We start from the raw sequence: 72089 nt of genomic DNA, 5'->3' as shown, positions 1-72089 counted from the left end.
GAGCCCGACAAGGGGCTTCAGCACATGGACGGTGAGATCATGACCTGAGCCAAAGTCGAACGCTTAACCAACTGAGCTACCCAGGTGCTCCAACATGGATGAATTTTAAGCACCTTATGCTAAGTGATATATGGACAGTCACAAAGACAAAAACTGCATACTTCCATTTATATAAGATACTTAGATTAGTGAAAGTCATAGAGACAGAAAACAGAATGGTGGTTGCCAGGCTAAGGGAGCAGAGAGTGGGTATTATTTAATGGGCATAGAGTTTCAGTTTGATAAGACGAAAAGAGTTATGGAGATGGATGGTGCTGGTAGTTGTACAGCATTCTTAATGTATTTAATACTACAGAACTGTACATTTTAGTTTACATATATTTTACCACAATAAACATAAGTGAAACAAAAAGCAAGAGAAAACATGAAATTAGGGACGGTGAAGAGGAACACAAAGGAAGATGTAACTTACAAAGTGATGATTCAGCTCTCTTGTCAGGGGGCAGGCTTGTGGATATTAACTATATTATGTTTTATAACTACCGTTTTGTTAAATTGTCTTTTCGTATGCATGAATATCGAATTAGAAAATAGAGGGAGTAAATATTAAAAGGTAAGAGACGGACAGAAGGTCGCTTGGGCGCAGGCCCACGGGGGCAGTGAGCAAGGCCCCAGGGCACAGGACTCTGCTTGGGGGGGCGGGCGCGGCGCAGGAGCGGGAGGCCGCGGAGGAGCTGCAGCACCGCGCCTGCCCACACGAGGGCGCCCCGCGCTGCCACATCCAGTCTGGGGTTCTGGACTGGAGGAAAGCCGGGGAGGGAGCCTTCTGGGGGGTTGGGGGCGAGTAGGGAGAGGAGGTCCTGTCTGCTCCCCGACCGCCCCCCTCTCCGGGTTCTTCGTGTGGTCACCCTCGAAGAAGGTCAGTGTAAAGTCCCCCTGGCAACTGGACGCACAGCCTGTCTTGAGGCCTGAGGAATTCGTGCGCATGTGTCGCGGCTGCCTAGTGGGTGAGGGGAATGTTTGTTTATTGGGGTGTGTGCCGTAGGTAGGGGTGTGGGTGTGGAGGTTTCCCCGGGGATGTAGTGGCGAGTGGGAGGGGGCGTGGGGGGGGAGCGGTTCCTGCCTGCCGAGGGCTGTAACAAGGAGGGGAACCTGAAGCAAGAACTAGCCCAAGTGGTAGACTCGGCGCTCCCTCCCCGCCGGAGTCCCGGGTCTGACCGCGGGAGAGATCAGCCTTTGCTTTCAGCACCCGGGCTGGTTGGAGGTGGAGGGCGCCCTCCTCAGCCCGGCCCAGCGGGATGTACATTGAGAGCTTCTCGGTGGGCTTGCAACTAGCCAAGCCTTCTAATCACCCATCAAAGGCTATGATGTCCCCCGACTGCCAGGCACCGAAGCCCACCCAGTCCTGCTGCTCCGGGACCTGGTGTGACCAAGATGTGTCCAGGGGCACAGTCCATCAGAGGTCTTGTGACCTAAGAAGCCACTGGTTCTCACTCTGACCAGAACATTGTTTTCTCTCGAAAGCTGCCTGGGGCCATGGCAGGGAGCCCGGGTTTGCAAGGGGTGGTTGGGGGGGAGGGTAAGGGTAGCAGAATATGCCACCCCAAAATATGCCTCTTGTCCTATGGATTACTTTGAGCTGATTATTTTGATGAAGAACAGACACCGGAGAAACTCCAGAAACCGTGGAACTTACTCTTTTGAACGGGAAATTTAGAGGAAATCTCTAAGTCTGTCTCCGTCTCCGCACTGGGAAGAGCAGATAACTCTTAAGTCTCCAGAGAAGCTTAACCAATGGAGGGAGCAGTGATTTAAATCTGCCTAATAAGCTTTATCCTTGTTTACCCTGCTTTCACTGCTAATCTCCCATACAGACCTCCCCCCTCTCACCTTTTTGTTCTTTTGTCTTTAGCTGAAGATGGTATTTAAGCTTCTGGTTTAGGCCACCTGCGAGGGTTAACTTGTTTTTCTCTTGTCCCAAATATACACATGAGGTATACATGTGAATAAACTTGTTTTTCTCTGGCTAAACTGCCTTTTATTACAGGGGTCTCAGTCACGAACTCAGAAGTGTAGAGGAAAAATACATTTTCCTCCCCTGCCTGGGAGACAGCTACCAGGGGCCTTAGAGGCTTCTCTGTCTCCCCCCGCCCCTCCCCCCCATCCCCTTGGTCACTGGGCAGCTACTGCACATGAATAAGCTCTGCAGGCTGTACCCTGGCCTGGCGTCTCAGCCGGGGATTGGAGAGCATTAGGGTTGCTGGAATTAAACCCAGGGTGGGAGCCCCAGGCTAGTAGGCTGAGGCCCTGGACAGTGTCCCAGAGCAGGATGAGGAAGTCCTGAGGTTTCTCAGCGCCAGAGTAGAAGGACTGTTCCTAGGGTCCTGAAACAGGTTGGGGACAAAAGCAGGATGTTGCAGGGCCTAGGAGACCCCCTGCGGGGGAGGGGTGAATAAGGACAGAGCCTCCCAGGGCTCCCATCTTCAATCCCTGCTGTCCTGGTTCAGGCTTCTTCCCAGCAGACCTTCCCTTCCTTGTTTCTGTACACTTCGTCTCTTCCAGGAGCTTCCATTCCCAGGCCAAGCCAAACAACCATGAGAAAGATTTGAGAGAATAACCTCCTTCTGGGATATGACTACTCTAGGGAGCAGCAGGACCTAGCAGCGCACAGGGGGTCCAGGGAGCAAGGCTTAATTACCATGTAGTCATTTAGAAAAAGGCATTGGCATCAGGTTTGGGTTGGTTAAAATTCTAGTTCACCGACCTAGTTAGCCATGTGACCCTAAATGAGCAAATTTCAGAACCTAACTGAAACTTAGTTTCATCATCTGCAAAATGGGAACAATAATCACCTTACAGAATTATGGAGATTGAGAAATTAGAAACGTAATGTGTTCGTTCGTTCCATCAATAGTAAACGCTCTTCCTATCATGGTTTTCCAGTGCCCGGACCCCCAGAGGGTGGCTCCAGGCCTCTCACCTTTCTAAAAAACAGGCCTCCCTTCTGGGCTCAGACAAAAGCAATCCTATAATTTGCCTGCACTACTGTGCTACTGCATTGGTAAGGAGTTAATATATTACCCAGGCAATAATGGGCTAATATCTTCCTGTTAACAGCCTCTGGGAAAATGCCTTGGTTCCAAGGAGTGAATCAATTGAATGGCAGACAGCAAGTCCTATCCGTGAATGTGCAGATGATCTCTCCTTCCATCTGGACCTCATGGCAGATGGAACGCAGAACTCTGTGAGGAGAAAGAGACCAGGGGTGGCTGCCTGTTCCAGTAGAGGTTGGGACCCAAGGGCTTTGTCTAAGGCTCTGCTGATTCCCCTTGCATCCTTCTATCATAGGGGGTGAGAGGTCATGGGTCAAGACACCTCCTACACAAGGAGAAGAGGGAAGGCCTGAATGTGGGCTATGTATCCACAGCTTCTCCCTGCCCACATTCAACCTCCCATCCCTACTCCCGAGTCTCTTAGTCATCCAGTTTATTATTTTTTTTAATTTATTTTTGGGACAGAGAGAGACAGAGCATGAACGGGGGAGGGACAGAGAGAGAGGGAGACACAGAATCGGAAACAGGCTCCAGGCTCCAAGCCATCAGCCCAGAGCCCGACGCGGGGCTCGAACTCACAGACCGCGAGATCGTGACCTGGCTGAAGTCGGACGCTTAACCGACTGCGCCACCCAGGCGCCCCAGTCATCCAGTTTAAACCCCCTTAGGTGAGACAGGGAGAAGCCTCCCTGCTTCCTGGCACATAATAGCTGCTTAATAAATGTTGGTGGCATTGAATTGCATGTAGGCCATAAGGTTCACGGGAGGGAAGAGGCTTTCTGTGAACTCAGCTCAGTTCAGAGGCAGGGAGCCTGTAGGTGGGCACCACCCCAGGATCAAGTGCCAGGAGTTGGTGGGGGCCCACCCTTCTGGGTGTAGCTGGTGTTGAAACCTGGCAGCCACCCCAGGTTTCTCTCTGCTCCCACTCCCACCCCCTCCCGGTTGCTCCGCCTCCCTAAACTCCCAACAACCTGCCTTGTCTTTTCCCTAGTCCTCCTCTCGGCAGCCATGATCTTCAGCCCAGACAGCTGCAATATCATCATTGAGATCTTTGCTCGCAGTCCTGCCCTCTCCAGTCTGCAGCACAAACTGCACTGAAGTGATATTTCAGAAACCAGAATGGTGATTCTCTCCCTGCTTAAATGCCTGCTATGGCTCCCCATTGCCCACAGGATAAACTCAAATTCTTCAAAATGATGTGGAAGCCCCTTGAGGTCTCCAGTTCCCTGCTTTCCTCTCCAATTTTGTTTCTTACCCACTGCCCTCACTCACCACTCTGTGCACTGGTCAGACTGAACTGTCCACTGGTGGAAAATGCCACGCACCCCCCATCTTCCAGGGGTTTGTAGATATACATATGCTCCCTTAAGACTGAAATAGCATTGTGTCTCTCTCTCACACACACAGGCCCTTTGTTCCCTCCTACTTAATTTGGATTTGGTTAATTTGTAGTTTTCCCTTTAAGCTTTGCATTAGACTCCACTACTACTGGAAAGCTGGCTTTTACCATTCCGCTTCCCACCCCCACACTGGCCCAGGTGGGCCCCCTGTGCTCTCAGCTCCCTGTGACCCCAGGCTTTTCGCACACACGGTTACACCGATCACTCTCCTTGATGATTCCAGTCTCTGCTGCCCCTGGAGGGCCATCGCATCTTCAGGGTCAGGCCCTGTCTTGTTTGCGGGTGTATCTCCTGGGGCCTAGTCCTGAGCTGCCACCTGGCAGCCACCCAGCAGCCATGTAGCCGTCACCACAGGAGCCTCACCAGAGCCGCCTCCAGCCAGCAAGTGCTGTGTGCCTGGAGTGGTGAGCGCTCTCCAGGCTTAAAGGTGCTTGACCCTCATGGGGCTGAGGGACCCGGTCCCACCTATTTCCTGTCCTTTGCAGGTAGAAAGCTAAATAAAGCTCCATTTCCCAGACTGCCTCCTTCCAGAGTGGTGGGTGCCTATCGTGAGCCAGCGCTGAGACCCTCACGTGGGACTTGAAGGTGGAAGGAGCCAGAGGCCGCCTTCCTGTGCCTTGGCCGCTCCCTTCCGACAGGCAGGCTCGTGCAGATGCGCATCCTTTCCTGCACTGGTGTCCAGGGTGCAGTCACCCCTGGTGGGGGAGGCCCTGCCTGCTCCCCGGATCACGGCCATGTCGGCGTGTCCCCTAACGCGGAGTGCCCCAGGCAAGCTCCGGACGCCCACCTGCCTTTCCTGCTCAGGCCAGGGGAGCAGATCCTCTCAAGCCTCAGCCTCCCCTCCTCCCCTCCCCCATCCAGCCACTCCAACCATCCCATGAGCACCCAACCCCCTGTATTAGTCACTTTCTGCTCAAAATACCCATGGCCAGAGGGTGGTAGAGCCAGGCTCTGAACCCAGGTGTCTCTGAGTCCGGGGCCACCACACCCCCTTGCCTCAGTGGAAATGCTTTGAGGTGTGCCAGGTGCTCGACGTGATCAACGTGGTGCCCACACAGTTTGGCTCTCTCAGCAGCCTCCCTGCCCCACACAACCCATCTGAGTCAGCCCCAACCTCTGGGACGGTCCCCAGGAACTGGCCCCACTTGTGCTGCCTTCTCAGGACCCGCCATGGAAGTGAGCCCAGTCCATGCCTGTAAGCCCGCCCAGCCACTTCCCGTGGTTAACAGATCAGCAGTGTTCGGAGAAACACTTCAGTGATGGGTGCAACATCAAAAGAGGCAGAAGGTACGGTGGAGGTGCCACCAGGCCTGTGGGTCAGGAGGCTAACGTGGGTGGCACCGCCTTGGTGAACTTACAGTGCTTTGGTCTTGTCGGTATCCCAGGGTTGAATGGAGCCCGGAGCCTGACAGACGGTATATACCAGAATTCACAGGGAGAGTATGGCAGGCACTCAGATTGAATGTTCCTGCTGACGTGCTGAGTTTATCATCTCCTATCAGGTAACTAAACATATAGAGGAAGCCAAGCGAGGAGAAAAGTAAATCAAAGGAGTTGGTTGGTGCTTTGAGTATGTCAATGCTGCCGGTCTTTAGCTGACTACCTCTGAGGGCAGAGCAGGGCAGCCAGTCATCCAGTTTCCTCTCCCTGGACAAATCCTCTGGAGTCCCCATTCATTCATTCTTTCTTTTTATATATTCAACAAATGAGTCCTATCAGATAATAAGCAAATTCAGATACTCCCTGCCTCACAGACCTTAAATTCCAGAACACATTGTCCTGAGTTTCCTTGTTGATTAGCCCCCTTTCAACATACTGCCTTTCAGCTGGTAAGGACTATTTTCTATGCAATGGCTTTGTGCGCTAGTTCCCGAAGTAAGACTTTGGAAATGCTTCCGGGTTGCCCCTGCCCATAGTGAGGACTTCCATTCCCAGAGATTTGAGGGAACTCACCCTACTTCTACATTGCCACCCATCTGGCCAGAAAAGTCTGATGAAGAGCAAGAGCAGGTCTGACAATGAGCGTAGAACAGGTATTTTTCATTGATTTCTCGGAGGCTGCCCAGAGGCTCCCAGCAATCTCCTGTCTTTGGTCCTTCATCAAACCTGGGCCCAGCAATTTACTTGAGTTTCTAAAGTTTGGCTTGTGGGTTTTAGGGCCCTCCTCATACTGTGTTGTAAGCCTTGATCTCCTTTTATTGCCTGCAATGGAGTGCTTCTTGAAAACAGAGATCAGGCTTCATTCATCTGTCTTTCTAGCCTAGCCCAGGGCCTGGCATATGGTCTATGTTTAACACCTGCTTGCCAGTCATTTCTGCCATGGCCCCACACAGTGGACACTGTTCTCCAGGAGATATGTAGCCTTCCTGTCCTCTACCCAGCTCAAATGTCATCTCCTGCAGAAGCTTCTCCAGCCCCTAAGATCAAAAGGGATCAAGGAGTTTGCATGTTGCTCCCTCTCATCTTAAGCAACTCATAGCTGGTGGGGTTTGGGTGTTTAGAAAGGCAAAAAATAGTGCAACTATTGTGGTAGGAAAAATTGTGAGGTTTTACAAATGGGCAAAGGATTCCTGGGTGTTCTCTTGATGGGATGCTGGGTGTTGTCTAGGGTTCCAGGCCACCTGGTTCTATAGGGACGTCTGCATCTGTCTTCTGCTGGGCTACATTTCAGCTCTGCAGAGATGGAAGCTAACCTGTGGAGGGCTGACAGTGGTGCAGGTGCCCCCTGTCTGATGTATGATGCAAATTGTTCCTGGTTCATGGCAATGCAAATGCATTTTGTCCAGTAGAGAATAAATCTCCATAAATCCAATTCTCAGTTGAAACAGTTGTAAGACCTTACTGGTTCCCTCCTTAATGAGTTATATAAACATGTGCATTTTATAACTATATGAGAGTTATTTTACCATTTTGAAAATTCTTCTTTGGCAGTAGGAAGATCTAGGACAGAGGTGGCAATAATTCTTACTGAGCATTTATTCTGTCAGGTGCTATGCTAAGGGTCTTACAGACATTGCCATATTTAATCCTCATGGCAACCCTATAAGGTAAGTTCTTTCAGCCCTTTGTCTATTAGTGCATATTTATGGATGTATAAAGTGTGGCCTAGAGGTTAAGTAACTTGCTTAAGGACTCAGAATTAGTAAGTGGCCTACCTGGAATTTGTACCCAGAGACCTGGGACTTGACACAGAATCATTCTCGGTGCTGTAGACCTAAGGGCAATTGAAAACAAATTGGGGAATCAGCATGGCCTCCTTTAAAAGACATGAACCAAACTGCAAAGGATGAATAGGAGTTGGTGCAGAGAGAGGAGGGAGGGGTTTCCAGGCACAAGTCAGCATGTAGGAAGGCAGGGAGGTGTGGAACTAGAGCCAGCATTACTAAGAAATTCAGCTGGCTCAAGAGCAGGGTGCGGCTGAGGACTGGCAGGAGATAAGACTGAAGCAGTCCACAGGTGCTGATAGCTGACAGAGAAGGGCTCTGGGCAGGGGTCAAACTGAGATTGGACTTTAACCTCAAACTACAGAATATTAGGCAGAGGAGTGACATGATTAGATGAGTTTTATTATTTTTATCTTTATTGCTTTTATGTGAAGTTATAAAAGCGGCTGAGAGACTGCCAAAAAATCATTTTGGCATCAGTGTTGAGGTTAGATGGGGGGTGGTGAGAACAGAGGTAGGGAGGCTGTTAAAAGACAAGCCTATGGCAGGGGAGAAAGAGGAGGGGATGAAAGGAGAAACGGGAAAGCTGTTCAGTCTACCCATTTGGGCAGCTGAGGAAGCATGTGGGGGTAGGAATGGGGAAGGGGAGGGAGGGGCTAGGGCACAGGCAGAAGTTTAGGAACCCTCTCCAAGTGCCTAGCTCACTTGACCCCCTACTGCAGGCCTGATCTTGCTCATTCTCAGCATTTGAGAAACAAGATGGTACCTGGAATTTAAAAGAAGGGTTGTTAATCAAAAGTAAAGCTCCCCTTTTGAGAAGAGTATATAAATAAACAGGGCCTGACATAAAAGCACCCAGGCCTATTTTTTTGGTCTTAAAAGGGATAAAAATAAAGCAGTGAGAAAGGAAAGAAAGATGAATCACAACGACAAGAACCATTAGAAGCCTTCTCTTGATAATTATTGATGTACAGATTGTTAGCACACCAGGTGATTTGTAATCCCAGCCCAGTTCTCCTCCTGGCTTCTTAATGGCTGCTGGCCACTTCCTCTTGGGACCTGGCCAGGGTAAGCTCAGGAAGTGCAAACTTTTAATTCTGGAATTAGTAAAGCATATTAGGAAAGGAAATCCACAAGTGAAGAAATCACATTATGAATTCCAAAGCCAAGGAAAAGGACTCTAAATTATATTGTGAATACATTGGGGACAGGACCATTTTACTCCTTTTGGTGTAGGACCCAAGTGATTGGTTTGGTCACTGTTCCAAGATTACCTAGGATTCGGCCTCTTCCATTAGGTACCTTCAGCTCTAGCCACTGAGCTGTCTGCAGTTCTTGCTTTGCACTCTTCTGACAGCAGGGGAGATGCCCTGCTGGGATGAAGACCCAACTAAAGGGTATTTTCCATTACACCCACCTCCCCAGGATTTTGTGTGATTCAGATGATAGAATATACTTGAAAGGCCTTTGAAAACTCTGATGAGCCATACATATGTTAGCAGCTGTTTATTCCTTCTTGTTCTGGTTGGTGACTTGCCACTTGCCACTTAATTTTTAACACTATGAGCTCAATGTAATGCTACTATATACCCAGCAGCATGCCAAATACTTCCACACTTAATCCTCACAATTTTACTATGTTTATTTTACCAAAGAGGTTCAGAGAAGTTAACTTGCAAAGAAATATACTTTTTGTCCTTTTGAGGGCCCTCTTGAGGTTGGGTTAAAGAATTCCCCATGTTCTGCCCCTACAACACTGACTACACAGTCCTCCCCACTACACTAGAAGCTGTGAGTGCCAGGAATCAAATTTTGCTCACTGTTATTATCTCTTCTATCCAGCAAATAGGCACAAGATGGTTAAAAAAAAATACTGCTACTTTCCTTAGAACTTACTGTTCACGGTCCTTCTTCTGCCACTAGAATGTAAACGCATGGGAAGACCTATCGTGTTTTCTTCATGGTTGGATTCTCAAAGCCTAGAACAGTGCTTGTGACATAGTAAGAGTCCAATAAATACTCGCTGGTAAATAAATGATAGCTGTGCAGACAAGCAAATTCTCCTTTGTGTGACATCAATTAATTTTTTTTCGATGCTGATTTCAGTAAGATAACGCTTAAGACTGCAACATTGTGATGTGGGTAAGTGCCGAATGCTCTAGCTTTCTGAGTTAAACATTCACTTGCAGCTAAATGATGATCAGAGGGGGAACTACAGGAATGCTGTCCCCAAGAGCACTGTCTCCAGGAAGACAGCACTGGAGGCTGGCACAGGCAGCCCGTGGACTCTATGCTCCACAGCTCTGGTCCAGCAGCAGCAAGATCATGCCTTGAGAGCACTGTGCTCTTGAGGTCCAGGTCTTACTCCCCTCCCTTTCACCAGATGCAACTATCGAAGAAACAGGAAAAAATAACCTGCTTGTAATAATCATCAGCTTCATTTTCTTAGGAGTCATGTGTTTCTTGTCAGAACACTTCTAGATCAAATGTACTATTTTTTTCCCCTCTGTAAACCAGTAGTATCTCCTACATTAAATATTTTCTTTTAGTATAAAAGTTATCATCACATTAAGAAAATTTAGGATATGGAAAAAATATAGAAAAAGTCATCTCTAATTATGGTCACAAAGTGATTAGCCTATTTGTGTATGTTCTTTCCTCCAATGTGAGTGTGTTATAGGCACTATGCATATATATGTGTGTGTGTATATATATACATACATATATATGTATGTATATATATGTATGTAGTGTATATAGATGTATGTATGTGTGTGTGTGTGTATATAGATGTATGTATGTGTGTGTGTGTGTATATATATATATATATATATACATAGACAGACATGTATCGTAGTAGTTTGTGTTCTGCTTGTTTAACATTGTGCCATGTTTATACCACAAGGACATCATAACCATCCATTTAGTTACTGATATACACCTTAGGACTTTCCAAAGAAATTGACAATTTCAAAGACAGACATATTTTTCTTACATAAATTCCATTATCTGGAATGTGATGTGAACTCATGGCACTTGACACACATCATGAAATATGTCTCATATACTCTGTCAATATGTTACACCAATTTATTCAGCCACCAACTGATAATTTATAACTTAAATCATGTTATGTATATAGTAGGTAAAAACTAAAACCTCACCAATTTTTCAATTTGCATTTAAGAACATTGGTAGGGACAGACAGTTTTAATCATGACTAGTTATGGCTTAGTTATATTTCTTCTTTTAGAATCATCGCAAATATCGAGAGGAAAGCTTTATGTGCTGCTAGTCAGGCATCTCTTCCTTGGAGACAGTGTATTGTCAGAATATCAGGAGTGCAAGGGCTTTGAGATTTACAACCCTTTTGCTCACAGAGCTAGACATGTATGTACCAACCTTGTAAATTGTTCATTTCACCCATTCATTTACCAAAGAAAGACCATTACATTTACAATAATAAAAGGGGGATCTAATCAGAAAGGAGAATCTGATAATTTAGCTAATATTCTTATCTTTAAGAGTCTCTTCCAAACTATCCTCTCCAAGTACGGATCCATTTTGGGAATTAGAAGAGCTCAATTTTTTCCCCAAGACTTTTTTTTAATAGGTATTTACACTTATTAAGCTCTTACTTAACACCAGCTGTCAAATATCAACTAACCTTCCGGACAACTCTGCGGGGGGGGGGGGGGGGGTGCGCTACCAATTATTCTTAACCCCTTTACAGAAGAGAAAACCTGACCCTTATGGAGGCTAAGTAATTTGTTTGAAGTCACACAGCCTCAATTTGAACCCAGGTGGCCTATACTGTTAAGCAACCAGCAGACTACAATTCTGTTGCTAGCTATCCCAGTCTCCTCTAGGCAAGTCAGGGTAAAACTCAGCAAAATGCAGATCAATGCTGTTCAGTTGAGGAGAAAAATAATCTACACATACACATGGTACTTTTTCCAACTACTCTCATTTGAAAGCTTTAGTCACTATGGCCCAGACTGAATGGGGGAAAAGGGGAGACAGAATCTAAAACGCTAAAGCTAGAACACATTTCAGAAATGATGTACCTGAAATCCCCTTAGATGCTTCTGAACTCTGAAGCAACCTGGCTTCATTGCTCACATCTGGGAAGCCAGGCAAGCTTGGGCTGTCGCTTCCTGTCAAGAACTGAAAGAATTTTCATATTGACACAAGTCTGTCATTAACCTCTTTCTTCATGTCTTCCAGGCAAATGCCTGATCTGATTATTAAAACAAGTCATGTTGCAAAGGTGGAAATCTGCTGTTCACCTTTCCTCGTCTTTCCAAGCAAAATGGTGGAGGGGCACATGGCTACCTGATTATTAAGTTTATTATACTATGAACCATTTGCTAGGGAAGGTAAAACCCAGACATTTAGGTTTTTCACACAAACCAATACCCAATTTATCAGTCTGAAATTCAACACAGTAAAACACTGGCTCATACAAAAATATTAAGTGGTTTTTGACAAAACTTTTTCCTTTTTAAAAATACAGGATTAATATTGACATATGTATCTATAATACACACATAAACTAAATTCAGATAACCCAAGAATTCAGGACTAGTCATCAGTGTGATTAAATCAGGGATAAAACACCTCTGAATTTCCCATAATTTGTTTTACCATCATGTTTTCCTGAATACTTTTTATAGAAATTATTCACTTATCATGACTAGTTCAGATAATTTAAATTCTCAACAAACTTGTGTAGAGCATGAGAATATGGTCTTGTCACCATGATAATCTGCAATTGTCCAACCTATCAGCTTCTTAAGTAATTTCCCAGCTTTGGCCTGGGAGCCTGTTTCAGAATATACTCTTGAACAGAGCCAAGCACTACGACTACCTAAGAGCTGTGTATGTCCTGTGACTTACAGAGGGTGTGGCACAGAGAAAAAGCAAATACAGGCAGGTACTTTTTGCATACATCTATTTTCCCAAAGCAGCCACTGAAACCATGTGAATTGGAATAAAACTTAGTCCTCACACGGAATAAAGGACAACAGACAGAATCAGAAAGCTTGGCTGCTTCCCAGTGTTGAATATAACCTACAACACAGAGAAAATTCACGGGGACTGTTAGCAAGGAAAATGGCACAGAGTAGGCCTGTATCAGGTTTTAATGTTGGCTGTTACCAAAATTGATGTTGAATAAATAGCTTAAATCCTCCCTCTTTAGGGGGAGAAAGTTAGGGTTGGACTGGCAATAAAAAGTTTAATTCCAGCTTGGAGGCGGTTTTCAACCCTTTTTGCTAATGAGGAGTGGTCAGTCTGCACCACAAACCCCTCACCTCACTAAAAAGATTCAGCTATTGAACAAAGACTAAGCAGGCTCTTAGGTACGGATGTAGCTCAACTGTGATGGGAGTGATGGGGTCCAGGACAGGGCTGCCCCAAATGTGCCACTTTAGCATGTGGATTATTTGAGCTGAAGGCCACCAATGCCTAACAGACTCAAGGAGAACTTTTTACCTCCCCTGGTACTGCCTGAAAGAATTTAGACAGGGAGTCTGTACCAAGGAAGAGAACTATTACCAAAGTGAACTTTTTTTTTTTTTAACATTAAGAGTTCTCCACATGGCATAGTTTACCAAACATTTATTCTTCCCATCTTTCTATAAATTGTTTTTATTCCTTTTGAAGCTGAAGACCCCTATCCCCCTTCTCCTTAGCTCAAGATGGCTTGTAAGCCTTGGTTGCCTATTTATGATACTGTCATGTCTATATGAAGTTCCCACATGTATGAAATTAAATTTTTCTCCTATTAATCTGTCTTAGGTCAATATAATTATTAGGCCAGCCAAAGAACCTAGGAAGGAAGAAGGGAAAAGTTTTCCTCCCCTACTGGGGAAAATAATCCTGCACTCCTCCTCCTCCACCCTACCTCCCCTTCCCATTTCCTTTACTTATATTACCTCACTGACAGTGATCCTCGTTTTTATGGAAGGGGAAAGAAGCACATAGAGGTTATGGACTCGGGGCCATGGAAAATAGCAGAGTCCCAACTGGAGCCGAGCCTGCCAACAATCACAGCAGGCTTCTCCCCTAAAATGCCTCCTCCATCTGCCATGACACTCAGGCACTGAAAGGGAGTTTTCATTGTGTCCTTAAGTCTAACTGCTTTGGATGCTTTCAGAGAGGTGACTTCAAAATTCCCCTCTTCTTTGCCTTAAGGAAAAGATGAAAGAAGAAAAATATAAATAAAATTAGCAATATACACAATTCCCACAGCACATAAGCTAAATGATTTAATATTAGCAAGGGCCAAAATGGATCTTGATACTGAAAATAAAGACACACTAATACTTTCTCAAGAAAATAAACATTTGGAGGGAGAAACATTTCTTAAAAAAAAGAAAAAAAAAGTTTATTTGGAAAAGCCAGCCTCTTACACAAAAGGTTTTGTACCTATACTTTCTTTCACCGTGTCAATTACAATGATATTTTAAAATTCACGGAATATAATTTATCAAGTGTCTATCATTATCTTCTTGTGCATTTTAGAAGATATTAGGTTAAAAAATATTTACAGTTTTCATTCTGGTCCATCCTCCCTATCCTTATATTAAACCCATTTCTCTACTTCTCAAGTAAGTAAAAAAAAGGGTCACAATATCTTTAGGTTTGTGTGGAAAGTAAGAATGTATCCAATAATTGTAAGCAAAACATAATTTTCTGTCAGGCCTGAGAAAAAGAAAAGGAGCAACTTTCCTCCAAATCTTATCCTTATTTGTTTGCCTGGGGCCAAATTGCTCTGGCTTTCTTTAATTAGCAAACATTAAAGAAAAAAACCCAAATATACAAAGATTGAATATCTCACACGCAGCTCTAAGACAGACACAGATATAAATGGAACCACTATGAATCAATGGGGGGAAATTCCAGGAAAATCATTAACAAAAAAAGATTCCAAGTCTCACAGTTTAACTGAGGTTTTGGTAAAACTGAAGCTGAATTCAGCTGCTGTTTGAAATCTCTGTCTGCATTTAATTAGATGTGTTGTATTTACTAATAAGGAGGCACAAATACATAGTTTTGCATATTTTAAAATTAACTTTTACACTGAAAAATACTAAGTGACCTCAAAGGGGGCAATGGCCTATAACCACTCAAAATGCATCTTTGAAAAGGGAAAACAGTAATGTAATGAAATCAATTCTCAAACACTAATAATATTAGCATCCCAAGAAAAGATTCCAGAGAGGTGCTGATGAGTACAATGTGTCTAGAATGGCCAAGATGTTTCCAAAGCTTTATGCTTTAAATTTCCTAAATATATAGCTAGCAGGCACTATGCCAGGCAACTATTGATGCTAGGAAAATATTTTAGTCAGGATTTTATAAAATCCCAACTTGCAACGAATATTTCTACTTATAAATCTTCCAGTGATGATGTATGACACTATATTACAAGTAACAATGAAACAAAGATTAATTTTAAATTTTAGACTGGTCTCAAACAAGTTAGTTGTTACTCTTCCTTACAACGTAACACTTAAAATAGATGAATTCAGCAGAATGGTTTAAAAAGTTAAGGCTCCCTAAAGAGTTCTAAAGACTAAAACTTAAGGCACATATTATAATCTTCTGGACACTGGTAAAAGCTAAGATTTAAACAAACAAACAAACAAACAAAAAAAACCCCATACTACTTCCTTCTGTCATTCTTTGCCAACCACTCCCTTCCCAAAGGTATGGCATTTTAAATTCAGGCTACTGGTAAGGAGTGAAACAAAAATTCCATCACTGAACACCTGGTATGATTTCCCACACAAATGTCCACTATTTGCATTGAGCACCACTGCTGGATAACAGGCCAGTAGAACATTTTCAGGTATCTTGGGTCACAAGCTGCTCCATTGACCCTTGGGCCCCACACGTTTAGACTGGACTCTCCTCCTCTTTGGGACTTCCTTCTGTGTCTTTCTGCTCTTCAGATTCTGTGTATTCTTTTGGCTTCTCAGCAGCATCTACACTGGTCTCCTCCTCTTTATTTTCCTTTTTCTGCTGCTTCTCTGCTTTCTGTTCTTTCGCCACAAGCCGATAATTGATGCCCATGCCAATGAAGAGATAGATGCCTGCGATAATTAGGATCACACCACACGCCCAGTATGTGTATTTGTAGTCTCCATAGATGTCATTCAGACGACCTAAAGATATCCAAAACACAGTTATGTGGGGAAAAGTGAACAAGTATACCTTTCCCAAATGAAGCTGAAGGATCTACTCAGAAAGATGTCAACCAATCCTCAAAGAGCCCATAAATGACAAATTAGTCTAAAAAAAGAACTGCTAAAAATTATCTCATCTTTTATGATGTCACACTTGGGTTTTAGATGGCCTTGCATATTTTGTTATTTTTAGCAACTTGAAAATAATGAAATCTTTCCAAATTTGAGCCAGGAAAGACCTACAGATCATCTAGAATCAATTCTCTGGATTCACAGTGGAAAAATTTGTTGCTCAAAAGAGGTTTAGGAGTCTTGCCCCAGGCCACAGAGCTAACTGCAGTCTCCTGGCCAATGCTCTTTCGCTGACATCAGCATTTCCCAAAGAGCGGTCCCTGTGAACACTTGGCCTGTGCTATACAATTAACAGCAACACCTTTCCACCATTCGAAGTGCTTAATCCTCACAACAGGCAGATTCTGTCATCATTCGCGCTGTATGATGTACACACTGAAGTACAGAGACCTTAAGTAACTCGCCCAAGGTCACAGAGCTCATAAGTGAAATAACATGGCTTTTAATCCAGGAAGTCTGACACTGAAGCTGCACCTGTAACCTCCTGAGTGTTCCCAAAGTCAAACTTAGGGAATGGCATAACATATTCTTTTCTGGTAAAGATTCACCATGTGCATATTAAATAGGCTTTGCAAGGTCCTCTGGTAATCTACCAAACTTGGGGTTTCCAAAAATTTTTTGGCCATGAAATCCTTGTTATAGTAAAATTTATTAGCATCTCACCCAATTGGTTACTTAAGGAATAAACACCCAAGAGGACTTAATACAACCAATTCAAATATGATTCCATATGCTTTTCTAACTCAGGACATCGTTCATTCAGCAATATTTATCGGGCTGACACATACACTTGGCACCGGGCTGCTGGCCCTGAGGATAAGGGAGAGCAGAGGAGAGAACATCCACAGTTCAGTGGAGAAGAGAAATGTTAATCAAATAATTATACAAGCCGTGACAAGGAGTGTTTGAAAGCAGAAAATAGGGGGTTGGGAGCAGCAAGCAGGGTCAGGAAAGCTTCTCTTACAGTGTAAATGAAGCAGGGACCTAGAGGAAGATGGGACCCATCTAGGAGGAGGGGATGGGAGAAGGATGAGGCCAGAGCACAGCAAGTGCAAAGGCAGGTGGTAGGAAGCTGGGGTGTGAGAGGGGAAGGAGGAAGGGCGGGGCTGTTGGAGCAGAGAGAACAAAAGGTGAGTGACAGGAAATGAGGCTGGAGAGATTGGAAGCCAGGCTGGGGGGCGCCTTGTAGGCCACAAGGGAATTTGCTCTCCACCCCAAGAACAATGGGAAGCAACTGGAAAGATCTCATCAGCTGGAATATCGAGTTTGTATTTGCCTGCAGAGTAGAAAACAGATTGTAGGCTGGCTAGAGTGGATATGGGTAGACCAGTCTGGAGGCTGCTGGAGCAACCCAGATAGGGGACAGGAACTGTGGATGGGGTGGTGTTGTGACAGAAAAAGTGGGCCGACTAGAATCACTGGATATGGGGAGGAAGAGAGCAGTATCAGGAGAGCTATAGGTCTTCTTTATGTATCCTTATTCCCCAAATCATACTTCTAAAAAGTATACATCTTCACTAATTTGTTATCTAGTGAGCTATTAACTGAAAGATAACCTTAAGAAACAGTTCCCAAATTATATACTCACTTACTAGCCATGTGATGTAAGGCAAACTATTTAACCTTTCAAAGCTTCTACTTCTTATGAAGTAGGAACTATGACAGTCCTATTTCATAGGCTTATGAGCTGTAAGAGGATACAGAAAATGTTTAGGACAGTCCCTGGTAAACCAGGAGCTCACATGGTAGCTATTATCAGAGGTGTTGTATTTTACATGTTTTCTACAATAAGCACCTAAGTTTTATGAAGATAAAACACTTCAAAAAAGAATGCCGTTTGTAAAAATATTGGACTCCCCTTTCAACTTGATGGTTCAATGCAATTTGATTCTGTAAGGATCTGAGCAATTATGCTGTGCCAAGCATTGTGTCAGCACTGAGGCTACAGAGATGAAAAATGCTCTCTGCCACCCAGAGGCTCACTAATCTCTGCTTTTTATCACCTTCCCAATTTTCTATGCCTGTTTTATGTTAAGAGGACCAAAGAGGTAGTAAGGCATACTATACCTAAAAGTGGCGGCCCCAGGAGGACAGGACAGCATTCCACAATGGTCACCAATCCCACAGCGCTGGAGAACCTCTGGGGTCCAACAAGGTCCATCAGTGTTTCGAATAATACGGAGCTGAGCCACCCAAATGCAAATCCAAAGAATCCCGCATAGACACAGAACCCAATGTAGCTGGAGGATAAAGGTGCTAGCAGATGACACACTCCATTTGCAATAATAGAAGCAGCAAAAAAGTACTGAACTCGAGGTCTTATCCACTTTGTGTTGGCTACAAGTCCCATAGAAGGTCTGGCTACCATATCGACGAAAGCCAGAATGGAAAGAAGGAAGGCAGCCTTCTCACTAGAGTAATGTTTACTCTTGCCATAATTACTGAGAAAGACCAAAGGAGTAAATAGTCCAAAAAACATGAGCACATTTCCGGAGAGGTATAGCAAAAAGCCTCTGTGTGTGAACAGAGATAAGTCCAGGAATTTATTAATTGTTTGGAAGACTGATCGTTTCTCTTGTTTGGGGTTTCCTCCAATAAGATCTGTATTTGCATCACCTACTCCCTTTTTTCCTTCAGATTTTCCAGCATCCTGAAGGGATTCTTTAGACCTATCTTTCCCTGCATTGGTTGGCGGGGGCCCTATCGGTCGCATCAGGGCACCAGCTACACAGCAATTTAGTAGGAGGCCCCCAAGAATTAGGAAGCTTCCTCTCCAGCCAAAGATACCGAAGAAAGCCTGATTGAGGGGGGCCAGAGTAGAGAGAAACACAGGGCTGCCTGCCATGGCCAGTCCATTAGCCAATGGTCGCCTCTTGTAGAAATACTTGCCAATCATCGTCAGAGCCGGATTCAAGTTGAAGGCAAGCCCGAGACCTGGGGAGGAGGGTTAAAAAGAATCACATACTATAATAAATGTCAGCAACGTATTTGGAATTACTTAACAAAACAAAGAAATTAAAATAAGAGTTATAAATAATGCAAATGAGACAAAAATCCTCACCATTACAGGATATACTGTATAATGGTTTAAAGTGTGGTATCTAAAAGCAGACATATGTGGGTTCAAATCTCAGCATCGCGACTTGCTGGTAATGTCGGACATGTGAGTGTCTCCTAATACGTAAAACAGGTGCACAGTGCTGTTGGTTAAAACAGTGCCTGGCATTGCAGTCTGCACTCAATAAATGTTAGTTATTTTTATTACTGTTTATAGTATTTGAAGGTGAATAACTATTTGTCTAATCTTGCAAAACCACCTGAGGAATCATTGTAATGACAGAAAAATCATTAAGTGGATAATTATCAAGTAGAGACAAGTTTTACAACAGAAAGTGCAACACAAAATTATTCCTTTTATAATAGCACCAAAGGGGCACCTGGGTGGCTCAGGTGGACAAACGTCCAACTTGAGCTCAGGTCATGATCTCATAGTTCATGAGTTGAAGCCCCACATCAGGTTCCTGTTGTCAGTACAGAGGCTGCTCCCTCTCTCTCTGCACCTTGCCTGCCCGTGTTCTCAATCCCTCTCAAAAATAAAGAAACATTTTAAAAAATGACTTTACAATAGCACCAAAAGTAAAAAATGTGCAATTTTAATCACTGCAACTGTGTAACTTTCCTAAAAGGTCAGAAAATGAAAACACACACACAAGCGCACACAGTTTTTGGACAATAAAACACAACATCATCAAGACATCAATACTCCCCAAATGAATGTATTAATTTAATGTGATTCCAATGAAAATTCAGTGCATTTCATTTTGGAATAGGGTAAAATGACTCTAAAACATACTTAAGAGAATGCATGGGAGTCAATCAGGAAGTCCTCCTGTGGTACAGGAGGAGTGGGACAAACAGTAACAGATATTTAAGTGGACTTCCAGAAGCTACAGTCATTACAACAGTGTGGCTCTGACTCAGGCATAAACACTGATCCGTGAAAGTGGACAGAGTCCATGAACATTTAATGTAAAAAAAAATATTATATATATATATATAAAATAAATATTATGTATATATAGAACATATTTTAATGTAAACATTATATATACATACACTTAATGTAAAAGTGAAGTTTTTAATTCCTGTAGAAAGAATTGTTCAATAAACAGTGCTAGTAAAAGTGAATATTCAAATAACTTCTAGATGCTTTCCCTGGTCCCTGCTTGTTCCCTACCATTTATGTTTAAGCCATTCACAGAGCATTAAACCAATACACCAGAGCAGATCACTCCACTGTTTCAAGCCTGATAGTGGCTTCCCAACCATAACCTTCCCCTACGTTAACTCCCTTCCTCATCTCATACCAGACCATTCTCACCTGTGCCAAGAAGTACACTGTTGACCTGGGGCTTAGGTTCCCCTAGATTTTCACAAAGCTAGTTCCCTGTTTACTCAGATTTCTTGGTTAAGGACATGTCTCCAGAGCACCCTACCTTCATAGACCACCTAGTCTTTCTCTGTCAGAACACTTTGTTTTGAGGCTTTGTATAGCATTATTACTAGCTGATATTTTCCCTATTTATTCATATATTTGTGAGTAGTATTGTCTGCCCCCTCCCATTAAAGAGTATGATTTAGCCCAATTTTGTTGTTCTATTCCCAACAATATCTAGCACAGTGCCTGATACACACATGGTTGTTAATAAATATTTGAGGAACGAATAAAAGAGAATAAGCTGAGTAACCATGTGGGAGCAAACAGACTTTTATATTTCTTCTTATTTTATGTAAAATGTTTTCTTCTATTCAGAAGTTTTAAATGTAAAACATGGCAGGGGGAGGGTAGGGTACCAGATGTTTAAAAATAGGCAAATAGGGGTGCCTGGGGTGGCTCAGTTGGTTAGGCATCTGACTCTTGATTTTGGCTCAGGTCATGACCTCACGTGTTCATGAGTTCAAGCCCTGTGCATACTAGGCTCCACCCTGGCAGTGGGGAGCCTGCTTAGGATTTTCTCTCTCCGCTGCTCCCCATTTGCCGGTGCATACAGGCTCACGTGCACGCTCTCCCTCTCCCCCTCACTAAATAAATACATAAATCTTATAAAAATAAAAAAAAACTTAAAAATTTTAAACGTTTACTTATTTTTGAGAGAGAGACAGACCGTGAGTCAGGGAGGATCAGAGAGAGATGGAGACGCAGAATCCAAAGCAGGCTCCAGGCTCTGAGCTGTCAGCACAGAGCCCGACACGGGGCTTGAACTCATGGACCACGAGATCATGACCTAAGCAAAGTCGCATGCTTAACAACTGAGCCACCTAGGCGCCACCCCCTTTCTGGTTTTTTAATGTTTATTTTTGAGAGAGACAGAGTGTGACTGGGGGAGGGGCACATAGGGAGGGAGACAGTATCCGAAGCAGGCTCCAAGCTCTGAACTGTCAGCGCAGAGCCCGATGCAGAGCTTGAACTCATGAACCATGAGATCATGACCTAAGCTGAAGTTGGACTCTCAACTGACTAAGCCACCCAGGCACTGCCCCCCACCCCAAATTTTTCTTCCAAAGAAAAGTCAACAGAAAAAAATTGGCAACAGATATTTGGAGGGATGGGGACTGGGAAGTTATTGTTTAATGGGGTCAGAGTTTCAGTTCTGCAAGATGAAAACAATTCTGAAAATGGATGGTAGAAATGGTTGCAAAACAATGTGAATATAGTTAATACCACTAAACTGAACACTTAAAAGATGGTTAGGAAAGTAATTTTATGTTATGTGTATTTTCACAAATGTAAAAAAAAATTTGGAAAAATAACTGTGTCTTATGCAAAGGGACAATAATTTAACATGTAAAGTTACTACACATTATTCTTAAACAAGTACACAAAAGCCATTAATAAGAATTTTGTACAAAGACAAACCCCAAATACACAGCCACAGACAAATTAAAAATATTTACTTTCCCAATAATCAAAGAGATTTAAATTAAAACGAGAAGACACCATTCACCCGATGAAATGATTTTTAAAAAAGATAATATCCTATTTTTGCCAAGGCTGTATCCCCTCTCACATGAAGGTAGAGCTCTTAGTGAGCATGATCTTTCTGGAGGGCAATTTAGCTTATATGTATTTTTCAAAAACATAGCAGTTCCACTTTTACAAAGTTATCCTAAGAAAATATTCATGTTCATAAAGGACTATTAATGTAATACTGTTTACTAACAGTAAGAAAATGCAAAAAAAACCCCAAAAACAAAAATTAAACCCTAAATATTGAACAATTAACTAAGAGACTGGTCAAATAAAATTATGGTATATAGGAGCCTGTTTGGCTCAGTCAGTAGAGCATATGACTCTTGATCTCAGGGTCGTGAGATCTTGGCATACAGCTTAATAAAAAAAAATTTTAGTATATATCTATTCAATGGAATATTGTTATCAGAATATTTAATGACATGGAAAGATGTTCATGGTATCTTGGTAAGTGAAAAAAAAAGGTTACAAAACATAATCTTATCATTTTTTGTATTAAAAGGTTATATGTTTGTACACAGAAAAAAGTATGGAAAGACATACATTAAAATGTTAACAGTCACATCCTCTGGATTATGAAGTTATAAGTAATCTTTATTATACTCATCAGTTCATTATTTTAATCTGGCTATCAAAAAAGGAAGAAGGGAGTTATTAAGTGGATCTTTTATCCCTCAGAAATGTATCTGGACATTCTGTCAGATAATTCCAGCTTTATGTTTTATGCTCTCCTGCTCCAATAGAAGGCTATTCCCTGTGTGAGGAAGAGGTAATGAGAAAGAGTAATAACCAATGATCAACCTTGCAAGAAGTTGCCTGACACATTTTATCTACCACCATTGACTATTCTTAGGACAAGAGATGCTATCATCTCTTTGATTCATTCATTCAACAATGAACACATACTGTATGATAGCAATTTCTTTAAAAGTATGATTTTCTAGTACCCTTAAAAGTATTTATATAGCTCTTCAAAATGATAATCAAGTAATTTCCATAAGGAAGGAATTTCACTCCAAAGATCTGAAAGATGAATGTAAGTGAAAAGCAAATAGCCAGTAATAAACTAATGCTTGAAAATGAACCAACAGCAACTCACCTCCAATGACTCCAACACACAAGTAAAGTTCCTGAACGGTATTACAGAAAGAAGCTGCAATCAAACCACAGCCTGACAAACAGCCACCAGCAATCATGATTGGACGACTGCCATATTTATTCACCAGGATACTGCTGATAGGACCTGGGAGAGAACCAGAAATTTAGTAGCATAGAAGAAAGGAACCAACTCCTGCATCTATAGAAGGCATTAATGACACTAAATGACAAGTTCTCCAAAATAAACAGAAAACAACAAAAGACGATGGTAAGAATATTGCTTTCTATAATTATTGCATAGTCAAAGTGTATTAGAAATAAAGATGCTAAAAAACATTACTGTGTGCCTTCTACATCTATAAATGTTGGACAGAATTTTGCTAAAATATAAAAGGACTCTGGTCTCTCCTCGGTCTTCTTCTTATAAGGCAGGACTGGCTGAAAACATCTTGGTAATGGATGTTTGTAGGCTTGTTGTCATATCTAGGATATGATCAACGTATTTAATAAGTTTGCTCCGTTTTCATTTTTTGGACAGGCACTCTGACATGATGAGATGATTTTAGAGTATTATTTATACATTATCATAAATGCAGTTTGTGTCATATTTTTAAAAAAGAAAAAAATGAAAATGACCAATATTTTTTCTAAGTTTAAGTAATTTTGCAATTAGGAAATCTAACTTTAAAACAAAAAAAACTGTTCCCAGTTTTACCTACATGTCTCAGGTACTGAATTGAGTCTTTCTTTCAGAGTTAACTTGGCTCCGTGCCTATATTACTGTTTCATGGTAACAATACTGTGGGGAAAAAAGCTTGTGGGAGATTAAGTCAAATAATGGTCAAAATATCTTGGGTCTAACAACTCAAGAAGATAGAAAATAGAGTGTTATTCTGAGAAAATCAGATTAAAAACAAAAGAAAATCTGATTAAATTTCCTCTGCTAAACAGATGAATACCAAAATATCAGCTTTTCTTGAACATGAGAGAAGGAACCAAATAAAATTTGAAGTATCATAAGGATCAGGAAGAAAAAGATTTGTTGTATTTATCAGTTTTCAAATATGAATATCAAATGGCCTCTCCTTACTTGCTACAAATAGGTATAATCTGTAAGTCCTTTTACCAAACTTTTAAATGTTAATTATAAGAAAGTCTTATCCAAACCAATGTTTTAAAAGCTGTAACACAATTCTTAAGTAGACTAACAGTATTTCTAATTACACTGAATGACATTCATTGAATTTCATTTATGTATAAGAATACTTATGTCTCTACTTCATGGATATGGACTTGTGGGAACGACACCTTTGTTTACCTGACACTGTACCTCGTCTGCCTGGAAAAGGTAGATGACTGCAAACAGAAAGGATCACTGCAATGCATCAGTAGGGAAGGGGACACAAGGAAATGATCTGCTGTTTGAACACTGCAAAGTCACAAAGCTACTGAAAACCAAGTTTCAAATCCAGCCCATTTCTCCCCATTACATGCACTCTATGTGTGTGGAACTAAACTACAAAGCAGTAGTCATACAAATCATGTTTTTCTTCTATTAGCACAGTAAATTCTGACCTTCTTCTGTTCATTCTATAATTAGTTCCCTAGAAGACAGTCTACTTTTTAAAACAAATATACAGTGTATGTATTCAGAATATACTACTGGTTATATGTTGACATATTCTATTTCCATAAACACCATGGAAAATTCTGCAGTTACTTATATTGTAGTACTACACTCAAAGTTGCAGGATGGGGGCGCCTGGGTGGCGCAGTCGGTTAAGCGTCCGACTTCAGCCAGGTCACGATCTCGCGGTCCGTGAGTTCGAGCCCCGCGTCAGGCTCCGGGCTGATGGCTCGGAGCCTGGAGCCTGTTTCCGATTCTGTGTCTCCCTCTCTCTCTGCCCCTCCCCCGTTCATGCTCTGTCTCTCTCTGTCCCAAAAATAAATAAACATTGAAAAAAAAAAAAAAAGTTGCAGGATGATACAATTAAAAGGTCAGGCTCTGACCCCAGGGAATCCAAATTCAAATTATGGTATGTATGCAAGAAGGAATCAAACCTTTTGACATCCTAGTGTTTCAGAGTACTCACTAAGTCTATCTCAGGGGCTGGCTCCAGAAATGGCTGCTAGGAGAGACTTCAGGCTCAGCTTGAATTTGTATAAAAATTTTTCATTGACTTTCTAAGTCACTTCATGAAAATATCAGACCACGGCTGGTTTGGAAATAATTGGAATTTATAGCTTATGTAAGATGAAATAATTAAAGGGGCGCCTGGGTGACTCAGTCAGTTAAATGTCCGACTCCTGATTTTGGCTCAGGTCATGGTCTCACAGTTCATGAAACTGAACCCTGCATCGGGCTATGCACTGACAGTGCGGAGCCTTCCTTGGATTCTCTCTCCCTCTTTCTCTGCCCCTCTCTGGCTTGCGCTCTCTCTCTGTCAAAAAATAAACATAAAAAAAGATAAAATAATTAAATACTGGAAGAATATTCATGAAATATTTCCATATAAATTCCATATAAATTTTCATATACATTCTGTATAGTCAGAATTACAAAGGTCAAAATAACTGCCACATCGTTGATTCTGTGAATTAGAAGTTAATACTGTGAAGCCCACAATATTAAAGTAGGAACGTCAAAATGACGTACGTTAGTGTGAAACTGAAAATATGCAAATTTACACTTCCATGTTAAAAAAAAAAAACCTCAAGTAAATAAATCAAAAGTAGGCAACTAAGATTTCCTCCCTTAAAAATACACTTATGCTCTAACAAGCATCAGTATATCTCTCTGAACCAAAGCATTAAAAAAGCCCACTAAACCACTCATAGGTCAAAACATATTAGCGTTGAGGGTGTGGCCCAAATACAGAAGTTACAGAATTATGGCAGTTTAAAAACTGATGATAATTCTTAGGGGATATACCACTTAGGAGCCAATCAAAACAAAATAACCCATTTAGGAAAAATTCCACCACAGGCTCTCAATAGGCAATTTGTCTTTCAGAGTTATTTCAGGAAGGATGGCCCCAATTAGCTATCATTAAAAATAGAGAGGGGTACAGTTCATAGGCCTATTATAACACGAATTCAGAGAAAATGTGCTAGTTATCTCTGGGTGAGGACAAAGAAGGAACTGTTTTCCCAGAAGAAAGTGTCATGTGCAATTAGCACAACTGACATCACTTACTTTTGATGCAAAATACAAGTGGCTCTCAAGCTCTGTGACAGCTCCAAATTGCAACATGTGAACCTCTGGTTCATCCTCAGCTCAACACACATTGAACACACACCTGGAGTACTTCTGGATAATACTTATGCCAAAAATTTCTTCAAGCCATCATAGTCAAAATCTGATTTGAAAATCCAGGCACATGGAGTTCAAAGCCTCTAAAACTACTGGCTCTTACAATCTAAATAATGTCCAAAGTCCCTTTTGGTTTCTCTGAATTTATGAAAAGAAAATAACTACTACAATATAGCACTTAGGTTCTCTTAAAAGTACTTAAACAAAACAGGCATACCTTCAAAATTCAAAAGGCATAAAAAGATACGCAGTGAAAAAAGAAGCCTTCCCACTCCTGTTCCAAGTCACCCAATTCACCTCTCTGTAAGGCCACTAGGTTACCTGTTTTTTCTGTGCAATGAAATTATATACTTAATTAAATTAGGACTTCAACTATTTACTGTTTCAGAAGTTTATGTTATTGTCTCAGTTGGATTATGAACTCCCCAAAGGCAGGGATCAGGATCAAGTGTTCTCTGTCACTCACAAGACCTAGCCTAGAGGAAGTGGGGTGGAGAGAAAAAAACAAACAAACAAGACCCAGCCTAGGGTGAAATATGTGCCTAGTGCTTAATATTGGTTCAATCTGCCACCAGGTTAGAAGCCCAAGGCTAAAGTTTTACAGTTGAAGTATAGAATCTTTATATTGGCTGGCTATTAAGGAGCTACATGTGAAAATAAGCTAAGGTACTAAACTGCCACCAAAAAATAGTATTAACAGAGGCGAAAGCTTGGCTAAATAAGCACCATGAGACACTGTCAATCTCAGTAAATAAATACACTTGGCTTTAGAATCTCTCACTAAGTAACTATACATTTTAAGTATTATGGAAGGTTTTGACTTCTACACGTTACATTGTGATTTGATGTTCCAAGGTGAAACAAACTATTTTAAATGATGTTAAGTAAGCAACTTACTCTCCGTATCTCCTTTAAAACATGTCAAGGAAAACAGAAAGGAAAAAGTGATGAAACTTAAGCTAAAACTTAAGTTTAAGGCAAAACTGAAATGCTTTTAAAAAAATTTTTTTAATGTTTATTTATTTTTGAGAGAGAGAGACAGAGTGCGAGCGGGAAGGCGGCAGAGAGAGAGGGAGACACAGAATCTGAAGCAGGCTCCAGGCTCTGAGCTGTCAGCACAGAGCCCGATGCGGGGCTCGAACCCACAAACTGTGAGATCACGACCTGAGCCAAAGTCGGATGCTTAACCAACTGAGCCACTCAGGTGCCCCTGAAATGCTTTTAGGACAAATAACATCACAAGGAACAAGGGGAAGATTTTATTCAGTTCTTTAATGCTAATACCATGAAAAGATTTTATCTGAGACTTTGAACCATGCTACTATTCAGGTGAGCCTGATTTATTTCAATTCTCCCAACATCAATTTAAGAAAAACCTTCATGTTTACATCTCAAGAATCTAGCAGAGAGCAAGAAGAAAAACCAGTTGTGCACATGTCATTTTTCTGAGCGCTTTTTAAAGCTCAATGATTAGGAGTTAGACCAAATCACAGCTCCTTACAGTTTCTCATTTCTGTTTCAGAATACTACAGGGGAACAAACAGAGCAAGAGTTGTCATGGTTAACAAGAATGAAAAATATGAATAAAACAGCAGGCCTTGGGGGTTCTTACCTCCACCATACATGACAGCCAACATGATTGAGGATATCCAGGACACTTCACTGGTGGTGGCATTGAAGATACCTTCAATTTCTTTGAAGAACACAGTAATGGATTTGGGAAACGCATAAGAGAAGCCGATGGAAATGAAGGCTCCAACTACTACCGCCCACCCCCAGCCTCCATCTGGGGGAGTATATCCAACTGGACCTCCAATTGCTGGTGGCATTTTATGTGTAGATGAATTCCAAAATGCAGTTCAAATCCAAATATCTGAAAAATATAAAATTAAAATACCATGTCAACAATAAAGCACTCCCACCAGCAAGGCACTTGCACACTTTATGGCCAGCTCTCAAGTAACTGAATTGTTTTTCAATATTACTTTTCCAATAGAGATTATCTTCTAAGGGCATTATCAGAAAAAGAGTCTTAGAGCCATGGTATTGCCCATAGTTCTTAGTAGGAAAACAGCTCCTTACCATTTAAGGAACCATAATGGAAATAAATCCTGTTCAGTAAATATAGCCTTTGTGTTTCAAGTAAGCCTACTTGTTTTAGAAGTTAATATAATTCCTCAAATTATTGTGAATAACTAAATGCCTCATTTGATTTATCTGCATGCAAAATCCACGTAACACATGCCACACACAAGTTTCAAGTTTTAAAACAGACTTTTATAAGTTTTCCCCTTTCCCAAAATGTATTCTTCAATACTATTTTCTTTTTACTTTCTCTTATATGCTGACAGAATATTAGGAAGTGGGTACCCAAGTCACCAGATACATAGCAATTTGCAAAATAGATCATTCTGAACACACAAGAATTTCATTTAATGGGCTGGAAAATTATCTCAGAAAAGTTTCTTTTTATTTATATAATTGCTTTGACTCAAGATATTTTTTTCCATTATATGACAAGAAAAGCCCCTAAACAATAGCTCAGTCAAGTATCATTAAATCCACAAATTGAACTATGATGTCAAAAGATGATACTTCAAATTAAAAATTGTCCCCTTTTCTTGAAGTGACCTAGTACTAATGAATAGTATGGTTAGAAAATGCAACTTTCAGGGTGCCTGGGTGGCTCAGTTGGTTAAGCGTCTGACTTTTGGTTTCAGCTTAGATCATGATCTCATGGTTTGTGGGATCAAGCCCTGCACTGGGCTCCGTGCTGACAGCGTGGAGCCTGCTTGGGATTTCTCTCTCTCTCTCTCTCTCTCTCTCTCTCTCTCTTCCCCTCCCTTGCCCACATGCTCTCTCTCAAAAGAAATAAACTTAAAAAAAAAAAAGAAAATGCAACTTCCTGTTAAATTATGAATAAGAAGATACGAGTGAAAGGAAACAACGAAACTAAAAGACAGCCTACGGAATGGGAGAAGACATTTGCAAATGACTTATCTGACTAAGGGTTAGTATCCAAAATCTATAAATAACTTATCAAATTCAACACTCCCCCCAAAAAAACTCAGTTAAGAAATGAAAAGACATGAATAAACACTTTTCCAAAGAAGTCATCCAGATGGCTAACAGACACATGAAAAGATGCTCAATATCACTCATCATCAGGGAGATACAAATCAAAACCATGATGAGATATCACCTCACACCAGTCAGAATGGCTAAAATTAACAACACAAGAAACAACAGGTGTTGGTGAGGATGTTGAGAAAAGGGAACCCTCTTGCACTGTAGGTGGGAATGCAAACTGGTGCAGCCACTGTGGAAAACAGTATGGACGTTCCTCAAAAAACTGTTTCTTCCAATCCATCTGAACACTTCAAATAGGATTTAAGAAATGAATGTTGCAGGATAGGAAAAAAAGTAGCCCATAGTGGAAGCTTCCCTAAAAGCAAGGACATAGGTTGTCTTTATTCACAAAGGACATAATTGTCCATATAGGCAATGCTAAAGAATATTAAGAAAAAGGTACTAGAACTAAAAATAAATTTAGGTTTCAGGATACAAGATTAATAAACAGAAATCATCTTTTTATAAACCAGCAATCAGAATTTTCAAGTAAAAAAAATAACATTTACAACAGCATCAGAAAACTACTGAATAGGGATACATCTAATAATGTACAAGATGTATACACCGAAAACTATGAGATATTACTAAGAAATTAAAAAACAAAAAAAAAATTAAAAATACAAAAGATAACCCATCCTCATGGTTTGAAAGACTCAATATTTAAATTAGGCAAATATTTCTAAAAGCATGTAACACATATATTAAAAAGTATCTAAATTGGATTTCAAGCTACAGGTTGGGAGAAAATATATATAAAATATATCCAACAAAAGACATGTCCAAATCTTTTATAAAAAGATCTTTTATGGTTCAGTAGTAAAAGACAAGAAACTCAAATAAAAATGGACAAAAGATTTGGGTAATTTATCAAGATACATGAATAACCAAGAAGTACATGAAAAAATGATCAAAATTATTAGTCACTTGTGAAATGCGAATTATAATAAAGAGATACTGATATAGGGGCACCTGGGTGGCTCAGTTGGTTAAGCATCCGACTTTGGCTCAGGTCATGATCTTGCAGTTAGTTCACAGGTTCAAGCCCCACATTGGGCTCTGTGCTGACAGCTAAGAGCCTGGAGCCTGCTTCAGATTCTGTCTCCCTCTCTCTGCCCCTCCCCTGCTCGTGCTCTATCTCTGTCTCTCTCTCTCTCTCTCTCTCTCTCTCTCAAAAATAAACATTAAAAACAAAGAGAGATACTAATATATATCTACTAGATATATCTACTAGAATGACTAAAATTAAGACTGATAATACCAAGAGTTGGTGAGGATATGAAGCAAATGGAACCCTCTGTTGCGGGTGGTAAAGCAAAATGGTACAGCCAGGTTGGAAAACATTTTGGCAATTCCTCATAAAGTTACACAAACATATGATCCAGCCATTACATCCCTAGGCATTATCCAAGAAATGAAAACATACATCTTCATAAAGACTTTTATGAGAATTCTCTAATAGCTTTATTCATAATAGCTCAAAACTGAAAACAATCCAAATATCCATCAACAAGTGAATGGAAAAACAAATCATGAGATAGCCATAAAATGGAATACTACTCTGCAATAAACAGAACTACTGATGCAAACAAGAACATGGGTGAATTGTAAAAATGTTCTGCTAAGTGAAAAAGGACTAGACCTAAAACTATATTCTATATGGTCACATTTATATCAAGTTCTAGAAAGGCCAAATTCTAATAATAGAAAACTTATCAGGGAGTGAAGAGAAGAGACTGACTACAAAGGGGCATGAAAGAACTTTTCAGGGATATGGAAATACTCTAATGATTTGGCAGTAGTTACTCATCAAATTGTATATTTAAAACTGGCTAATTTTATTGTATGTCCATAAAATTGATTTAAAAAAATAGTTCAAAGGCAGTGTCAAGGCAGATAAAATCTGTTTAGTGGCACATGGAGACAATACAAAAGCAAAAGATGATGGCAAGCAAATTTTCTCTCTTGGCCATCTGGTGGTTAAAAATAAGAGGAGGGGCGCCTGAGTGGCTCAGTCAGTTAAGTGTCCGACTTCAGCTCAGGTCATGATCTCATGGTTCATGGGTTTGAGCCCCGCATCCAGCTTTGTGTTGACAGCTCAGAGCCTGGAGCCTGTTTCAGATTCTGTGTCTCCCTCTCTCTCTGCCCCTCCCCTGCTCACGCTCTGTCTCTGAAAAATGAATAAACCTTAAAAAAAATTTTTTTTTAACAAGTAAGAAGAGGAAAAGGAAGAAGACAAGGAAGAGGAGATAGTGCTCTCTTCTGAGAATTCACAACTACAGGCCTGGGTGAGCTTATGGTTGGCAGGGCAATGTCTGTGGGAAATTTCTGTTGTTCTTCCAGAGATATGTTTGACTTTGTCAGTAAGATTTCCCACAGACAAAGCCCTGCCAAACATAAGCTGATGATCTAAAATTTCAAAACACTCAAGAACCAATTAACCATGAGTGAAGTAAAGCCAACTCAATATAGCTGGATTAGACACAAGAACTAAAGACAATGGTATATTTGAAATGATTAAAAGCATGAAATAAGAAATTAAGAACACTAAATAAAAGCAACACATTAAAGACTATTAAAAGAGTAGTTGACTTGAAACAGAACTTCTAGGGGCGCCTGGGTGGCGCAGTCGGTTAAGCGTCCGACTTCAGCCAGGTCACGATCTCGCGGTCTGTGAGTTCGAGCCCCGCGTCGGGCTCTGGGCTGATGGCTCAGAGCCTGGAGCCTGTTTCCGATTCTGTGTCTCCCTCTCTCTCTGCCCCTCCCCCGTTCATGCTCTGTCTCTCTCTGTCCCAAAAATAAAATAAAAACGTTGAAAAAAAATTAAAAAAAAAAAAAAAAAAAAAAAGAAACAGAACTTCTAGAAATAAAAAGTGTACACAATGAAATTCATAACAGGTTAACCAGCAGACTGAACATAGCTAGAGAGACCATGAACCTGACGACAGGTTTGAAGAAAAGTCAATTAGGGGAGAGCTTTCTTCTTGATCTGTGAAAAATTTAGAAAAATAGACTTTAGAATGGGAGGATGTGCATACATCTAATGGAGCTTTGGAAGAAGACAATGGAAAGAATGGGGAAGAAGCAATTTTCAAGAGTTAATGCCTATACCTATTCCAGCTTCGATGAATATGAACCTACAGTTTGAGGAAACTCAACCAGATAAAGAAAAAAAAACAAAACAAAAAACCACCAAGAAAATATAGATTACATAATCTGGAGATAATCACACTGACAAAACAGAATTCTCACTGATTTTGAAAAACTCTCAGCCACCATGTCTTCAAATATTTGTTCTTCCCTTTTCCCCTCCTTCCACTCCCTGAGACTCCAACTGGATGTGGACTGAACCTTCTCAAGGTATCTACTCTCTTTTTCTTCTGTGTTTTCCATCCTTAGTACAGTTCCATCCGTACTGAGAATTTGAGGCTTGGATATTATCTTCCTCCAGAGATGATTCTCATTTACCTAAGGCTATATAAACCCAGAATCTCTTTAAGAATGTTTCAAGGACCAAGATGTTTTGTTCATCCAGATGACCTGAAATCACGTTGCAGTTCCTTTGAGGACTGGTTTATCTCAAATGCACCCTTACTCCTATGGCACAGCCCTTTAGGATCCCAACCAAAAAGAACAGGATTTACCAGAGCTCTTACTCTTGGTGAGCCCTAGACTCCAAAATTTGTTCCTTTGGATCTCTGAAGCTTTCCAAAGCACTACTCAGGCTCCCAAGAGAGTTGCTCCTCCTTCTATAACCAGAAATCTGCTGACCCCATAATCATATCACTATTGCCATAATTAGGAAGCCAGCAAAATAAGAAGCTGCCAAAAATCACGTTATCATCAAAATCAGGAAGTCGGCACAAAGGCTGTTAATATCTGCAGTTAGCTCGAGAACAATATGTACCTCCTATGACATCATCAAGATGGATCTCATGTGCTCTGCTTCTCAAAATCTCAAAGCCAATGAGTAGACATAGAGACCTCTGTTCTAATTTTGCCTTACAAATGTCAGATGATCTATCTGACTGGCAGAATTTAAATCAAATTCAGAAATATAGTTGCAAGGGAACCTGAGAAATGTAGTTTAGCTTTAAAGCCTATGCAATATATTAATGTACACTAGAAAAGAGGATGTAATGGATGCTAAACACCATTTCCAAAATATACCTTAGACATACGCAGTATGATTTATGTAAAATCTAAATTATGTAAAACTATATATGTATACACACACATATCTCCATACCAGTGTCTTTATAAAAAGTGTACATTGATACTATTATATACAGACATACACGAAATGGGTATATAAAAAAATGAAAAACTGTTATAAAAATTTCTAAATGCTTACTTACTGTCAGTATTTGTATTTATCTCATCATGGACTAGCAATATACAACAGACCAGCACTGATCTGTGGGCCATACTTAGTAGTGCTCCTTCAAAATTATCTGGGAGAAGTGATTCAAGAATGCTAGGCAAGGGCATCTCCTCCATATCCTCCTGGCATTGGAACTAGCCAAGATTGAGAGGATCAGATATAGACGGGAGGCCACCACAATTATAAATTTGTTCTTATCAGGAGTTTCCCTTGGTTAATTCATCAGGATGGGTGAAATTATGCCACAATATAATTCCCAACCTATTCTTGTTCACTGGTGAAACAAACAGGGCTAATGAAATGGTGAAGTGCCCAGGGAAATAAAGAACATACTGTCCCATTTCCCTTATAGAAGAGGTTTAGACGGTATGAGAGGACATCTCCAAGAGTTATTCACAACCTCACTAGAGTTGCAGATAGGTCCTAATCTGATGCATAATTTTCCCTTCTCTAAGAATATTGTTTGCACAGCAAGAATTGCTGGCTTCTCTGGATTTCAGGTACTTCGCCTATCCGAGGATCCATAGCTTGTTCTCTAAGTGAGAACAGTGTCAACATTCTAAAGTAATATTCTTTTCCTTGGAACTGTAGTCTTTAGTTTTACTCAGTGTGCACATCATTATATGACACATCATTACTTGACTCTATAGTTTGCCTTAAGGTTCACTCTTGGTGTTGTAGATTCTATGTCTGGACAAATTTATAATGATATGTATCCATCATTATAGTACATAATAAGTACTTTCATGGCTCTAAAAATCTTTTGTGCTCCCTCTATTCATCCCTCTCTCCTCTTTAACCCCTGGCAACCACTGATCTTTTTATTGTCTCCATAGTTCTGTCTTTTCCAGAATTCCATATAGTTGGAATCATACAGTATGCAGACTTTTCAGACTGGCTTCTTTCACTTAGTAACAAACATTTAAGTTTCCTCTAGGTCTTTTCATAGCACATTTCTTTTTAGTGCTCTATAATAATATTCCATTGTCGGCATGTACCAGTTTGTTCACCTACTGACAGAATCTTGGTTCCAAGTTTTGGCAGTTGTGAATAAAGCTGTGTAACCTCTATATGCAGGGTTTTGTGCATATAGAAAATAACCTACTGCCTTGTATATTAATGTTACATCTAAAGTTTATTATTAAGCTTAGGTTACATAGAATATAATTTCTGGCATATTATATGTTGTATTCTATGCACTTCAAATAGATTTCAAAATTTTGGCACTAAATATTTAGCCCAATTTATAGGAAATACCATATAATCTAACTGGCCAGTTCATTTTTAAACCAGTCAAGCAAAACAGATTTCTGTCAAAGTCATACCTCATTTTAATTAAAATAAATGTATTGACCCACATCCTGTGGTAACTATTTCATTTTTTAAATCTAACTTAAAAAACAGAGAGGAAAGGAGTTTGTCGTCCAGAAGGAATAAAGTCCTGCCTCCTCCAATATTTCTCACCTAACCCCTCTTTGGATTTCTGTCATAAGACTCTCTCTGAGACAATGCATTCTGCAATTTTCTCTTGTTTGGGGATTCCAGAGACTTTGGTAGTCTGGGGCAATGAGCCACTGCAAGAATTAGGATAAGTCAAAGATATACTTTTCTTTCATAGTGGGGTTAAGGGCTTTTAGATAAAACAAACTGAAAAAGGAAAGGAGAAGACTTCAGGCATCTATTTTCAGGAGACATGATTTTTAGTTTAGAGTACATCTGAATCTGAAAATCTGAAGAATAATTCCCTTAAAAATATAACCCAGTTTAAAGATTAAAGATCTTTGTCCTAGGGCATTTACCTATGATTCAGGTGGGATAAAAATATTTACAAATTGAAGCTTCCTAAAATTTCTATTGGAATAAATATAATAAAACGTTATTTAACAGCTCAGTTCTGCTAAAGGAAATAGTCTTGATTCTAAAATTATATTAAACAGAACTGCTCCAAACATTAGTTTCATGAGTTTTTCCCTCACTTAAGTATGAAAAAAGAGAAAAGCACATGAAATTTTTCAAAGAACCACTAAAAAGATTAGTTCACCCCAGATTGTTTACACACATAGACATCCATGCAGATGGCAAAGCTATTTAATGCATCAAGCTCTGACTCGAAAAGCTAATACGTGCTGGACGTGATTAAACTTTGAGCTTAGCTGCCAGCTATGATTTGTCCCGGTTAGTTAAAGCAGTTACAATTTTTAGTCACTAAGACTTGCCTCATCAAGTTAAAAATACCTTATTCCATAGTGTCAAAAATTTAAAACTTCAAGAAGCTTTAAAAAAAAAAATTCAGAAGTTAACAAGAAGTCTAAAAAATTAGAGTATACAAACTGTGAAAACACTTCAAAAAACCAGATACAGATTCAACATAATTCTGCTACTATCTAACAAATGGCTCTCCTTATTAACTTAAAAATTCTGATGGCACCTAGTAAAAAATTGTGTAATATCATTATTTAAATATAGTACTTCCTTTAAAAATAAGAAAATTAAATATATTAGTTCCTTTTAAACTAACCATATCTCAGCTATAAACATAAGGGTTCATACAAAAAGTAAATTATGAGAACAGGGTCCCTTGCACAGTATTCAGAGCCCTGCTGAGAAAGAGTGCCCAAGTCTAGAGGCTAAAAGGGATTAAAGTTTAAGATTTTAATCCTTACAGTGTGCACAGTGGCCTTCCTATCAGCTAGCTATTATTTTATGACTCTCTAGCAGTTCCCTGAAAATGATGGAGAGATTTAAAAAAAGTGATATGGTGACGAGAAAGTTCTTCATCCCTTTGCCTTGTAAAGGACAATAAGAAACAACCTTAACTTCTTGGCAAAGACTGTAGTGCAACAATTGCCTAATTTCTCTTCTAATTGTCTTCTGATTTATTTCCTTTTTTCATGACTCTCAGGAATTGTGCAAGTAAACTCATCTGAAAAGCTGAAAATTTTCTCCATACCCCCTGTGCTCTGCCCCCACTCCACAAGAGTTACAAAAGCCCTTGCAAATAGTACTACTCATTATGTTTCCTACACTTTTGAGATCAACGTTGAAAACAAAGCCATTTTTCTAAAATGACAATGGCCAGTTTGTGAACTTAAAAGAGGCAGAAAGTATCTAAAATCAATAATTTTAAAATAAATTGTTACTAAGTGTAGACTAGTTTAAGGTTTCGAATTTACATAGAAACATTCACATGGAAAATCCAGAAGGCTGATTTACTAAAGCTATTACTGCTAAAGTAGCTAAGTTACTACTCATTACTACTGGCACTAGTCCAGTTTCATAGCTTACAGAACCACCCACCCCAAGGTAAATCCCAAGATCCAAGGTCTAGGAAGCCTCATCTTTTTACCCTCTTTTCCACTTGAAACTGAACAGAAAGAAACAAATGATTGTGAAGAAAGCAAAAACAGTAAAAAAACAAACATAAAGCACCAGTGAAAGCAGAACCATAACTATACTATTGTTGGCTAGCCAAATACTCAATAGTTATGAAATGCATGATTTTGATCAAACGGAATATAAAGAACCTAGAAAAATATAAACCTGGCTCTGCAAACTTCCAACTTATCACTTGAGGGTAAATCCAACTCGCATTGTAAGAAGTTAAATACACCACCTTTTTTTCCCCCGTAAGTTTATTTATTTTGAGAGAGGGACAGAAAGAACCCCGAGGAGGTTCAACAGTGTCCACACAGAGCCCGACGCAGCTCAGGATTTCACCAGTGTAAGATCATGACCTGAGCCAAGACAAGAGTCAAGACACTCAACCAACTGAGCCACTCAGGCACCGCTAAATACACTATTCTTGAAGAGAAATTAACAGTTGCTTAAAGATTTTGGGTCTGTCCTTCTTAATATATGAAAATTAACTCTAGATTATGCTTTTATTTAGCTCATATTAATAATCTCTAAAAATATCAATATTTTAATTACTAATAACTTCCAGATTTTTTATTATTTACATGCTCAGACTATCCTACCAATAAATATAAGATATATTTCTTTTTTAATACAACAGATCTCATAAGTTTTTGGTCTAAAGCCACCTTAAGCAGATACGTAGTTGGACAAGGGAGTATTTTAGCAGCCTATTCACATAATTGTGGATATTCTACATTGATCCTACACCAAAACTTGATAAATTATCATTTATCATTTCTTAGTGATTAGTTACAATGTGCAAACTAAGGACTCCAACCTTGAGTCTTGAGGGGGCCCTTGGAGGGGCCCATAAACCACACTTTGAGAGAATGGTAGGAGATGGTACAGAATGTACTATTTTTCTATTTTTCATTGTAAGTTGTAAATCTATTTAAATTATATACATGTATTTTATAATTTGATAAAATTATAAGTATGTATATAACCTCTCGCTTAATAAGTAACTGGGAGCATGCCTGGGTGGCTCAGTCGGTTAAGCATCCAACTCTTGATTTTGGCTCAGGTCATGATCTTGCAGTTCATGAGATCAAGCCCCACGCTGGGCTCTGCACTGACAGCTCAGAGCCTGCCTGGGATTCTCTCTCCCTCTCTCTCTCTGCCCCTGCCTTTAGAGCACTCTCACTCCCTCTCTCACTAAACAAACAAACAAATAATTTTAAAATAACTTTGAGTAAGTATGTCAAATCTTTGCTATTTTTTAGTCAGTCAAAAGAAAAAAATGTAATGCTTCCTTTAAGAGTTCTTTGTCTTATTAGGTATTCCCTGTCAATCCCTTAAAATATTTAGTCTCAAATACCATATGTAGTCTTGGAGAGTATTTTCTACCCAAACTGGGGAATTTTTTCTAAGTTTTTCCCAACAGAAAGCTCACACAATACATACTTGTCAGGAGGCTGAGCACCATGAAACAGATGAAACCTAACATTTGTAACTGTCCTCATTTCTACTGTGATCTAGAAAAGGGCTGCTGTTTTAAGTAAATGTATCATGTGCCAAAGGACATGTGATGAAATGGAGAGTATATGTAGGATCTAAGGGCCCTTTCACCACCTAAATAAGACTGAAAGCGGGGGTGGGTCAGAAGTCAAGGGGCAAGAGTTTCTCCAAGATAAACAACCAATACCCTTAATTTCCAGCTTTTCTGCCACCTCTTTGTCCACTGTGGTCTTATGTACAGATTGTTCAAGCATAACACTTTTCTATCTTTCCATGAAGGATCTTCTTTAAATACTAGTCAACTACCATATGCTCAGCTGAGCAAAGTCACAAGGCTAAAATTTTTTGAAAAGGCAGAGATAAATATTTGTCAATAACATAGAGACATGGGGACATAAAGACTCACCACTGAGAAAGGTTTCCAGAGAATGGAATTTAGTGCCACCACTGAATGACCGGCATCGTAAATATTCCTGGCTTGTTTTGTGAAATGGGTTTAAGTTTTCCTACAGGGCTTCCTGGCACTCAATATATCACCTTTTATATCAATATATCTATATAGCAACAGTTAGAACTACTTTTGCTGTACCATGAACAAAGCCAGGTAAGCAACTCAATGAATGACAAACATGGTATATTTTGGCTATTTCCAACTTCAACTAAATTCCATAAGAAACTACAAAATGCCCAAGACTTTAATATTAATAGTGAGTGAAAATCAATTTTTGCTTATATCTGCTTGAATGGGCCTACACTGATGCACTTCAAATTAATTTATCTTGACTTTGTTTAATGCTCTACAATAGCCCTATGAAGTTGCTATAGCAACCCAAATTTTTAAATGTCAATCCTAATTTCTTGTAGCTGTTTTAAAAGAGAGGATTAAAGTTTTGTAAGTACCACAGAGAACGGGTGAAACTGATCATATCTGCAAATGAACAAATATGCAACCTTAAAGGTAGTGAATATACATATATGAACATCTGTGTGTATACGTGTGTATGTATACATATTTACTTATTTAATCTGCTTTTGTTAATCTCAGTTAATGTCATATACAATCTGAATTATACCACTCTCAATTCTCCTTGTAAGAAAATGATTTCTGGCATCTATTCACCCAAATAAGCATAATTTTATGCAAGTGGATGGGGGAGGAAGTATGGTCCCTGTAATGTGTAGAAACTCTGAATCTGGGTTCTGGTTTCCCTGTTGAGGGTTAATTTTAGTATTTTATTTCTCTCTTCTCTCCATACCAGTGCAATTTCTTTCAAAAGTAATCTACTTGTAGACCCACAGAATAGATGGGTTTATTTATTTTGAGAGAGACTAAGAGACTGTGAGACGGGGAAGGGCAGAAAGAGAGGAAGAATCTCAAGCAGGTTCCTTACTGTCAGAACAGAGCCTAACACTGGGCTCAGACTCACAAAACTGTGAGATCATGACCTGAGCTGAAATCAAGAGTCAGACACTCAACTGACTAAGCCACCCAGATGCCCCAATTAATATGCAGTTTATACTGAAAACAAGAGTTTTCAAAATAAAAAAGAGAAACCTCCACTTACTTTTAAAGTCTCATTTGCCAACTATTAGCATAATCAAACTAATGCCAATAAAAATATTTCTCCCTTTAATAATTAAAAAAAAATTATGTTGTGGGGCACCTGGGTGGTGCAGTCGGTTAAGCGTCCGACTTCAGCCAGGTCACGATCTCGCGGTCCGTGAGTTCGAGCCCCGTGTCAGGCTCTGGGCTGATGGCTCAGAGCCTGGAGCCTGTTTCCGATTTTGTGTCTCCCTCTCTCTCTGCCCCTCCCCCGTTCATGCTCTGTCTCTCTCTGTCCCAAAAATAAATAAACGTTGAAAAAAAAATTAAAAAAAAAATTATTTTGTGAGAGACAGAGAGAGAGAGTGTGCACACGCACAAGTGGGGGAGGGGCAGAGAGCAGGAGAGACAGAATCCCATGCAAGCTCCATGCCATCAGCGAGAGCCTGATGTGGGGCTCGAACTCACCAACTGTGAGGTAATGACTTGAACCAAGATCAAGAGTCGATGCTTCACTGACAAGCGCCACCCAGGCGCCTTTCTCCCTTTAATAATTTAATGTGAAACTCAAAACTTCCATGAAAAATTGTGAAATTTTTAAAATGTTTATTATAAAAAGGTATCAAGAAACTAGCAACTATTTCTACTCCAGCTGACAAATAGCAAAACATGACAACAGAATAAAACAGTAAGACCCACTTAGCATCTTGTACTACTAGGGTTATAGCTCCCAATTCTAAAACTAAGGTGACTTCATCTAAGGGGCCACAGCATGAAAAACATAAATCTCCAGTTTAACATTGCTCCTAGTGAATTAGTATTTCAAAAAGAAAAAAAAAAAGTGAAGCCCATTAGCTATTAAATACTATCCGGGATGAAAAGTAATAGTCTTACAACACAAAGAAATGGAAAGATGGGTGCTGTCAGTGAGCAGCCTGCTTGGGATTCTCTCTCTCCCCCTCTTTCTCTGCTCCTCCTCCTACACGCATACGTGCACGCTCTCTCTCTCAAACTAAACTTAAAAAAAAAAAAAAGAAATGGAAAGATATTCATGGATTGAAAGAACAAATATTGTTAAAAAGTCTATACTACCCAAAGCAATCTATACATTTAATGCAATCCCTATCAAAATACCAATAGCATTTTTCACAGAAGTAGAACAATCTGAAAATTTGTATGAAACCACAAATAGCCAAAGCAATTTTGAAAAAGAAAAGCAAAGCTGAAGGCATCAGAATTCCAGATTTAAAGTGTATCACAAAGCTGCAGTAATCAAAACAGTATGGTATTGGCACAAATATAGACACGTAAGATCAATGAAAGAGAATGAAAACCCAGAAACAAACCCATAATTACATGGTCAAATAATCTTCAACAAAGCAGGAAAGAATATCCAATGGCAAAAACATAGTCTCTCCAACAAATGGTGTTGGGAAAACTGGACAGCTACATGCAGAAGAATGAAACTGGACCACTTTCTTACATTATACACAAAAATAAATTCAAAATGGATTAAAGACCTAAATGTGAGAACTGAAACCATAAAACCTACAAAATAGGCAATAACTTCTTTGACATTAGCCATAACAACTTCTTTCTAGATAGGTCTCTGATGTAAGGGAAACAAAGCCAAAATAAATTACTGCTACTATCAAAAAAAAGTTTCTGCATAATGAAAGAAACCATCAACAAAACTAAAAGGCAATCTACAGAATGGGAGAAGACATTAAAAAATGATATAACCAATAAAGGGTTAGTATCCAAAATATACAAAAAACTTATAAACTTATGAACTCAAAAACTTATAAAACTCAAAACACCCAAAAAACAATCCAATTAAAAATGGGCAGAAGACATGAACAGACATTTCTCCAAAGAAGATATCCAGACACATGCAAAGATGTTCAACATCACTCATCATCAGGAAAATGCTCATACCTGTCAGAATGGCTAAAATCAGCAACACTAGAAACAACAGGTGTTGGTGAGAACGTAGAGAAAAAAGAACCCTCTGGCACTGTTGGTAGGAATGGAAACTGGTGCAGCCACTGTGGAAAACAGTATGGAGGTCCCTTAAAAAGTTAAAAATAGAACTATCTTTTGATCCAGCAATTACACTACTGGGTATTTACCTAAAAAATATAAGAACACTAAGTCAAAGGGATACATACACCCCCTTCGTTCACTATGGCATTACTTACAACAGCTAAGACACGGAACCAAGTGTGCCGTCAGTCGATGAACGGATTAAGAAGAGGTGGCATATATACACAATGGAATATTATTCAGCCATAAAAAAGAATGAAAATTTCCTGTTTGCAATGACATGTATGGAGCTACAGAGTATAATGCTTAGTGAAAGAAGTCAGAGAAAAACAAATAGCATATGATTTCACTCATAGGTTTGTTTAACAAACAAAACAAACAAGGGTTAAAAAGTAAGAGAGAGAGACAAAGAAACAGAGAACAAACTGATGGTTACCAGAGGGGAGATGGGTGGGAGAATGGGTTAAATGGGTGATGGGGACCGAGGAATGCACTTGTGGTGATGAGCATAGGGTGATGTATGAAAGTGTTGGAATTTCTATACTGCACACTTAAAACTAATATAACATTGTATGTTAACAACTAGAATTAAAATAGGGGCTCCTGGGTGGCTCAGCTGGTTAAGCATCCAACTGTTTATTTCGGCTCTAGTCATGATCTCACAGTTTGAGTTCAAGCCCTGCTTCCAGCTCTGCGCTGACAGTGAGGAGCTTGTCTGGGATTCTCTCTCTCGCCCACCGCTACTCACACGCTCTCTCTCTCAAAAATAAATAAACTTAAAAAAAAAAACTTAAAAAAATCAAGTCTTATAGTAGCAGATTCTTTTATTCTTCTATATAACAACTTCCTAAGTGACACACTGCATTTCTTGGCCATTTCACCTTTCCTTTCTACTACCCAAACACAAACTGTGGTGTAACTTTCTTTATGAACACTATGATCCCAAAAACAAGTGTTAGTTTTCATTAGTGCAATAAAGAAAGGGGCATACCTTGTTAATAATAAAGGCAGGATGTTCATACAAAGGCAGGATTTTACAGTCATGAGACCCAAAGACGATCAGCTATCAATGTCCTAAATTTCATGAATGTTTTTGTAACTCAGATTTTTAAAAAAATTTTTAAGTTTACTTATTGTGAAAGAGGGGGAGAGAGAGAAAGAGTGCGTAGGGGAGGAACAGAGAGAGAGGGAGAGAGAGAGAATCCCAAGCAGGCTCCACACTGTCAGCGCAGAGCCTGAAGCCAGGCTCAATTCCATCAACTGTGAGATCATGACCTGAGCCAAAATCAAAAGTCATATGCTCAACCAACTGAGCCACACAGGTGCCCCTGCAATTCAGATTTTTAAAGCTACACATAATAGAACTGTATAATCATTTTAAAATTGTATCAGGATATACATCAAACTTTTTTGCCATTCATTTAATAAAATTTGAGTGCTTGCAGCAAAAGCTGTAAACTAAACAGACATGGTCCCTGCCTCATGGAGTTTAGATTACAGGGAAGAAAGGGGGAAAAAAGGTAAATTAAGTGAATTCAATAAATATGTTCTAATAAATGCATCTGAAACTTTATATTGGTTGGAGATTGTGAGGAGTAGATAATATCCTCCTATGATAACTATGTTGTTTGACTTGTTCCAATGAACATATATTACTTTATAATAAAAAACACAAAGTAGCAAAGTTTTAAAAGATGACAAGTTATACATACTCATTATAGAAAAATTAGAGGATATACACACGTACAGTTTTTAATGTTTATTTTTCAGAGACAGAGCATGAGTGGGGGAGGGGCAGAGAGAGAGGAAGACACAGAACCCAAAGTAGGCTCCAGGCTCTGGGTTGTTAGCACAGAGCCTGATGTGGGGCTCGAACTCAAGAGCCGTGAGATCATGACCTGAGCTGAAGTCGGACGCTTAACCAAATGAGCCACCCTGGCGCCCATAGGATATACATATATAAATTGAAAATAAAATATCTCTGTCATTCTATCATCCTTGTATCAGTTATTCTACATTTTGATGAGAATTTTCTTAAATTTCTTTCTAGGATACCATGCATAAGCATATATGTGATATAAACATGGGATTGTGTTTTATGCTGCTTTACACGCTTTTTCCATTCAATATCAGAAACATCTCTGAATATGTATCCAGATCAATGGTATTATTTCTTCTACTTTATGGTAAGGTTTATTTTAAGACAATAGCCAACATCTTCATTTTTTTCTGTATTTAAAGTTCATGGATTGTTTAACATCAGATGAATTAAAAAATAGGTAACTCTTCAATATAACAGACCTGGGTGGTTACTTAGGGCTCAGCATTAAGGTTCCTGAACGAAAGTTGGGGGCACCTAGTCAAACAAAGTGGCAAACTCATTTTTACTTTTCACTGCAAATCCCTAACTTTAGAGAACTTTCCCACTTCGCTGTGGTTAGCCACCTAGGCTACCCCTCAAAGTCATACCATAGAGAAAGTCACATTCAGAGAAGCTGAAGTTATGTAGGTCTGTAATACAGATTAGAAAACAACAGTATAATTAACTAAGACAAAACCCATGAGATTAAGTTAGTTTAGTTCTCTTTAATACTGGGACTCACTTGTGGGGATAAGGAAGCAGATAAGGGTGTCCAGAAATTAGTAATAACTTCTATGGATATTTCAAAGCCTTAAGAGAAGTTAGTAGAACCAATTCTTTATTACATCAGTCATGATTAAAATGTATACTTACAAGTTTCCCTTTTCCTTGATACTGTTACATCATTAGCACTTCTCACACTTATTAACAAAGATTGAGGCTTTTTTTGTCTCATAAACCAGAGAGGAAAGAAGGAAAGGGAAAAGGAAGAGATATTCTGGTAATGCTACTGTGTAAGAGTTGGAAGTAGAGGAAGGAAAAGTGAGGGACTCTGAAAGTATGTATTTATAATTCATGATGAAATCATGCTTCAGGCAATCTCAGTTGTGGAAGAGCAAAGAAGGAAAGAGAATGTGAGCTGGGGGCACCTGGGTGGCTCTGTTGGATGAGCGTCCAAATTGAGCTCAGGTCATGATCTCACGGTTCAGTTCATGAGTTCAAGCCTCACATCAGGCTTGCTGCTGTCAGCCTGTCAGCACAGAGCCTGTTTCAGATCCTCTGTCCCTCTCTCTGCCCCTCCCCCATTTGTGATCTCTCAAAAATAAACAAACATTAAAAAAAAGAAAGAAAATCAACCGTATGACTCCCCAGGGAGAAAAGGACAACAGGCCATCAAGAGGCACCATGGTTTTAGGACACCTTAGTCTTAAAGGCCAAATCAGAAACAAAGGCAAAAAGATAGTATCATTTTGTTCCATATTCACATATTGAGGTGATAAAAGCATTTAGTAACTTGTAAAAATGAAATTAATGTTCACTGATGATTTCCATAATTCTAATTTCATCTAATACTAAAAATCTACTCTAGACCACCAATATCCTTACTGCTTTTCTGAATATACCATGTCACATGAAGTGAATTTCCTCCATGATATCTTAGTGCTTCTTGGGTAGCATTCTGAAAACTCTAAGATACTAAACTATATGTCTCTTTCTTTCTTTGTAAGTAATTATTTCCCTAATTAGTTTAGGTGTGTGCTTTTAGATCATGAATTAAGGACAGAGGCTATTCTTCCCACTTTTAAAAATTTAACCTCCTCCTGTCCCCAAAAGTTAGCATTAGGTGAACTTCAAAGACTCTGATTTCCCCAGTTTTTGAGAAGCAGAGAAAAATATGAAACAAGGAAAAACTCCTCAGTAATGTGATGTTATGCTTTCTGGACCTAGTGTCCTCTACAAAGAGGCAGAAAAGGTTTTTTGTTTGTTTTTACATAAAGAAAAAAAATTACTGAATACAACTTTTGGCACATAGAACTTACCTGATCAGGGGTGCTAAGGGGCTCAGTTGGTTAAGCGTCTGACTCTTGATTTCAGCCCAGGTCATGATCTCACAGTTTGTGGGTTCAAGCCCCATGTCGGGCTCCACACTGACCAGTGCACGGCCTGCTTGGGATTCTCTTTCCCTCTCTCTAACCCTCCCCTATCCATGCTCTCTCTTTCAAAATAAATAAATAAACTTAATAACACCAACAACAAAAAGATCTAATCAGTCTCACTTTCTGAGTTATTACTACACCAGCAGATTCTTGGCCTTCTTTAATGCTTCATTTTTGCCTGTTTCTCAGACTGAAAAATTGGCTATATTCTACGCTGAGGCCAAGTCCTGTTCCCTTTCACATGCTAATTTGTTTCTTGCTTGGGCAAGAGTTTCCAAATACAGACCCATTTCACATTATATAAAACAAAGAGTTTGAATAGTAGCAAAGAAGGGGAAGTTGGAGACTATATCCTTCAACAGCATGTTCTGTTTGGCAGAATTCCAGATTATACTCTGGAATACCTGAATATGTTGTTTTTCTTCAGCAATCCAAAAATATATTCACCCAATCAGTATCTAAGTGAGCCATTTCAATTTATTAGTGTAAGACCTACCTTGTTTCAGAATTTGAAAAAAAATGTACTAGCTAGACTAAAATTACAAATAGATATGTTGTCGGTGTTGTGTCATTTATATTACTTTGAATATAAATGAGTATTTGAATACAATAGGTGATATTTCTGCTAGAATCTATTTCACTCCCAGTATTCTGAAGCCTAATGGGGAGTATAAGTGGATTACAATTCATTAAAAGATAAACAAAGAAACCTTTTCCTTTTCTTGAAAAAGCAGATTTGAACTATTCACTGGCAGAAATAATTAACACTATACTTACTTTCACATAAAAATATCTTAAGTTTCGAGGACTAGAAACAACAGAGTAACGTACTAACATTTCATTTCAAAGCTTTATTTTCATTCTGAATGTTCTCAAACCACATTTTATTTTTTTAAAGTTTATCCATTTATTTTTGAGAGAGCATGAGTGGAGGAGGGGCAGAGAGAGAGGGAGAGAGAGAGGATCCCAAGCAGTTCCTGAGCCAACAGCACAGATTCCAGAGGGGGCCTGAACTCACGAAACTGTGAGATCATGACGTGAGCTGAAATGAAGAGTCGGATGCTCAACTGACTGAGCCACAACTGAGCCACAGTTTGAGGTACTCCTCAAAGCACACTTTAAACTATATATTCTTTCATCCCTTTCTAGTAATTTCTTGTACACATAGTCACTATTTTTTTTAAATTTTTTTTTTTTCAACGTTTATTTATTTTTGGGACAGAGAGAGACAGAGCATGAACGGGGGAGGGGCAGAGAGAGAGGGAGACACAGAATCGGAAACAGGCTCCAGGCTCCGAGCCATCAGCCCAGAGCCTGACGCGGGGCTCGAACTCATGGACCGCGAGATCGTGACCTGGCTGAAGTCGGACGCTTAACCGACTGCGCCACCCAGGCGCCCCCACATAGTCACTATTTAATAAACATGCCCTGAATGAGTTTGAACTTCATTAAGTTCAAACTTTGACCCTCATTATCTCAAAAAACTAAGTTGTTTTGTTTTGTTTGTTTCATCAATAACAAACCACACGAGAGTATTAAATTTGAGTATTGTTTGTTTGGAATTAAATCATTACCCACCATTCTCAAATGTGTATTTGCAAAGCTTTTTTAGAAGATATTCATAGACAGTAAAGATGTAGCAAACAATCAGCATACTACAATTAAACTGAAATAGTCTTTTTAATTGCTGACATTATAAATCTTAGATTATATTGTCTTTAAGATAACTATCAGTTCCGGGGCACCTCAGTGGCTCAGTCAGATTGGGTGTCTGACTCCTGATTTTGGCTCAGGTTGTGATCTCACAGTTGTGAGATCAAGCCCAGTGTCAGGATCTGTGCTGAGAGTGCAGAGCCTGCTTGGGAATTTCTCTCCCTCTCTCTATGCCCCTCCCCTGTCTGTGCTCTCTCTCTCTCTCTCTCTCTCAAAATAAATTAAAAAAAGATAATTATTAAGTTCCTTTACTAAAAATATACAACTTTCAAATTAATGTTTTATTTTCCTAGAAACCACAGTAATTGTTAAACCATTCTTTTTCCCTCTACTAACCCCATCAGGTAGTTTTCCAAGTAACAGAGTAAATACATACAACATCATTACACAATCACAACAGACTGAAGTAAGAACGTGTATTTCTAATCTACAGAGCAGGTATTTCAAACCTGACTTCCACTGACCTCTTTAGGGGTTCACTTAGTTGAGCAAAATAAAAAACCCTACATCTAATAGAGCGAGCTTGTGAAGTTAAGATCTGAAGCAATTTGAAGCACCTTTGCTGATATATCCAAAAGAGGGCAAGAAAACTCCAAGTCAATGAAGACACCCCCTATTCCATTTACCTTATGGTATATTTTTTAAGTAAGCTCCAAGCCCAATGCAGAGCCCATCGCAGGCTGATAACAAGACCTGAGCTTAGATCAAGAGTCAGGACACTTAACCAACTGGGCCACCCAGGTGCCCCTAACTACGGCATTTAAAACAGAATTTTGGGTTTACCTGCCTGGCTCAGTCCATGGAGTGTGTGATTCTTGGTCTCAGGGTCATGAGTTCAAGCCCCATATTGGGCCTAGAGTTTACTTAAAAACTTTTTTTTTTAAATTTAAAAACAAATAAAAAAAACCATTTCGGATGTATTAATTTTAAGTTATATAAACATATACTTCCTGAATACAAAGGAAAATTATTCTGCCCATATTTGTGGAAATCATCTTACTAGTCCTTAGCAAACACAAGTATTTTGTTCCCTACCATTTATGAGGTGAAAATTTATGATTTAGTACACAGAAGTCAATGGCTAAATAATTTACATAAACCTGTGACATCATGATTTGTATTATATATTCCATCACAGGTTCTGGCTAACTACTCTTCTATCAGAATACACATACAAGAATATAAACAGGAGTCCTTAGGCTCTTTGGTGCCTTTGACAGATTCCTTTGACAGTTTGGTAAAAACTGTCATTATTCTTGTTAGAATGAGGTTTTTAAATGCATAAAATACAAACGTATAATTGTCAAATGTATAATTGTCAAAATATTTTTAATTGATATATACTTTTTAATTGATATGTCCTTTCAAAATTAACAAATTAGATAAAATCTAGTAGGTATAATAACCACAGTAATTTTGAAGTAATGATAAGTTTAAACAATTTTAAGATGGCTACAATCACATTATGATATGAAAATATGTGATTTCTATTGGTGACAGTCACCAGGTACTACTAAAACTACTATAGCTTAGTTGTAGCTATAGTTGCCTACACTCATAGTTGAAATAAATCTAAATTTTACTTAGAAGTTAATGAAAAGGTGTAATTTTTTTCTTTAGCCAAGTTCACAGACTCTCTGAATTCCATCCATCAGGGAGGACCAATCTGCAGATTCTAGGGTACAAACCCCTGATACGGGAACAGAAGAGAAAGTTAATACAGTAAAAGTTTTGAGTCTCAAAACTATTCGAGGCAACTTAAAAAGCCCTGGTACAAGTATGCTTATCACGATGAGCACTGAGTAACGTATAGAATTGTTGAATCACCATTTTGTACGCCTGAAACTAACATAGCACTGTATATTAACTATATTGGAATTTAAAAATTTAATAAAAAAGAAGTTCCATTACTATCCAAAATAGTAACACACTAGAGCAGTATTATCAGACTTTCATTTACTCAATAGTCTTTGGTGATTTACATAGGAAGAGCAAAATCAAAGAGAAAAAAGTATTTTTCTTTTCTTTAAAAAAATGTTTTTGTCTTTTATTTTTGAGAGAGAGGGAGGGGCAGAGAGAGGGAGACACAGAATCCAAAGCAGGTTCCAGGGTCCTCACTGTTAGCATAGAGCCCGATGTAGGGCTTGAACTTATTAACTGTGAGATCAGGACCTGAGTCAAAGTCAGACGCTTAACCAACTGAACCACCCAGATGCCCCTTTCTTTTCTTTTTAAGTGTTTATTCAGAGAAAGAGCACAGGGGAGGGGCAGAGAAAGAGAGAATCCCAAGCAGGTTCTGTGCTGTCAGCATAGAGCCCGACACAGGGCTCAATTGCACAACCTGTGAGATCATGACCTGAACTGAAATCAAGAATTGGATGTCTAACCAACTGACCCACTTAGGAGCCCCAAGAAAAAATACTTTTCAACCAATGATCAAATATGCAGCTTACAATGCTTGTATGTTTTGAGGAATTTCTCCTTCACAGGAGGACTAAGTCATTGTAATCAAATCAGATTAGATTCAACAACATTATGAGATGTGATTAGCAACAGAGTAGTGTGGACAAACAACACAGCTGGATCCCACTACTTCTGCATAAATGGTCAGTGGTACTCCTAAACGGCTCAGCCCTTTTGCAGCCAGTCTCGCTGTTGGTAGATGTGAACTCATACTGTCATTGTGTGTGCTGTGACCTCAGAAGAGAAATCACCATTTCCTTAAGATTGTTATTGCTGTTTTATCACTTCTTTATAGAACACAAGGGTTCAAATATGTCACCTATACTAATCTTGGCATAAAGATCCATTATAAAATGGATCCCATGACCAGGAAAAGAGAAAACAAAATTACAGGGGGAAAAAGCAGGGAGAAAAATTTCAGTTTGTCAGTGCAAGTTAAAGGAAGAAGAGCATACAACTTAGAAGGATAATTTGGAGTTATATATTGTAGAAGACTTAAATCTATACAGGCAAATACTAAATTTGGTAGGCACTAGAAAGCCATGAGAAGGTTTTAATTAGAGAGATGACATGATCAGAACTGGCAGCACACTATAGAGCAGATTAGAGAAGGGGGATGGCAATGAGAGAAGGTATAAGGCCACGCCACAAATCATGGCAGCAGCCTAAACTAGGGAGTAGTAATAAAAATGAAAAGTAGAGTGGGGGAAGCAAATGGATACAACAAAGGAAAGGTTTGGCACTTAATTGCACTTGGTAGGACAGGGGACCTACTAGAGAAGTATTAAGATGACTCAGAGGTTTTTAACCCTGACTACCCGAAAGAATGGTAATCAGAAGAAAAGAGTAGGTTGGGGGTGGGGGGTGTGAGGAATGAAGGGAAGTTGGGAACAGGCAGAGATAATGAACTTTAAGCAACATTTTAATTTTGAAATGCCCAAGAATTAGAAAAGCAGATCATTGATAAGAGTAATCAATCTCTGTCCTCAAGGAATTTAAAATCTGTAATGTGGTTACAGCTAGAGATTTAGATTTGGTAGTGATTCTACCAGAAACTCCCCAAAAGCTATGGGAACAGATGTTCTTCAAAGAAATAGCAGAGAAGACCAAAAGAAACCCTATCAATTTAAGAACAGAAATTCTATATATCCCAAATAGTAAAAACCATTTGAAATATTTTTTTTTAAAAAAAAATTTTTTTTTCAACGTTTATTTATTTTTGGGACAGAGAGAGACAGAGCATGAACGGGGGAGGGGCAGAGAGAGAGGGAGACACAGAATCGGAAACAGGCTCCAGGCTCCGAGCCATCAGCCCAGAGCCCGACGCGGGGCTCAAACTCACGGACCGCGAGATCGTGACCTGGCTGAAGTCGGATGCTTAACCGACTGCGCCACCCAGGCGCCCCAACCATTTGAAATATTAACATCAGGTGCTAAAAACATTTTCACAAAATACTGGCTTTTAAAGAAAATGAACCTTGATGCAATTAAATACACCTCTCCAAAAAGACAGTGTCTCAATCACATAGGATATTGTATTAAAACACAAACTTTAACTTACCCTTACATTCAAAAACCACTTGGGGAAGGTAGTCAAAAGGTACAAACTTCCAATTATAAGAATAAGGGATAGGAGGTACAACATGGCAACTATAATTAACACTAATATGATACATATGAATGTTAAGAGAATAAATCCTGAACTCTATTTGGGACAAAAAAAAATTTTTTTTGCTTTCTTTTTATTGTATCTAATGAGCTGATGGATGCTAACTGAACTTACTGTGGTAATCACTTCACAATATATGTTACTCAAGCCATCATACTGTACACCTTAAACTTATACAATGATGTATGTCAATTATATCCCACTAAAACTGGGGGTGGGGGGGAAAGCCCTACTTCTCTTTATAGAGGTATTCCAGTTGATCAACGGAAAAGGAATGTTAGAATTAGAGGGCATTTGCAAACCACTAATGAAAAAAATGGAACCATGCCATTAATATAGCAGAGTCAGTAGCAACCAAACATAGGCCTCCTGATGGAAATATACATCATCATCTACGGATTATATTTGCCCTCTCCCCCACACTGTCCCTACCCTCAGAAATCAAACCTAAACAGATCTAAGCATGCTCAAAGTCTTAAATCTAGCCACCAATTTACAGGAAATACAGGGAATCAAGAGACATGTTGAACTAGAACATATTAAAACTATTCCAGAGGGACAGATTCAACTAAATCCAGAATGAGAGAAACTTTAAGAAAAATAACCTGGTTCCTTCAGCAAATAAATTATGAGGAAAATGAGAAGGGAGGCGGGGAACTGCAGGTTAAAATACATACCAACCAAATGTAATGTGTGACTGTGTTTGGATCCCAAACCAAGCAACCTAGTTATTTCAAACAATTTAGGGGGACACCTGGCTGGCTCAGTCCATAGAGCATGGGACTCTTGATCTCGAAGTTATGAGTTCAAGCCCCATGTTGGGTATAGAGCTTACTTTAAAAAAGGGGAAAAAAAAAAAAAACTTAGGAAAATTTGAATTTTCTGCTTATTTGATGATGTTCATTTTTACAGGTAAGATAATGGTATGTGGTTATGATATTTTGGAGTCATGTCTTTTAGAGACATACTGAAATATTTACAAATGAAATAATTGTATATCTAGGATTTGCTTCACAGTAACCCAGTAGCAGCTGTAGGGGAGCGGGAAAGGGTATAGATGAAACAGTACTGGCTCTCAATTGTGTATGAAATTTTCAATAATAAATTGTTTAGAAGGGAATAAGTAAGTGGGGCGCCTGGGTGGCTCAGATGGTTGGGTGTACGACTTCGGCTCAGGTCATGATCTCGCGGTTTGTGAGTTCGAGCCTCGCGTCGGGCTCTGTGCTGACGGCTTGGAGCCTGGAGCCTGTTTCGGATTGTGTGTCTCCCTCTCTCTCTCTCTCTGCCCCTCCCTGGCTCTCACTGTCTCTCTCTCAAAAATAAATTTAAAAAAATACTAAAAAAAAAAAAAAATTTAAAAGGGATTAAGAAAAAAAATCACTATCAATAGCACCAATGGAACTAAAAAGACAGGAATGGATTTGTTTTGTTTCCAACACTCAAACCTGAGCAGCCCTGGGCTAGTCACATGTCTTAAATGTCCCCATTGATTAAACGGAGATAAATACCATCTAATCTGTAAAATCGTATTTGGTCAAGCTAGAAACCTATGAGATATTGTTAACTTTTCTGGATGTCCCAGTCTCTCCCATCTGGTCTGCCACAGAATCCTGTGTGTTCCCTCTCTCTTCCATCCTCCCACTACTGCCTATCACTGTGGTCTCACACATTCCAATAGCCTCCCCATCAGCCTATTCCCCACATTGTATACAGAACGATGCTTGTATACAGAATGATGCTCCTAAAATGAAAAATGTGATCAGGTCATTCCCAGTCCCACTTAAAACCCTTAAACTGCTTTAGACTGCCTTCAAGGCAAGAGCGCTTCCTTAAATTTTTGACGTAGTCCCTTCCCTAATTCCTTAAAATAACTTATAAGGCCATTAACTGAGATTATCTACCTCTCCAACTTTCATCTCTCCTTAATCTCCCTTCTCCCTCTATGCTTTAGCTTTGATTAAATTCTTGCAGTTTTTCCAATGTACCCTGTACTCTGACTGCAGTTTCAGTATTCATGTCTGGAATGCTCTTTCCACCATCACTTCCTGGCTCAGTTAGCTCCTAACCTTCAAGTCTAAAAAGCTAAGTACCATTTCTTCAGAGAGGCCTACCCAGATCGCTTCTATACTAAGTTGGGTGTCTTCTCATATCTCCAGAATACACTATTTGGTTCTTTGGGAACTGCACTTCCTCTACCAGGACACTCAATACTTGTGGTAATCACCTTTACCTATCTATCTGCTCTTCAGTTAAACTACAAACTCCAGAAGGGATAGGGCTGAACTTGTTCACTGCTGAATCCTAAGTCTTTCCTAGTGCCTAGTAGCTAGTACCAAATTGCTGAATACATAAATATTTATAACTTTCTGGTCTACTTTTCTTATAACTAAGTTCCATCTTCCAAGTCTTCATCTGCAATAAAAAAAGACTGGCCATGTAGGCATTTACAGGACCTAAATCCTACAAAGGAATGTACTATAAAGCAGACTGAAAACACAGTGGGAATGAAGAACATAAATTGGGAAAAAATTACTCAAAATAATTTTAGTATAATTTATATCCATATTAACAATTTTACAGAAAGCTCAAGAGTACCAATCTGATTAAATGAGAGTCAAAAGACACATTAATTCCCACCCAAGTATTAACAAGTTTTCAGACCTAGAATGTTAAGTCACTTAACTTCTCCAACCTCAGTTTCCTGAAGTGTAAAATAAGAGAATCTCACTAGGTAGTGATTAAGATCTTTTCCAGGGCTAATATTATATGCATTAATATTTAAAAGATGAAAACACATGTAAACTATTGAAACATTATCAACTGGTTTCATCCTATGACCTTTTACCCCTTTTTTTTTTATCTGCTTAGGGATGTTATAACCTGTTATGTTACCTTTAAACCTACTTGGCTATAAAAATCTCACAAAACGCTCTCCACACCATTAACTTACATATTTAACAAGAGTCACTATAGTATGATTAAAGAACAGCATTTATCTAAACCCTGAATTACTCAAGTATGTTAAACTTCTAAATAATACTTACCCATTACCTATATTAAACTCTAGATGTCTTGAATTCCTGATATTTTCCATGGCAGTTTGAAGGCAAAGTTGTACTTCAGGGCATAAGACTTGGATTTATGGGTACAATTTAATGCCAAACTAAAAAGTTGAAGATTCATAGTTTAATTCACTCATAGGTCTGGTAACTGACATTGAAGTTGTTTATTAATGCCTAATTCCTGGTCATACCCTTCCAAACTCTCACACAATTCAGAGTTCACCCTATCACGACATTCCAGTAGTTACTAAATCCACATTTGTTTCATTAGGGCACTGACGTGTACGCATTTTATTTCGAAACCGGAATAACTTTTGAAAAAAAAAAAACTAGCTATGGTAAGCTCTGTAAACATTCTACTGTTATCAGTAGACGCCTAGGTTGTAAGCAAACGATGGAAACTCCAGTCAAGTAGAAATCCGTTTGTTTCTTGCTTGAAAATCATTTCAAAGTAGTTTTGGCAACTGCGTGTCACACCAAATAAGTCATGGCAAGGAAATGAAATGTTAAAATGCACGTGGGGAAAAAAGGATGTACTTGGAACAAACCGAGTGCATCTGACCAAGTGTAACGCTATCCTTCAGACTGCTCTCAACAGGGCCACCTTCAAGCCCAGGAGCGCGAGGGCGCTACAGCTGACGTTCCGCAGCCACAGGTTGAATGACAAAGAGCCTCCGTCAGCACCAGTCCCGGGGCCGGCCAGCTGCACTGTTCCCTCCGCAAAGTCCACGCGAACCCTGCAGTCACGCCTTAGCTGCAGGGACTGCGGCTCCCCAAATCACCCTCGCAAGTCACCAGGTGGGGCAAGGATTGGCTGGCCCAGAAGGCTGGGGCGGGCATGCCACGAGTCCAAAATAACTCCCGCCCCGAGTCCCTTCCCTCGGATCAGAACGCGGCCAGGAGAGCCGGGAGGCACCACATGAATCAGCCCCACGTCGTCCCTTTTCCAAATCAAAAGCATCTCTTGAGAAGACTCCTGAAGGCTGGGGAAGAGCGACTTTCCCAAGGTCACCGGCACCAAGACCCAACTCCTCGGCCAGGCCGGTAGCCGGCACCTGACCAGGGGGGGCCGCAGCTCAGCGGGGCGAGGCGCTGTCCCCACCGCCTCAAGGTCTCCTTCACCAAAGCCGCGCTCCGGGGCCACGCGGCGGCCCGCGGCCACGATGCCCCTGCCGGGCCGCCCCCCTCCCCCGAGACTCAAGTCTGCATGCCCCCCACCCCCTGGCTCCCGAGGCTCCCTCCCACCCGCGAGAGCAGCAGGGGCACCGCGGGGTCCGCGCCGAGCGCCGCCGCCGGCCGTTACTCAACTAACCGTTATGCGCGGCTCGCGGCGCCGAGCGTGTGCGTGACGCGGCTGGAGTTCCGCAGGGCCCAGGGTCCAGGTCGCGTCCTTCACCAGCTGCCTCGTTCGCTCGTTCGGGAACCCACGCGGCCGGTTGATCACGTCGCAGCTCGCCAGCACTTTGTGGGGCCGGGCCCGTGGCGGGGCTGCCTTATAACCCGCCGGGACCGGAGCATGCGCACAGGGGGCGGAGTCGGCCCTCCCGGCCGCCGCCCCCTCCCCCCTATACATACGCCCGAACCGCGACTCGCGCCTCCACACGCTCGCAGGCGCGCGCGCCCGCCCGCCCGCGCGCGCCGGCGCCCCCTCCCCGCCACGTGACCGGCGGCTCAGCACGACCCGCGATTTGCACCCCCGCTACGCGGCGCGGACAGAGCCGCAGCGCTCCTCTGCGGCGCTCGCCCCTCAGGTCCTCAGTCCAAGGAGCTCGCGGTGACTTACACGCGTGCGGGACGCCGGCGCCGGCGTACCCCTCAGTCTCTGGCAGAGAAAAGGGAAAAGCCGCGAAGGACGGATGGGGCGTACCCCCGGGGGCCTGACTCAGGTGTGGGGGGCGACGGGCGGGCGCGCGGGGGGAGCCGGGAAGCTGCTGGAAGAGGAGGGGCTGGGCGGGGTGTGAATGGATGCGGGTGCACCTCGGGCCCGGGAAGAGGCCGAGGGGCGGGCGGTGCGAGCGCGGGCTGTGGCCTCCGCAGAGTTGGGTGAACTCGGGGAAGTCACCCAAACCCTCAGGGCCTGTTTCCTGTTCTCTAAAATGGCAACAGTAGTAGATCCGACCTCATAGGCGCTTTTGGTGGTTTTGACGAATTTATGGAACTTTCTTAATACAGAGCCTGCCCTGTGGTATTTGGTGGATGGTGGTGGTTAAACACAGGAACCGGGAAAGAAGAGCGGCTCAGAGGGTGGCGACCCCCGTCTCTAGGGGGAAGGTGTGTATGCCAGAAACGGGGAGACAAGGGGATGCAGAAGCCAAATTTCTGTGGACACCGAATGTTCGGGACAGGACATAATCAGAGCTAGCAGTTTTGAGGGACCGATTATATACTTAGCAGTTCACCTGAATTATCCTCATAATCTTATGAGGTCGGTAACTATTATTAACATTTTACAAATAAGGGACCTAAGGCTCAAGAGAGGTTAAGTAACCTTCCAGAGGTTACAGAGTAAGTGGCCAACACCTACAGTCAGACTCCAGAGCCAGATTTTGTCCTAAGAGCCATTGTAGTTTCTTGAGCAAGTCCTGACAGGGGAAGTGGTTATGTTTAAGTGATCAGATTGAATAATTATGAGGTGTCTCTGAAGTTGGCCTTCAGGAAATACCAAAAATGTATGAAGGCCCCTGCCTTCAGAGAGTTTACAAATTTTAGGGGCAATCTCCCATTCAGGCAGAAGAAATCAGCCAGCATTTGATGACCATTTGCTCTTTCCCCCAACCGAGTCCTTCCTTCCTCCTCCCACCCTTGATTCTCACAAAAACCCTGTGAGATTGGCTCTAAGGTTTTGTTTTACAAGTGAAGAACTGAGATTGAAGAGTGGGGATGGAAGGGTCCGGTTCTGAGAGGTGATTGTGCTTTCCCCTTACCCACTCTGCTTCTGTTTCACACAACGAAAAGTTTTCAGTAATAGTTCAACACCTTAGAAGACGGTATGGAATCTGTGGCCAAGTACTGTGTATGAGCAGTAATTAATTGCTTCTAACCTTTGATAAATGCTGAGAAGGAAGGCACTTTAGGCCATGGGGGTGTCTAGGACTTAGAACAGTAGTGCTTTAGGATTGTTAGGGTGGTAGCAGCATTCATGGTAGACGGTAGGAGAATTGAGTTAAGGAGACAGCATGGGACTGGTTCGGACATGAGCTTATCAGGGCCTGAACTATAGAATGGAGTGGGAAGCAGTAGATTAAGATGATTCTAGGAAACCCGAAAAGAAGACTTATATAGGGTGGGATGGGTTTATATTATCAACCCAGGAGCCAGATCTCCACAGTTTCAATTTTGATACTTGGCACTTATAAGCTCTATATCCTTAGGCAAATTATTTTACTCTTTAAGCCTCATTGTCTGCTTTGTAAAACAAGGATAGTACCTACCTCCTAGGGTTGTTATAATAAAAATACTATTTACTTAAGTGTTTGGCAGAAAGTAAGCACTAAATAATTGTATAACCGTGGAAACCTGTGAAACCGAGCCCTAAAGATTAATCCTAAAGGCACTTCACTTGAATAGACCCCTTCCAGGACCTGACAGGGGCCCTAACAATGTGTTCACAGGATTATATTAGTGTTCTATTGTAATTTTGTATTCCTTTTCTTGAAAATGTCCACCAAAATTGTGTACGCTGCATGCTCCACAAAATCTGGATCTGTCCCTAGTAGAAACTGTAGTGTTGTGAAGAGTACATACTTTGGGATCAGAAGGTTTGTTCCCATAATTTACTATTGGTGTTACTCTGGACAGTTAATTCATTGAACCATTGAACTCTTCTGGGCCAGGTAAATTGGAGATAATATCTATCAGCCCAAGCTATTGTGATAATCAAGTAAGAGTATATGCAGAAGGGGTTGGTAAAACTTGGAAAGCACTCCACAAGTGTTTATGATTAACATTATAATTTGTTCATAAAGTGCATAAGAGGGAAAGATCAAAAGCAAGGAAAAGGTTCTTAGCTGAAAAAGTAGAAACAGGGTGGGTGAGCTGGCAAAACTGATGAAATAATACAGGTAAAATGTTTTTCTGCCAAGTTTCTTCCTGATTAATCCATGAGACATCGAAGAAATAAAATTGTAGTAGTTGCAGGATCAGAAATTTAGAGCCGAGAGGAGGTTGAAGATCATCTGACACAACCCACCACATTTTACGGAAATGGAAATTAAGGTCCAGAGAGCTAAAAGATTTTTCTAAGGTCACTCATCTAATAAATGGCACGTACCAAGTAATCTTTAAGATAAAAAGCATTTCACGGTGGGGTCTTTCAGAATCATTACATCAAAACCAGAGAAGGCATGATATTCTCTAGTGGCTTTTGGTTTTATCATGAAATTCTTCAGATTCACCTTCCTGTTTTAGAGGCTGATAGACTGGATGATGCATGGGTAATCTGCTGTTGGCAAGCTTGTTAAGTGACCAAAACTTCTGAAGATTTTAAGGTAAGAGTTATAACCAGAAATTTGTAATGGGATGAGAAATGCAAAACATTTGAAAATGTGTAACAGTTACTATTTAAGCTGAGTAAGTTATCCAGTTGCTTTATCTAAAAAGGAAAATAATAAAATTATAATTTATTTTTTCTGGAATTAAAATACTACACTTACATTCCCCTTAATTATTCCATCATTTGTCTGTGTTAGGAAATAGGAAGATGCTGTTATTCACATTTCACTAGCACCAAACAAAGCAGGAAAGGGTTTTTTATTATAAACACAACAATACTTAATTGATTAAGAAAAATTCCCCATTTATAATTTATGATAACTCAGAATATAGGAAATGAAATTTGAAATTTGCCTTCAACCAAATTGCCTGTGGCTCTGTTTGTACGTGGCAGTCCAGTTCCTATACCCTTACTCCATTCGTGGTTTGATACAGCTTGTCTCCTGCTGCTTCTCTCTGCCAGCACAGAGACAGTTTTGGTCTATGCTCTTTCTAATCTATATCATTGTTTAGGATCTTTCCTAGTAAGCATTCCTTCTAGGCATGGCCCTCCATATTTGCCAGACCTGTCTACCTCCTTGATCCTGGCTAACCCTGGGCTTCTTCCTTCCTTTTACCTTTTCTCCCTCCTTCCTTCCCTCCCTTTTTTCCTGTCTTTAGTATTCTAGGCAGATGGGGTCGGGATTGGAAATATAATAATAATAATAATAATAATAATAATAATAATAAATTGGTGTTATAATTAGGGAGTGCTTACTATATGCCAGGCATTGATCTTAGCACTTCATATAGTAATTCATTTACTATTCATAAAAATACTATGAACTAGGTACTGTTATAATCCCCATTTTACAGACAGATACAAGAAGTTAACTTGCTTAAGGGCATATAATATTTTCTGGAATCATCAGGAAGTATTCATTTAGTTTTCACCAAAAATACAGGAGCAGAAATGGTTATAAATAACTATTAATACCATAGGAAACTAATCCCTAGAGTTTGAAGACCTCTTGATTTAGGAAGATCCTGTTCTAGTTTCCTTCTACCCATCACAGGGCTAAACAATCCTTATAAAAGCTGTTGGCCACAAAATCTGCCTTTGAAACCAGAAAGTGCACTGCAGGAAACTACTCCCTGATTATCTGAATTTGGGATTGTTGTGAGCCTCTAGGCAGTAAGTTGGGGGTGGAGACATTGGAACATATTTTTTTAAAGCTTAATTTTAAGATTACTTGTATTCCAGGAAGTTCTGGGTGTCCTGGCGCCTATATTCCATGCTGTAAGATCTTTCATTGTGAGAACTTGGATCTTATGGCTCTTACCCAACAGCAGCAGCAGGCAGTTGGAAATTCTGAACAGCTGCACCTCAAGCTTGATGTGAGTTAGAAGAGGGGTGCATGCAATGAAGGAGACCTCTTAGATCATAATGATTAGCTTTATGTATCCACCTGCCTGGGTAGCCAGACCTGGGTGTTCTAACTGGACCTTGATGCTGCTGCACTGGTGAATGAGATGAGGCTTAAATAAAGCATGAGCTTAATCTGTGGTGACCTCTGAGAATTGTGAATCTGCCACAGTGCCCCGTGCCACACAATATCTATGACACCTGTGCCCAAGTGAGGTCCAGGGGCTACCAACCTCACTTCTGAGCTGTGTATTAATAGAGTGAAGCCTCCTCCCTCCCCCCACCACCTTACATTTTGCACAAACCATGAGTTCAGATGTTATGCCTGCTGTGCTTTGGTAGGATTATTTTTACGGCCATAGAGTGAAGTTATACCTCTTTGGTAGGTATATCTACCTTTGGGTAGGGTGCAGAGTTTCCTTAAATAAGACATTCTTATTATCAGTCATTCAAAGAAGAAGAAGGTCCTCATACAGGAAAAACTTGGAACATAGAACAGATAGAAGGTGGCACTGGTGGATTTACCTTTTCAGGGTTTGAACTTAGAGGAGTTAGAAAATGTTGAGGGCCCTCCCCACTTACATAAGGGAAATGGCCTGTGCCACAGAGCTGCCTAGTAGGAGCCAGGCTGACAGGCTTCTGTGGATACCCAAAAGGGACGGTAAGTACTCATGTTTTGTAAGTCTGTTGATTGATGCATCACTCTACCTTATCCCTGAATTTTAGCCAAGTTTAATCTAAATCACCGATTGAAAATTGAAAAGCCTTCAAGGACTAGGAAAAGGTAACCAAGCCCAGTATAAGGAGTGGTGAGCAGCATGGTGAAAGTGACCATACCCATCTAGGCCTCAAAGTTCAGATGTTTCAAATGTGCTTCATGAAGCCCTTCCCTAAATAATACTAATCACAGTACAAGTTTGCTGGACATTTTTACATCATACATTGTTCAATAATGCAGAAGAAAATAGAGTTTTTTAAACTCCTAATACTTTATTTTTAATCAGTATGAAGGGGAAAACAATAGTGATAGGAAATTGTGTGGAGGGTTGAAAATGAGGAATGGGCAGGCAGTAGGGAGGAGGCCAAACACATATTACAGCAGCTAGTCTGTTCCAGCTTGAGCTCTGCTGAGCTATTTAAGAAGCAGGTAAGGAGTGCCTGGGTGGTTCACTCGGTTGAGCACTTGACTTCAGCTTGGGTCATGATCCTAGGAGTTGTGGGATTGAGGCTCAGCATGGAGCCTGCTTGGGATTCTCTCTCTGTGTCCCCCCTGCCCCTCTCTCTGCTCACACTCTATGTCTTAAAAAAAAAAAAAAAAAAAAAAAAAAAGAAAGAAAGAAAAGGGAATGCTCCCAACCCCCAGTCTTCCTCGTGGTGTCAGTGATAATTTATGAAAGTTTCCCCAAGGAAAAGTTTAAGTCAGAACAAGAGTCTTAGTAACAAGATTTGGCAGTCTCCTCCCTATGTGGAGATTCTCCTTTTGTTGTCACCTTTGGCAGATCAAGATTCAAGTTTAAGAGACCCAGTGGATTTCCTGACAACTTCTTCCACAATTTTCTCTCATCTCAGGCCATGGTTCCATTTTGGTCATGGCTACAGTGACTGAAATGGCCCACTATACTCTTGGCAGTGGACAGCCTTCAGCCTCAGATGCCAAGCTAACTGCTTATAGACAATTCTCTCTAGTGTCTTCAAACTCATAGTCTCACACTGAGGGCTTTAATTTTATCCTGTTTTGGTAGAGCTCTCTTTAAGTCTTCTAGGTGTGCATATATACCTCTGACTATTTATCACCTCTGATCTAGTAGCAAGAAAGAAACTGGAAAATCTTGTAGTAGAGGAATACCCTTTGTGCTATGCTACCAACTTCGAGGACTGCTGACCTGCTCAGTACCTCAGGGCCAGAAGTATAGTAACTCTCATCAAGCTCAGAATACACCATTCTGGGGCCACCCAGGTGGCTCAGTCAGTTAAGCATCTTGACTTTCGGCTCAGGTCATGATCTCACAGTTCGTGGTTCCAAGCCCTGTGTCGGGCTCTATGCTGACAGCTCAGAGCCTGGAGCCTGCTTTGGATTCTGTGTCTCCCTCTCTCTTTGCCCCTCCCCTGCTCATGCTTTCTCTGTCTCTCTGAAAAATAAATAAACATTAAAAAAAAAAAAGAATACAGCATTTCTGCTTCAGCCATTGTTTTCACCAGTCTCTCGTCCCCACCATGCACACACACCTTATTGTTTGTATACTCACCATAGCCACATCAGTGGGAACAAGAATCTAGAAAAGTTAAATGCTGCAGGAAGTTAACAAGAGGCACAAAGACATAAATTGCAACAGGTAAGACTCATCAGGTGTAGACATCTAAGTAGAAGACTGCATACGACCTTCGTCTCATATTCCATTAGGCCCAGACAGGCTGGTAATAGGGTTTTGCTTCTGTTTGCAATGAAAAGATAAAGTTAATCTGGGAGCCCCCTAACTCCCATCTTGTATATCTCCTATAGTTCACTAGTCATTCTTTTGACCAATGCAGGTGTGACCACATCAGGCATGAAACAGCCCAGATGTGCTTCAACCATAACATGGGAGTACGTGATTCAGACTATGTCGGCAACATAGCTCACTTATGGAATCCAGCGGAATGAGAGACAGATGGACTCCAAGAGTCATTGGGGAGAACTCTTCATCACTGCAGCCATACACCTAAACCTAAACAGGTTTTTCTGCCAAGAATCTAGGGAAATCCCATCCCATCTCCCCAAATTTATAGATAACATCACTAAGGTTTTTTTTACCTGACAAGTACTATAAAGCTGAGATTGTGCTCACTTTGGTAGCACATATACTAAAAAAAAGCTGAGGTTTTTTTTTAACGTTTATTTATTTTGAGAGAGAGAGAGAGAGTGGGGAAGGTCCAGAGAAAGAGAGAGAGAGAATCCCAAGCAGGCTCTGCCATCAGTGCAGAGCCTGACATGGGGCTCAGTCCCATGAACCGTGAAGTCATGACCTGAGCCTGAAAACAAGAGTTGGACACTTAACCAACTGAGCCACCTAGGCGCCCCTATTAAGCTGAGATTTAAACCTAGGTCTATTTAACTTAGCCTGTGTTAAATATTAGGCTATTTTCATTTTATTTTGTTCAAAATCCTGAGGTCATAGAGAAGAATAGAAGGGTAGTGATGAGGTGGATAATAGGAGGCAGAAAACGCAGGGTTGTTTTAAAGTCTCAACCCTGAGCCTTCTATCTTTTGTACACTGTTTCTTCATAGAAGACACTTTCTCCTACCTAGTAAGTTGTGTACAGGACAACATGGAAATAAAGGAGAGGCAGATAGACCAACAAGGGAGTAATTTTAGTAATTCTATTATATAATTCAAATCTCCTTGTAATGCCATTTAGCTTCCCCACTGATTGTGAATTAATCAGGTTTCATAATTATGTTTATGATCAGGTTCTTTCTACGTAATTATTGTTTGTACTTGAGCAAATTGCTTAGGAAGGCCACCTCCAAATCCAAATTAAATGTTTCATTTCCTATTTCCTTTATGGGGGCACATGATTATTTTGGGAAAAGCATTGGCTTGACAATTAAATTCCATGTCTTGCTGTATCTCCTAGGGAAGACCTAGATCTCTTTTAATTATTTTTTAACATTACATATTCACAAGTCTTACCAACCCATGGATGGGAAGGAAGGGCTCTTAGTGGATCCCTGAAGTATTACAGACCTCAGGCAAACTTGTATGTAGTCTTTGTATTTTAAAAATTCAGGTATTCCGGGAAGCCTGGGTGGCTTAGTCGAGCATCAGACTCTTGATTTTGGCTCAGGTCTTGATCCCAGGATCGTGGGAGCAAGCCCCACATCAGGCTCCATGCTGAATGTAGAGCCTGCTTGGGATTCTCTGTCTCCCTGTGCCCCTACCCTGCTCATGTTCTCTCTTCTCTCTCTCTCTCTCTCTCTCTCTCTCTCTTTAAAATAAAGAATAAATAAGGGAGTAAAATTCATGTATTCTAAATCCCTAATGAGTTGTCCACTATTAAGAATGCAAAAGCTTCAGAATTCAGAAATTACCTTAACAATATCAGATAGCCATATAAACATGTTGTGATCTAAATTAAACATTCTCCATGTAGAAAACTTTTCTTCGAGTTAGCAAAGCAAATAAAATTTCTCCTTAATTTTCACCTGAAGAGGGAAAGCTAGGGTGAGTGAAGAACAGGGTGTATTTTAAGCTAGGTATGAAAGGCCTAATAGAAAAATCAAGGATAGATTTTTCTCTTGTATGTTGAAGAGAAATTTAAATTATGTGTTAGTGTTTGGTATGCTTTCCTGTCAGTTTGGAAAGTTAACCCTTCCAGGACAATCTCTACTAGAAATTAAGGCGCTTTTTTTTCCCCCTAAAGTTTATTTATTTTGAGAGAGAGAGAGAGCATACCCGTGGGAGGGGCAAAGGGTGAGGGAGAGAGAGAATCCCAAGGCGGCTCCTTGCTGTCATTGCAGAGCCTGATACGGGACTCCATCTCACAAATCAGGTGAGATCTTGACCTGAGCCGAAATCGGGAGTTGGACACTTGGGGCTCTGTGCTGACAGTGTGGACCCTGCTTGGGATTCTGTCTCCCTCCTTCTCTCTCTGCCTCTCCCCCACCTCAAAATAAATAAACTTAAAAAAAAAAAGAGTGGGATGTTTAACTGACTGAACCACCCCAAGCTTTCTTTTCAAAAAGATTTTTGCCTACTCCTTTTCAGAGAGATAGCAAGACATGTTTGACTGAAGAACATTTGCCACCTTTTGGTTATCCAGTGTAGTGTAGTACAGTTCCTTTTATCCCACTTCCCTTTCTTTTCATAGACTGGAAGATATCCAAAAATAAACGTGTTCAGAAATGGAGGTATACATACATGAAAGCTAAGGACAGTCCCGTGTATCTAGGTCTCTAGGCAATCTTTTCCTGGTCTTTTCGTCTTGGTATTCTACCCTTATCAGAAAAAAAAAGAAAAAAGAAAAAGAAAAAAAGGACTGTGCTGTAGACTCACTATATGAAAGTGCCTCACTTTCCTGAGAATTTTGATTCTTGTATTCAAGATATATGTGGAGTTTGGTTCAGTTAGATTTATGACACCAGAATTGTTGAAAAGCAGTAAATTACTACTATAATTTCTGTTTTATTTTAAATAATAATGATCTCTGTTTTTAACTTGCTTGGGAAAGAACAAGCTATGAACTTTTCTCAGCCTTTGATGCAGGACTCCAGCTAAACTAGCAAAAGACACTGCCTCAAAGAAACTAAATATTTTTTTTCTTTAACAATTTAACTTTCTATCTTTTCTCCTTCAAGATGTATCATTATAAACTTCTTACAAACAAGGACTGTTTCTTCTCATGGTATCCTGCAGATGGCCTTATACAGACCTACATATGGCTAATAAAAACTTGAGTATTTTAAAACGGTGAGTCTCAATGTAATGATGATGATGGTAAATGGCAACTAACATTTATATAAAAAGTCTGTGCTAGATGCCGTTGTAAACGTTTCACACAGAATTGCTCAATGTAAAACCACTTTTATCCAGTCATCCTTAATTTTTTGGCAAACCTCTTTGAGAATCTGTGTTACAGTGAATTCCACAATTCAGCCTTCATCTCCCCAACAAGAATAGCTAGAATTCCACTCTCATCCTTTATTATTTTGACTCCAGGAAACTGTCACTTTTTCCATCCATGCTTGTCCCTAAGGCTTGACCTGAATACACACAGCAGGTTGCTGCTTTGCTTATCTTAGGACATAAAGAAGTAAACAAAGCCTAAAGTAATTTTGCAGTTGGTGTAAATCCTTGCTCACCTTCACCGAAGTGAGATACAATAAACATGTTGATTTGAAGTCTGTCTGCCCTACCTTTTACTATTTTTCAGAAAAATATTAGGACCAGCTTCCTCAGCAAATGTAGGGAGATAACAGATCTTCCTGGATATTATGATGGAGTTATATCCTAATAAATCCATTGTAAATTGAAAATATCCTAAGTTGAAAATGCATTTTTTAATATACCTAACCTACTGAACATCATAGCTTAGCCTAACCTACCTTAAACCTACTCAGAATACTTATGTTAGCCTACAGTTGGGCAACATCATCTAACACAAGACTATTTTATACTAAAGTGTTGCATAGCTCATGTAATTTATTGAATACTGAAAGTGAGAAGCAGAACGGATGTGTGGGTACAAAGTGGCTGTAAGCACAGGGTTGTTTACCCTCACGATCACAGGGCTGACAGAGCTGCAGCTCACTGCCCCTGCCCTGCTTCATGGGAGAGGATCATACTGCATGCATATCACTAGCCAGGAAAAAGATCACAATTTGGAAGTACAGTTTCTACTGAATGTATCACTTTCACACCATGGGTAAGGCAAAAAAATCGTTAAGTCCAATCATCCTAAGTCAGGGACCATCTACGTTATGAAACTTCTTTGTAATATATAATGGGTTGTTTCCATTTAGAAATCTAACAAAGTGATAATAGTTTTTCTCCCCATTCGGTCTTGATTTCTGTTTTAAAAAGCCATTCAGTCTCATGCAATTGGGAAATTGCACTGCTTAGCAGTGAGATGAAGGTTGATAAAACTGCCATTAGACAAGCTTGGGACCTGACTCTTTAATAATGGAGTTAGTACACTTTCTTCCAGACCACAAGAGGTGTTTCTGCCAGAGTGGTGGTTCACAGACCTGGGCGGTGGAGGATAATCTGGCTTTGTTTACTGAGGAATTTTTAAGGCACTAGCCTAGAACACACTTACAAAAATGCTGTTCTGCCAACCAAAGCTCCTTTCTTGGTGATATCACAATTCTGCCATTTCTGAAGATTTACAGATATTGACCATTTACAGCCTTAAGACTTTGCTGTGGTTTTGGCACATAACGCCACTGCTATACATTATGGATTACACAAGGCTTTTGTGCAAGTTTTAAGTGCAAGGGCAAGTGTAAGGCACTGATTCATTTTACTTAATTCATCCATTTATTCATTTAGTCTTTCACTCCGTGTTTACTGAGTGCCTACTATGTGTAATAAAATTTTTATTTAATTCTATTTTTAAATTGTTAATTCCTGTACATGGAATAAAAATTTTAAGGTACAAGAAGTATACAGTGAAAAGGAAACCCTGCACCCCTGATACCCAGCCATTCATCTCACCTGGTAGAAAACCAATATTAATACTAACATTTTGGTACTTTGTATCCTCCTGTGTATATTCTATGTATATAAATACACATTTTTTATGTTATGGTGGCATACTGCATATAATATTCTGTCCCTCTTTTTTTTTTTTAAGTTTATTTTGAGAGAGAAAGAAAGAAAACCAGCAGGGGAGGTGCAGAGAGAGAGGGGACAGAGGATCTGAAGCAGGCTGTGTGCTGAAAGCAATTAGCTCTATGCGGGGCTTGAACTCACAAACCATGAGATCATGACCTGAGCCAAAGTCAGACATTTAACCAACTGAGCCACCCAGGCACCCCAAGTTTCTCTGTTTTTCACTTAACTGGTTCTAAGATTTATTGCTCTTTTGGTACATTGGATTAATTTCAACATCACAACCAACACATTTCAATATTAAAGTGTTAGTTAAATGAAAAAACAGGATGTCCCAGAAAAGACCTTGAAGTGATTTCCTTAATGTCAGTAAGGACAGTGTTTGTTACAGAATCAAAAAGTAACACAAACTTTTGTCTTTTCTAAAAAACAAATTCTAAAAATAGTTATACACATGAAACAACCCAAACACAAGAGAAATTAAAAGATATATTCCAAAAAAGAATAGAAACAGGCTCAGAGAAAGGTAAAGGGACAGTAAGTTATGTGAAGATGTGCTTTGTTATTCCGTACATGGCCAGTGAGTTACAACTTGTTCTTTTGAATGATCAACAATCAACAATAACCTGCTGAGCCAGTAAGTCAGAGCCCAGCAAGGGGGTTCTGTGGGTTTCCAGTGCTTCTAGCTTAATATCCTACAGGCTCTAAAGAGCACTACATTTGTTAGGCCACAGAAGACTTATTTATTTATTATTATTATTATTATTTTTATTTTTATTTTTTTAAGTTCTGGTGAAGGTAGCCACTTCAAGGTGTTTGCCTATTTATTTACCTAGCTAGTCCACACACACAATGTGCTGAATCAAATTGTAGGTACATACCTGAATGTAAATCTTTTCTTTTGCTGCCATAATTTTGATACATACACTATAATAAGTTGTACATTTAAAATTGAATACCCACAATGTGCTAATGTCCTGCCAATTTATCTAGTATTGGCCTACCAATGTTTAAGATTTATTAATGTTTCAATGCACAAAATTAATGAAGTTCTTAGTATTTTAATTCAAGATACTTCATTTTTAAAATGTTGCTGGGAATGGTGCTCCAGAAAAGAGTCCTCAAATGATTTATTGGTAAGTTTGTGATTTACATTGCAAAACAAAACAGGGACGCCTGGGTGGCTCAGTTGGTTAAGCGCCCAACTTCAGCTCAGGTCATGATTTCATGGTCTGTGAGTTCGAGCCCCACATCAGGCTCTGTGCTGACAGCTCAGAGCCTGGAGACTGCTTTGGATTCTGTGTCTCCCTCTCTGACCCTCTCCCACTCATGCTCGCTCTCTCTCTCTCTCTCTCTCTCAAAAATGAATAAACGTTAAAATAAAATTAAAAAATAAATAAAATGCAAAACAAAATCATAAAATGGTTCATGGATAGTCCAGAGGAAAACTAAAAAAAAAAAAAAGGGGGGGGACATTAGTTGAAGTTTGGTCTGGGACCATAATTATGATGATTATGATCTCCAAAAACAACTTTGAATCTCCCTGAATCTGCAGGGCACCTTATAAAATTTATCCCATCAAAAATAATGAGGCATTTTGAGGTGTCTCAAAAAGGAAAGTGGTGAGCAAGTGGAGAAATGGAGTAGACACTTAACCAAAAAAAGAAGTACAAATGACCAAAACCAAATAGAAAAATATTCAGTAATAACCAGATATGTATATTGACAAGGGCTCCTCTAAATTACAAAGTCTAGAACCTCAAGGTTTTTTTCACATGGCATATTAGCAAGGATTTCTTTAAATTATAAAACCTGTTTCATGGGGCAGCTGAGTGGCTGAGTCAGTTGAGCGTCTGGCTCTTGATTTTGACTCAGGTCATACCAGAGTTGTGGGATCAAGCCCCACATCTGACTCTGCATTGAACGTGGAGTCTGCCTAGGATTCTCTCCCTCTACCCCTCTCCCTCGCTCTCCCTCTAGCTCTAAAATAAAAACAAATACAGAAAAGAAATATAAATAAAAACTATAAAACCTGTTTTATAACCCCCAGGGTGTCTGGAAACCAGCACTCAAAATTGCTAGTGGGAGTAACTCTAGTTATGAAATTTATTCTTAAGAACTAATCATTTATTCTTGTACAAATTTGTTCACTACAGTGTTATTTATAACACAGATTATAAATAACCTAGATGTCTAACAATAATAGATGAGTTAAATTGTAGTATTTAATAGTGGATTACAAATACAGCATGAGAGGGGCGCCCAGGTGACTTAGTTAAGCATCCGACTCTTGATCTCAGATCAGGTCATGATTTAACAGTTTGTAAGTTCAAGCCCTGTGTCAGGTTCTTCACTAACAGCATGGAACCTGCTTGGAATACTCTCTCTTCCCCTCTCTCTGCCCCTCCCCTGCTCACACATGTGCGCATGCTCTCTCTCTCTTAAAGCAACAACAAAATGTAGGTTTCAAATAAGTACAAAGTGATCACAATTTTATTTTTTAAACAAATACGCATAAAAAACTAAAGTAATATTAGAAGATTATAACTCAGTGAGATTATAGAGTGGTATTTTCTTTTTTATTTGGATATATTTTATAATTTCAAGTAGTGCCATGATTACCTGGGGTAAAAAAAAAAAAAGGCATACATTCTATATAGAGAAAGCTATTTTATTCTAAGCATCTGTGGTGATTAAAAAATAAGTTGGAAAAAATTGAGGATTCCACAAACGACAAGAATGACAAAGGGGAGAGTTTGCTTGTCAGATGAAATCACAGAAAATTCAAACTGGAGGACAGGTTAGAAATAACCCAACTCCCTCTATTTTACGGATGAAAAAATTAAGTCCAAACTTAACCAAGGCCACAGAGTGTTTAGAATTCAAACAATACTTGGATTGATCTTTATCTCATCTTTCTTCCTTTCTACTTATGTGTTATAATGCCATAGTTGGCAGCTATGTTTTTTAAGTCTGAAAAATGGAAATGGAAAAAGTTTAGGATAAAGAGGAAAAGGTTTAAGATACAGGATATCTCAAATAAACGTAGTAACATAACTGTTCTTCCTATTTTTGAATCTGCATTTGTCAAGAAAAAAAAATACATACTTTGTACTTATCTTCAGGATAGCCCATTGGAAATAAAATCTTGAAATACAACTTCAGGATGGTGAGTTAAATATCCCTTTTTCTTATACTCTCTCTTTTCCCCCAGCCAGTGCTATTAGCCTTCCCCAAGGCCACAGACTGATTACAAGAAGTAAAAATGAAAATCAACTATTTCCATGGGCCCTACTAAAATCTGAGTTATTGATGGATGATGTTGAAATGTTTATGAGATTTTAATCAACAATGTGGTTGTCAAAGAATGTAATACATATTAAAAAAGTAGCATCGTATACATATCTGTTCATACATATACACATTCAACCAATATTTACTGAGCATCTACCATGAGACAGACACTGCTATACTTTGATATAAAGTGGTAATTGCAACAGACCCAAAACCTGACCTTGGAGTTTACAGTCTAGTGTATAAATAGCTTCCACTAAATTGCATATTAAAAGGCAGGAATCATGTCTTATTCAGTACAA

At 40.0% G+C, this 72089-nt stretch overlaps 1 protein-coding gene and 1 long non-coding RNA gene across 2 annotated transcripts; one reads left to right on the top strand and one right to left on the bottom strand.

Moving 5' to 3' along the window:
- Nucleotides 1–13986: 13986 nt before the first annotated feature.
- On the bottom strand, nt 13987–56796 carry LOC124515817 (monocarboxylate transporter 1). Its single transcript, XM_047084850.1, has 5 exons — nt 56600–56796; nt 27999–28259; nt 23075–23218; nt 18012–18878; nt 13987–15791 (listed from the first exon to the last, which is right to left on the bottom strand). Exons 2-5 carry the CDS (start codon nt 28213–28215, stop codon nt 15523–15525), a joined length of 1497 nt encoding a protein of 498 aa, XP_046940806.1. The 5' UTR covers nt 28216–28259; nt 56600–56796; the 3' UTR covers nt 13987–15522.
- A 169-nt stretch (nt 56797–56965) lies between these two features.
- Nucleotides 56966–64091, top strand: LOC124516479 (uncharacterized). Its single transcript, XR_006963050.1, has 4 exons — nt 56966–57173; nt 57460–57558; nt 59695–59774; nt 63713–64091. It is a non-coding gene; the product is annotated as an uncharacterized LOC124516479 (long non-coding RNA).
- The last annotated feature ends 7998 nt before the right edge of the window (nt 64092–72089 follow it).

This window comes from Lynx rufus, unplaced genomic scaffold (assembly GCF_022079265.1).
Source record: "Lynx rufus isolate CCGP_SWC_20201006 ecotype Redwood Valley unplaced genomic scaffold, mLynRuf1.p SCAF_2, whole genome shotgun sequence".
NCBI lineage: Eukaryota > Metazoa > Chordata > Mammalia > Carnivora > Felidae > Lynx > Lynx rufus.
The sequence above is the reverse complement of the archived record's forward strand: the minus strand, read 5'-3'. Positions and strand labels throughout refer to the sequence as shown.

What these genes read in the sequence shown, in the direction of transcription:
- LOC124515817 (XM_047084850.1), bottom strand. Translation starts at nt 28,215, where the DNA reads ATGCCACCAGCAATTGGAGGTCCAGTTGGATATACTCCCCCAGATGGA. An exon ending in GTGTGTTGGAGTCATTGGAG is followed by an intron (nt 18,879 to 23,074) that starts GTGAGTTGCTGT and finishes CCTCCTCCCCAG; the next exon opens with GTCTCGGGCTTGCCTTCAAC. An exon ending in CCTGGGGCCGCCACTTTTAG is followed by an intron (nt 15,792 to 18,011) that starts GTATAGTATGCC and finishes GGATATCTTTAG; the next exon opens with GTCGTCTGAATGACATCTAT.